The 72,089-nt window shown below is 41.7% G+C and overlaps 1 protein-coding gene across 1 annotated transcript; it reads left to right on the top strand.

Annotated features, from left to right (window-relative positions):
• Positions 1-16,274: 16,274 nt before the first annotated feature.
• Positions 16,275-50,023, top strand: LOC135503795 (BTB/POZ domain-containing protein 3-like). Its single transcript, XM_064921933.1, has 6 exons — positions 16,275-17,647; positions 26,276-26,366; positions 42,647-42,765; positions 46,331-46,532; positions 47,807-48,001; positions 49,001-50,023. Exons 1-6 carry the CDS (start codon positions 17,304-17,306, stop codon positions 49,634-49,636), a joined length of 1,587 nt encoding a protein of 528 aa, XP_064778005.1. The 5' UTR covers positions 16,275-17,303; the 3' UTR covers positions 49,637-50,023.
• The last annotated feature ends 22,066 nt before the right edge of the window (positions 50,024-72,089 follow it).

The raw sequence follows: 72,089 nt of genomic DNA, 5'->3' as shown, positions 1-72,089 counted from the left end.
ATACAGACAGTTTGGAATTTTCAACACAATAATATTTCTCATAAAAACAAGAATGTCAGACAAATTCTTAACTTCATTCATTAATTTATTCTGAAGCGGAGACACAGAAGCTATTCACAAGATTCGATTCATAAAAGATACTGAGCATAAAAACCTTGCTTACGTAGGTTCTAAGAAGCCCATTTGTAACTAACGCTCCTGTGATCTATAAATCTCAAATTAACTTAAAAAAATAGGCAACAAGTATTATTTGGTGGAGTAAATAGACAAACAAAGCCAAACAGGGATCTTGGGAGAGAAACTGTCACCGCTGCAGTGAACGAGGTGGGGCAGCAAGACAGAAACTGTCACCGCCTCAGTGAACGAGGTGGGGCAGCAAGACAGAAACTGTCACCGCCTCAGTGAACGAGGTGGGGCAGCAAGACAGAAACTGTCACCGCCTCAGTGAACGAGGTGGGGCAGCAAGACAGAAACTGTCACCGCCTCAGTGAACGAGGTGGGGCAGCAAGACAGAAACTGTGGCTGATGTGAATAAGAAATGGTCTTGTACCTTAAACTGCAAGGGGAAAACATAACCAGCAAGACAATCACCGACCTCAAGTCTAGACTCTGCGTAGTGATAAAGATAATTCCCTCAGCAAAGTAAGGTTTTATAAATACCTACATGCATGTGGTTTTCTGCGTAAGTCATACTTAATATTAAAATGGATCGTAAGTCCATTTCATAATTGAGTTCCCATTGTCTTTAATGATGAGCCTTTCAGCCTGCCTCTCTGCTTACTGTACCTCCCAACCACGTCAATGTAATAACTCTGCCCTTTCTTTAAAGGAGCGCACCAGAGCAGTGTAGACGTGTTTGCAGTCTGCTAACTCTTTCTCTGTCTCGCTTTTCTGAGACCTACTGAGAGTTTGATCACCTTAACCTTCTGCATTCGCTCCTAGATCATCTGCTGCACCTGTGGCTCTTTCTTCCGCTCACCAGGCTCTACCATCTGAACTGACTAAACCCCGGGCTGAGCCTTCCTCTCACCAGGCTCTACCATCTGAACTGACTTAACCCCGGGCTGAGCCTTCCCCTCACCATGCTCTACAATCTGAACTGACTGAACCCCGGGCTGAGCCTTCCCCTCGCCAGGCTCTACCATCTGAACTGACTAAACCCCGGGCTGAGCCTTCCCCTCGCCAGGCTCTACCATCTGAACTGACTGAACCCCGGGCTGAGCCTTCCCCTCGCCAGGCTCTACCATCTGAACTGACTAAACCCCTGGCTGAGCCTTCCCCTCACCATGCTCTACAATCTGAACTGACTAAACCCCGGGCTGAGCCTTGCCCTCGCCAGGCTCTACCATCTGAACTGACTAAACCCCGGGCTGAGCCTTGCCCTCGCCAGGCTCTACCATCTGAACTGACTGAACCCCGGGCTGAGCCTTCCCCTCGCCAGGCTCTACCATCTGAACTGACTAAACCCCTGGCTGAGCCTTCCCCTCACCATGCTCTACAATCTGAACTGACTGAACCCCGGGCTGAGCCTTCCCCTCGCCAGGCTCTACCATCTGAACTGACTAAACCCCGGGCTGAGCCTTCCCCTCGCCAGGCTCTACCATCTGAACTGACTGAACCCCGGGCTGAGCCTTCCCCTCGCCAGGCTCTACCATCTGAACTGACTGAACCCCGGGCTGAGCCTTCCCCTCGCCACGCTCTACCATCTGAACTGACTAAACCCCGGGCTGAGCCTTCCCCTTGCCACGCTCTACAATCTGAACTGACTGAACCCCGGGCTGAGCCTTCCCCTCGCCACGCTCTACCATCTGAACTGACTAAACCCCGGGCTGAGCCTTCCCCTCGCCACGCTCTACCATCTGAACTGACTAAACCCCGGGCTGAGCCTTCCCCTCACCAGGCTCTACAATCTGAACTGACTGAACCCCGGGCTGAGCCTTCCCCTTGCCAGACTCTACCATCTGAACTGACTGAACCCCGGGCTGAGCCTTCCCCTCGCCAGGCTCTACCATCTGAACTGACTAAACCCTCTTATTATGTTGCGGGTCAATTGGACCCATTTCCACTTTTGAGTTGTCTAAAATATTTGTTAACCTCTCCTTTTCTCCATGAAATTAAATTACTTTTCCTTATTTAGGGTCATGAACCTAACTTTAAAATGTGGACATTGATGTGTTGTGTAAAGTCTGTGTAGATTTTGTGTACAAACATGATGTTGTGGGTCATTTTGACCTGGAGGCTTTCATGTGTGTAGATATTTGTACCGTTCCAAAATAAACAGGTGTGTTTGATGTATTTTGTTTTGACATGGTTCTGGTTGCACTTTTATAATTATGTTTGAGTAAAAAGCAGCTTTCCCAAGCTTCTCTTTCTCAGTGTGAGAGCAGCAGATCTCTGACACAAACAGTCAAATTTGCTCCAAACAGAAAATGCTTGTTTGTGAAAAGAGGAAATAAGTTTAACATATACTTCTTAAATATAGAGTCTTGTCTGTCAAGACAAAATCAAGTTTAGGCTGTTTTTACTTATTTGACTGTCTTGAATGTGTCTAAACTGACCAATGTGTTTAATAAATTGACCAATGTGTTTAATAAACTGACCAATGTGTTTAAACTGACCAATGTGTTTAATAAACTGACCAATGTGTTTAATAAACTGACCAATGTGTTTATTAAACTGACCAATGTGTTTATTAAATTGACCAATGTGTTTATTAAACTGACCAATGTGTTTATTAAACTGACCAATGTGTTTAATAAACTGACCAATGTGTTTAATAAACTGACCAATGTGTTTAATAAACTGACCAATGTGTTTAATAAACTGACCAATGTGTTTAAACTGACCAATGTGTTTAATAAATTGACCAATGTGTTTAATAAACTGACCAATGTGTTTAATAAATTAACCAATGTGTTTAAACTGACTAATCATTTGTCAGTCTGACCCATACCACAATGGATGTCATTTTTAATGGACTGATCAGCCATCTCAGATATGAAAATTTTGACTAACAGTTCTGGGGTCTGTCAAATTTCAAATGCAAGTTAGTTTGCAATTTCATTATGCAAAAAGTGTTGCACTGACATTTTCCTGCCCTACCGCCAGGTTAAACATATTAACCTGTCTAACATCGGTTTGGCTGCTCAATATTTGAGGTGTGTCCCTTAAATTAAGTGCAAAAGTGACAATTTCATGCAGTGCTAATGGGAGATTTTAAGACCCACAAAAACGCAAGTCTTAATTGTACCAGACAACAACCTCCAGAACCTGTTTTGTGTTAAAATTCCACTTCGTGTACTCTGTGTTATTGCCAAACAATAAAGACAACATGTTTGTTCGCATAAACAGACTGGATTTCTACAGGCTAGACCAGACAGTGTGTTCTATAAAATCTCTCCACGGACCAGGTTTAACAATCACACTAGTGGTTAAACAAACATATGTTTTGTTAATTGAACTGGTTTAATGGATTATATTTCAGACATATAAAACATTATATTTCAGCTGAACTATTTCCCAATTTGAAGTCTAGCCAATGTTGATATTTTAAGCTCACTGGACATGTTCTACGATGTTATAGACCGAGAAAACAGACAAAACTCATGGTGACTTGAATTGGCAATTTTTGCAAAAAAAAATAAAAAATGAAAATATATACAAAATCACTGCGTCAATACAAACATGGTCTCTTTTTTTCTTTCTTGAGTTCAGCTTCAAAATTCAGGTGTTTCAGTCGAGCTCACTGCTTTCTGTGGTGGTGGGGCAGCCAGAGGAAAATAAGGAGCGTAGGGGTCGGAAAATGTTCTCTAGTTGCGCCGTGATTGGCTCAGTGTCCTGTCACTCATGGGGACACTACTTCACTTTCAAATCTAGGGGTAGAGCTTCAAGACCCTTGGGTGCTGACATAGAGTTACTTTAGAAGTGCCCATCCAAAAAGGCTCGAGGTCATTGGATAAAATTATGTCAAATCATGTTATATCTACATTTTTTTTAAATACTAAAAATAAAGAAAAAAATAAATAATAATAAAGAAAAACCCTGGAATAAGAAGGTGTGTCTATACTTTTGACTGGTACTGTATATGCATTCCAGATCACTACCTCATGATGGTTGGTTGAGAGAAGGCCAAGAGTGTGCAAAGCTGTTTATCTTAAGGATCAGACCATTCTTTCCCCCATTTTTGCCTAAAATTAAATACCTAGGATAGGATTGTTTGATTTAGATGCACTATTGTAAAGTGGCTGTTCCACTGGATGTCAGAAGGTGAATTCACCAATTTGTAAGTCGCTCTGGATAAGAGCGTCTGCTAAATGACTTAAATGTAAATGTTAAATGTAAATTAAATACCCATATCTAACTGCCGAAGTTTGTGGAAATGTGAAGGGAATGTAGGAGAATATAACACAATAGATCTGGTAAAAGATAATACAAAGAAAAAGTCAACCGTTCTTGTGTATTTATTTTGTACGTCATCTTTGAAATGCAAGAGAAAGGCCATTATTTACTATTCCCAGCCCAGGTGCAATTTAGATTTTGACCACTAGATGGCAGCAGTGTGTGTGCAAAGTTTTAGACTTATCCAATGAACCATTGTATTTCTTTTCAAAATGTTGTATCAAGACCAAATGTGCCTAATTTGTTTATGAATAACTTTTCATGTTCAAAACTGTGCACTCTTCTCAAACAATAGCATGGTATTCTTTCACTGTAATCGCTACTATAAATTGGACAGTGCAGTTAGATTAACAAGAATTTAAGCTTTCTGCGAATATCAGATATGTCTATGTCTGGGAAATGTTCTTGTTACTTTCAACCTCATGCTAATCGCATTAGCCTACGTTAGCTCCACCTCATGCTAATCGCATTAGCCGACGTTAGCTCCACCTCATGCTAATCGCATTAGCCTACGTTAGCTCCACCTCATGCTAATCGCATTAGCCGACGTTAGCTCCACCTCATGCTAATCGCATTAGCCGACGTTAGCTCAACCTCATGCTAATCGCATTAGCTGACGTTAGCTCCACCTCATGCTAATCGCATTAGCCGACGTTAGCTCAACCTCATGCTAATCGTATTAGCCGACGTTAGCTCAACCTCATGCTAATCGCATTAGCCGACGTTAGCTCCACCTCATGCTAATCGCATTAGCCGACGTTAGCTCCACCTCATGCTAATCGCATTAACCGACGTTAGCTCCACTGTGCCATGGACGGGACACAGACCCCGAAGAAGTGTTCAAACGTCATTTTGGACTCGCCAATGTAGATAGGTTGAAATACATACAACTTACATATCACAACGTTTTGATTTTGAAATCTCTTGCACCTGAGAGCAACCTTGAGGGAATCTTATTTGAGTCAGAATAGGATGTTCACATGATAGGTAACCTTGCAGAGAACCAAAATGTTGGAACATTCCCTCCATCGTGTGAGCATGCGGGTCACCTGTGGTACAAGTCAGTATTCAACGTCCATATCTGAGGATGTCGGGAGATGACGTGGAGAACCGGCCACTAGGGGGCAACAGTGCGCTCTGTTACCTTCAAGTAGGTTTTGCTTCCAGAGATCAGAAAAGTTTAAATATGCCGTTTATAATAATAACTGTATTTTTTATAATAGGAGGATTTATTATTGTAGCAAGGTTAATTAAGATAAACAGGACCCAGTTGTACTGTTTTGTACAGCAAAGGTCAAAATGTTATATAAAATCAACCCAGGAACCATCTACTGAAACCACCCCAGCCAACCTCAGTCCAGGCCTGTCCAGCTGAGACCTAGTCAGTATAATGCATGCTAGAGTGGATTATAGATAACAGCCTGTCAGAGATCTGACCTCGCTATCCATCACCCTGACTGATAGGGTAGCATCCTGTATCCTGTATGCAGAGTGATCAGCACAAATACTCTATCAACAATCAAGCTGTACAGGGAGAGAGAGAGTGGGAGAGAGAGAGAGAAAGAGAGACAGAGAGAGAGACAGAGAGAAACAAAAAGGAAGTGGGAGAAGAGCTACAGAGAGAGACTCACTCCCGAGAATCCACGCCAAGAGGACCTACACCCAGACCACAGAATCACCAGTCACAGGCCCACACCAACCAGCCGAGACCCCCCCCCAAAAAACAAACCCTGGCCACAACCTTTATAGACCCCCGTCAATCAGGCCTATGCCCCTTCTGCCCCCCCCCCCCTTCTGCAAGGACCACAACATGACAGCCCCATGTATGCCCAGGTTGTGAGCAGAGCAACAGGCCCAACCCCCACTAATGCACCCCCCCAACTGTCATTCTGCCCCTGAACAGGCAGTTAACCCACTGTTCCTAGGCCGTCATTGTAAATAAGAATTTGTTCTTAAAACTGACTTGCCTAGTAAAATAAAGGTAAAAAAAAAAATTATAATAAAAAAAAAATCATATCTCAGGGTAGACGAGGGGTGTTTCTCAAAATGAATACTTCATTAAAGTTAAATAAAGGTTAAATAAAAATACATTTAAAAAAAGGTATGTATCAGATTCTCTGGAGGCGAAAGAAATGCACACCTGTTTAGGAGAGGTGCTGGTTAGTGGAGGAGAACACCTGTTTAGGAGAGGTGCTGGTTAGTGGAGGAGAACACCTGTTTAGGAGAGGTGCTGGTTTGTGGAGTTGAACACCTGTTTAGGAGAGGTGCTGGTTTGTGGAGTTGAACACCTGTTTAGGAGAGGTGCTGGTTAGTGGAGTAGAACACCTGTTTAGGAGAGGTGCTGGTTAGCAGAGTAGAACACCTGTTTAGGAGAGGTGCTGGTTAGCAGAGTAGAACACCTGTTTAGGAGAGGTGCTGGTTAGTGGAGTAGAACACCTGTTTAGGAGAGGTGCTGGTTAGCAGAGTAGAACACCTGTTTAGGAGAGGTGCTGGTTAGTGGAGTTGAACACCTGTTTAGGAGAGGTGCTGGTTAGCAGAGTAGAACACCTGTTTAGGAGAGGTGCTGGTTAGCAGAGTAGAACACCTGTTTAGGAGAGGTGCTGGTTAGTGGAGTTGAACACCTGTTTAGGAGAGGTGCTGGTTAGTGGAGTTGAACACCTGTTTAGGAGAGGTGCTGGTTAGCAGAGTAGAACACCTGTTTAGGAGAGGTGCTGGTTAGTGGAGTTGAACACCTGTATAGGAGAGGTGCTGGCTAGTGGAGGAGAACACCTGTTTAGGAGAGGTGCTGGTTAGTGGAGGAGAACACCTGTTTAGGAGAGGTGCTGGTTAGTGGAGGAGAACACCTGTTTAGGAGAGGTGCTGGTTAGTGGAGTAGAACACCTGTTTAGGAGAGGTGCTGGTTTGTGGAGTTGAACACCTGTTTAGGAGAGGTGCTGGTTTGTGGAGTTGAACACCTGTTTAGGAGAGGTGCTGGTTAGTGGAGTAGAACACCTGTTTAGGAGAGGTGCTGGTTAGCAGAGTAGAACACCTGTTTAGGAGAGGTGCTGGTTAGCAGAGTAGAACACCTGTTTAGGAGAGGTGCTGGTTAGTGGAGTTGAACACCTGTTTAGGAGAGGTGCTGGTTAGCAGAGTAGAACACCTGTTTAGGAGAGGTGCTGGTTAGTGGAGTTGAACACCTGTTTAGGAGAGGTGCTGGTTAGTGGAGTTGAACACCTGTTTAGGAGAGGTGCTGGTTAGTGGAGAACACCTGTTTAGGAGAGGTGCTGGCTAGCAGAGTAGAACACCTGTTTAGGAGAGGTGCTGGCTAGCAGAGTAGAACACCTGTTTAGGAGAGGTGCTGGTTAGCAGAGTAGAACACCTGTTTAGGAGAGGTGCTGGTTAGCAGAGTAGAACACCTGTTTAGGAGTAGTGCTGGCTAGCAGAGTAGAACACCTGTTTAGGGAGAGGTGCTGGTTAGCAGAGTAGAACACCTGTTTAGGAGAGGTGCTGGTTAGCAGAGTAGAACACCTGTTTAGGAGAGTTGCTGGTTATTGGAGGAGAACACCTGTTTAGGAGAGGTGCTGGTTAGCAGAGTAGAGCACCTGTTTAGGAGAGGTGCTGGTTAGCAGAGTAGAACACCTGTTTAGGGAGAGGTGCTGGTTAGCGGAGTAGAACACCTGTTTAGGAGAGGTGCTGGTTAGCAGAGTAGAACACCTGTTTAGGAGAGGTGCTGGTTAGCAGAGTAGAACACCTGTTTAGGAGAGTTGCTGGTTATTGGAGGAGAACACCTGTTTAGGAGAGGTGCTGGTTAGCAGAGTAGAACACCTGTTTAGGAGAGGTGCTGGTTAGTGGAGTTGAACACCTGTTTAGGAGAGGTGCTGGTTAGCAGAGTAGAACACCTGTTTAGGGAGAGGTGTTGGTTAGCAGAGTAGAACACCTGTTTAGGAGAGGTGCTGGTTAGCAGAGTAGAACACCTGTTTAGGAGAGTTGCTGGTTATTGGAGGAGAACACCTGTTTAGGAGAGGTGCTGGCTAGTGGAGTAGAATACCTGTTTAGGGAGAGGTGTTGGTTAGCAGAGTAGAACACCTGTTTAGGAGAGGTGCTGGTTAGCAGAGTAGAACACCTGTTTAGGGAGAGGTGCTGGTTAGCGGAGTAGAACACCTGTTTAGGAGAGGTGCTGGTTAGCAGAGTAGAACACCTGTTTAGGAGAGGTGCTGGTTAGCAGAGTAGAACACCTGTTTAGGAGAGGTGCTGGTTAGCAGAGTAGAACACCTGTTTAGGAGAGGTGCTGGTTAGCAGAGTAGAACACCTGTTTAGGAGAGGTGCTGGTTAGCAGAGTAGAACACCTGTTTAGGAGTAGTGCTGGCTAGCAGAGTAGAACACCTGTTTAGGGAGAGGTGCTGGTTAGCAGAGTAGAACACCTGTTTAGGAGAGGTGCTGGCTAGCAGAGTAGAACACCTGTTTAGGAGAGGTGCTGGTTAGCAGAGTAGAACACCTGTTTAGGAGAGGTGCTGGTTAGCAGAGTAGAACACCTGTTTAGGAGAGTTGCTGGTTATTGGAGGAGAACACCTGTTTAGGAGAGGTGCTGGCTAGTGGAGTAGAATACCTGTTTAGGGAGAGGTGTTGGTTAGCAGAGTAGAACACCTGTTTAGGGAGAGGTGCTGGTTAGCAGAGTAGAACACCTGTTTAGGGAGAGGTGCTGGTTAGCGGAGTAGAACACCTGTTTAGGAGAGGTGTTGGTTAGCAGAGTAGAACACCTGTTTAGGGAGAGGTGTTGGTTAGCAGAGTAGAACACCTGTTTAGGAGAGGTGCTGGTTAGCAGAGTAGAACACCTGTTTAGGGAGAGGTGCTGGTTAGCAGAGTAGAACACCTGTTTAGGAGAGGTGCTGGTTAGCAGAGTAGAGCACCTGTTTAGGAGAGGTGCTGGCTAGCAGAGTAGAACACCTGTTTAGGAGAGGTGCTGGTTAGCAGAGTAGAACACCTGTTTAGGAGAGGTGCTGGTTAGCAGAGTAGAACACCTGTTTAGGGAGAGGTGCTGGCTAGCAGAGTAGAACACCTGTTTAGGAGAGGTGCTGGTTAGCAGTGTAGAACACCTGTTTAGCAGAGTAGAACACCTGTTTAGGAGAGGTGCTGGTTAGCAGAGTAGAACACCTGGAAGAGAAAAAGAGAGCCGCACACTCTAGGAGCTCAGATGCAATATTGTAATACCCTAATAACCAAGGTCTCGACAGACAAGCTGTCTTCATCAGGGTTTGACATTGGTTGTTAAATGACTGCGTCCGAGCTCCTAGAGTGTGCGGCTCTTCTCTTCTCTTCCATGTATCGAATGTCCAACACACTTTGGTCACACCTACCGTAAATGGTGTGTTTCTAAGCCACACAAAAACAACACGAGACACAACGGAACACAAAGATTTCACTGTCTCATCCTGGAATATACAAGGTCAGAGGTCATCTGCCTTTGGCCTAAAGAACAGGAACCCAGACTTCATCAAATAAAAATTTGAAAAACAGAAATTGTCATCCTACGGGAAACAATAGCATGGAGGAGATGGACCCACTGGTTGCCCTATAGGTTACAGAGACCTGCTATTCCCATCCTTTAAACTACCATGTCACACTTGATACAAGTCCGTCTACAACGTCCATCCTTGTCTGAGAACGTCGCGAGATGAGGAGGAAACCGTTCACTAGGGGCAACAAGGAGTGCTGTTACCTTCAAGTAGGTTTTGGGTTTTGCTAGGGCGTTGTGGATGGTGGATAGTTCTGTTTGTTTGAAGCCTATCCCAAACTTTAACACTGACTTTAAACATCCACATTTAATACCTATCCACAAGATTTCGGAGTTTAAAATTACAATTTAGTCCTTCAGCAGACGCTATTGTCCAGAGCGACTTCCAGTAGTGAGTGTATACATTTTTCATAGTTTAAGACTTCAACTTAACTCTTTACAATTAAGTTCCTCCCCCTTACCATTAAATTCCTACACCATTATGTCCCATTCCTCCCCTTACCATTACATTCCTGCACCATTAGGTCCCATTCCTCCCCATACCATTAAATTCCTACACCATTATGTCCCATTCCTCACCTTACCATTAAATTCCTGCACCATTATGTCCCATTCCTCCCCATACCATTAAATTCCTACACCATTATGTCCCATTCCTCACCTTACCATTAAATTCCTGCACCATTAGGTCCCATTCCTCCCCTTACCATTAAATTCCTACACCATTATGTCCCATTCCTCCCCTTACCATTACATTCCTACACCATTATATCCCATTCCTCCCCTATACCATTAAATTCCTATACCATTAGGTCCCATTCCTACCCATACCATTAAATTCCTGCACCATTAGGTCCCATTCCTCCCCCTTACCATTAAATTCCTACACCATTAGGTCCCATTCCTCACCTTACCATTAAATTCCTACACCATTAGGTCCCATTCCTCCCCCTACCATTAAATTCCTATACCATTAGGTCCCATTCATCCCCCTTACCATTAAAATCCTACACCATTATGTCCCATTCCTCCCCCTTACCATTAAATTCCTACACCATTAGGTCCCATTCCTCACCTTACCATTAAATTCCTGCACCATTATGTCCCATTCCTCCCCCTTACCATTAAATTCCTACACCATTAGGTCCCATTCCTCAACCTTACCATTAAATTCCTACACCATAAGGTCCCATTCCTCCCCTTACCATTAAATTCCTACACCATTAGGTCCCATTCCTCCCCCTTACCATTAAATTCCTACACCATTAGGTCCCATTCCTCCCCTTACCATTAAATTCCTATACCATTATGTCCCATTCCTCCCCCTTACCATTAAATTCCTACACCATTAGGTCCCATTCCTCCCCCTTATCATTAAGTCCACATCCCCCCCATGTCTACCGCCACCTTTTTCTGCCAGTCTTGATGCTGCTGTGGATATGGTTACCAAGGTAACGTCTCCAGTGGCTTTCAGGTTACAGTAGTTTATAATGTTGTTGCATGATGGGGGAACACACACACACACACAGGGTACAGTATTATACAGCATTGCTGCATGGTGGAGTGATATGTTAGCACTAGGCAGCCTGATATCTTCTAGAGGAGTGATATATTGGCACTAGGCAGCATGATATCTTCTAGAGGAGTGATATATTAGCACTAGGCAGCCTGATATCTTCTAGAGGAGTGATATATTAGCACTAGGCAGTCTGATATCTTCTAGAGGAGTGATATATTAGCACTAGGCAGTCTGATATCTTCTAGAGGAGTGATATATTAGCACTAGGCAGCATGATATCTTCTAGAGGAGTGATATATTAGCACTAGGCAGCCTGATATCTTCTAGAGGAGTGATATATTAGCACTAGGCAGTCTGATATCTTCTAGAGGAGTGATATATTAGCACTAGGCAGTCTGATATCTTCTAGAGGAGTGATATATTGGCACTAGGAAGCTTGATATCTTCTAGAGGAGTGATATATTTGCACTAGGCAGCCTGATATCTTCTAGAGGAGTGATATGTTAGCACTAGGCAGCCTGATATCTTCTAGAGGAGTGATATATTGGCACTAGGCAGCATGATATCTTCTAGAGGAGTGATATATTAGCACTAGGCAGCCTGATATCTTCTAGAGGAGTGATATATTAGCACTAGGCAGCCTGATATATTCTAGAGGAGTGATATATTAGCACTAGGCAGCCTGATATCTTCTAGAGGAGTGATATATTAGCACTAGGCAGTCTGATATCTTCTAGAGGAGTGATATATTAGCACTAGGCAGTCTGATATCTTCTAGAGGAGTGATATATTAGCACTAGGCAGTCTGATATCTTCTAGAGGAGTGATATATTAGCACTAGGCAGCCTGATATCTTCTAGAGGAGTGATATATTAGCACTAGGCAGCCTGATATCTTCTAGAGGAGTGATATATTGGCACTAGGCAGTCTGATATCTTCTAGAGGAGTGATATATTAGCACTAGGCAGCATGATATCTTCTAGAGGAGTGATATATTGGCACTAGGCAGCATGATAACTTCTAGAGGAGTGATATATTGGCACTAGGCAGCATGATAACTTCTAGAGGAGTGATATATTGGCACTAGGCAGCATGATAACTTCTAGAGGAGTGATATATTGGCACTAGGCAGCATGATAACTTCTAGAGGAGGAATATATTGGCACTAGGCAGCATGATAACTTCTAGAGGAGTGATATATTGGCACTAGGCCGCATGATAACTTCTAGAGGAGTGATATATTGGCACTAGGCAGCATGATAACTTCTAGAGGAGGAATATATTGGCACTAGGCAGCATGATATCTTCTTGAGGAGTGATATATTGGCACAAGGCAGCCTGATATCTTCTAGAGGAGGAATATATTGGCACTAGGCAGCATGATATCTTCTAGAGGAGTGATATATTGGCACAAGGCAGCCTGATATCTTCTAAAGGAGTGATATATTAGCACTAGGCAGCCTGATATCTTCTAGAGGAGTGATATGTTAGCACTAGGCAGTCTGATATCTTCTAGAAAAGTGATATGTTAGCACTAGGCAGCCTGATATCTACTAGAAAAGTGATATGTTAGCACTAGGCAGCCTGATATCTTCTAGAAAAGTGATATGTTAGCACTAGGCAGCCTGATATATTCTAGAGGAGTTATATATTGGCACTAGTCAACCTGGTATCTTCTAGAGGAGTTATATATTGGCACTAGTCAACCTGATATCTTCTAGAGGAGTGATATATTGGCACTAGGAAGTCTGATATCTTCTAGAGGAGTGATATATTGGCACTAGGCAGCCTGATATCTTCTAGAGGAGTGATATATTGGCACTAGGCAGCATGATAACTTCTAGAGGAGGAATATATTGGCACTAGGCAGCATGATATCTTCTTGAGGAGTGATATATTGGCACAAGGCAGCCTGATATCTTCTAGAGGAGGAATATATTGGCACTAGGCAGCCTGATATCTTCTAGAGGAGTGATATATTGGCACTAGGCAGCCTGATATCTTCAGAGGAGTGAAACATTGGCACTAGGCAGCCTGATATCTTCTAGAGGAGTTATATATTGGCACTAGGCAGCCTGATATCTTCAGAGGAGTGAAACATTGGCACTAGTCAACCTGGTATCTTCTAGAGGAGTTATATATTGGCACTAGGCAGCCTGATATCTTCTAGAGGAGTGATATATTGGCACTAGGCAGCCTGATATCTTCAGAGGAGTGAAACATTGGCACTAGGCAGCCTGATATATTCTAGAGGAGTGATATATTGGCACTAGGCAGCCTGATATCTTCTAGAGGAGTGAAACATTGGCACTAGGCAGCCTGATATCTTCAGAGGAGTGAAACATTGGCACTAGGCAGCCTGATATCTTCTAGAGGAGTGATATATTGGCACTAGGCAGCATGATATCTTCTAGAGGAGTGATATATTGGCACTAGACAGCCTGATATATTCTAGAGGAGTGATATATTGGCACTAGGCAGCCTGATATCTTCTAAAGGAGTGATATGTTAGCACTAGGCAGCATGATATCTTCTACAGGAGTGATATATTGGCAATAGGCAGCATGATATCTTCTAGAGGAGTGATATATTGGCACTAGGCAGCATGATATCTTCTAGAGGAGTGATATATTGGCACTAGGCAGCCTGATATCTTCTAGAGGAGTGATATATTGGCACTTGGCAGCATGATATCTTCTAGAGGAGTGATATATTGGCACTAGGCAGCCTGATATCTTCTAGAGGAGTGATATATTGGCACTAGGCAGCCTGATATCTTCTAGAGGAGTGATATATTGGCACTAGGCAGCATGATATCTTCTAGAGGAGTGATATATTGGCACTAGGCAGCCTGATATATTCTAGAGGAGTGATATATTGGCACTAGGCAGCATGATATCTTCTAGGGGAGTGATATATTGGCACTAGGCAGCCTGATATCTTCAGAGGAGTGAAACATTGGCACTGGGCAGCCTGATATCTTCTCGAGGAGTGATATGTTAGCACTAGGCAGCCTGATATCTTCTAAAGGAGTGATATTTTGGCACTAGGCAGCCTGATATCTTCTGGAGGAGTGATATATTGGCACTAGGCAGCCTGATATCTTCTAAAGGAGTGATATTTTGGCACTAGTCAACCTGGTATCTTCTAGAGGAGTTATATATTGGCACTAGGCAGCCTGATATCTTCTAAAGGAGTGATATTTTGGCACTAGTCAACCTGGTATCTTCTAGAGGAGTTATATATTGGCACTAGGCAGCCTGATATCTTCTAAAGGAGTGATATTTTGGCACTAGGCAGCCTGATATCTTCTGGAGGAGTGATATATTGGCACTAGGCAGCCTGATATCTTCTAAAGGAGTGATATTTTGGCACTAGTCAACCTGGTATCTTCTAGAGGAGTTATATATTGGCACTAGTCAACCTGGTATCTTCTAGAGGAGTTATATATTGGCACTAGTCAACCTGGTATCTTCTAGAGGAGTTATATGATGGCATAGGGTTGGTTATTATTTTTCTTGGAACCATAAATCTCAGACAAAGACCAAAGAGGCTGACATGTAAGAGTAAACAGCAATGATACTGGCATTTCTTTTCTTTTCAGTGAACTTCACAAACATTACCAAATACCTCTTCGCAGTGATAAGGAAGCACATAACTGTAGACTACTTACTGTGTGCACAAGTCAGATTTAAAAAGACACTAAAATATTACAGTTTTGTACACATTGTCCTTTAGTAGCTGGTGTTACAGGTGCTCCAATTCATTTAATGAGAGTAACTTTTTTTGTCATCACGTGTAAAATCTTACTTAACTTCAAAACTTCACATTAGAAAATCGATGCAATACCAAACCGTCATGCCCGTTGAACAGTATTGCTGAATGAGAACAGTCTTACTTAGACATAGTTGCTTCAATGTGTTACACATAGAGTGGCTTGATTTTATAGCCCAAAGAGACCAAGGCAGGTCAAAGACAGCAGCATGTTCTGGCCGGGAACGGCAGGGTAGCCTCGTGGTTAGAGCGTTGGTCAGTTCAAACCCCTGAGCTGACAAGGTACAAATCTGTCGTTCTGCCCCTGAACAGGCAGTTAACCCACTGTTCCCAGGCCGTCATTGAAAATAAGAATTTGTTCTTAACTGACTTGCCTAATAAAATAAAGGTAAAATAAAAGAAAAAAGAAAGAAAGAAAGAAGAATTACCTGCAGTGACATTGGCTCCTTATAAATACAGATATAATAATTATAGTAGTAAATAACCAATTATTATATCACACAAACGAACAATCCTACAATTAAACAACCTTTCTTCAAATGTCCCTAACTATGTAAATATACTGTATTAACATGTGTGTGACTGAATTCTTTTTAAAGCAAATTCCACCCTTACTAAGACGCTTAGAAATTAGCATTGCCCTTTTTTTGTATTTACAATATTTACAATATCAAATACAGATGTGGGAGAAGCAGAATGCTTGAAGTTTAGAGTGAAGCTAAAACAGAGTATGTAAATAAAACAGTATATGAATATGTTGTATGTGTTCTCGTCCAAAACGTCACCCTATTCACTATAAACTACATTAGATAGGATCAGAGCTCTAAATAGGGAATAGGGTGCAGCCAAATAGTGTATCATTATTAGGGGCCATGGCTGTCACTTTAATAGAAGGAGTTCACTTAGCATATCCTAGTAGGTACAGCACTCAGCTGCAGCCAATCAGGAGGCCTGAGCGTGCCTATTGGCCGAGGCTGCGGAGGATGCCTTGTGCCGTTTGATGGGGGGGGGGGATTTCTCTAGTTTTCTCTCTCTTCTCTCCTCTTTTCTGTGCTCATCCATTCATCCGCTGTAGTCAGCAGAATACAGGAGGTGGGGAGAGGAGCCAGAGACCGGAGAGACAGGAGCTGAGAAACGGAGAGAGAGAGAGAGAGAGACAGAGAGACAGAGAGAGAGAGAGAGAGAGAGAGAGAGAGAGACAGAGAGAGAGCGAGAAAGAGAGACAGAGAGAGAGAGAGAGAGAGAGAGAGAGAGAGAGAGAGAGAGAGAGAGAAAGAGACAGAGGCAGAGAGAGAGACAGAGAGAGCGAGAGAGAGAGAGAGAGAGAGAGAGAGAGAGAGAGAGAGAGAGAAAGAGACAGAGGCAGAGAGAGAGACAGAGACAGAGACAGACAGAGAGAGACAGAGAGAGAGAGAGAGGAAGAGGAAGAGAAAAAGAACAGGCTGTCTGCCTCAGGACCACTGCATCTCCACTAAATCTCTAGGCTGTCACACCAGCGCACAGCAGAGGAGAGGAGGAGAGAGCGGCGAAGAGTGATTTCAATAAGGACATCATTGGTACGTTATCTGGGACAAACATCGTCTGTCACAAAGATCAAACTTAAAAAAGGAAAAGTAGGTAAAAGGAAACGTCAGGATCATCCATTGGATTGTCAGATTGTTCCTGTTTCTCTTCGGAAAAAAACGTTGGATTCTGTCTATATTCAGAAAAAAGTCAAGGCGAAAGAAGGATAACCCGTACTGGGACTGTTTGCTCCCTAAAAGCTGAGTCAATCATTCAGTAGGAGTACAGGGGTGTTTCTGAGCTGGTTTCTCTGCACTACTCTCTCATTCTGCTACTGAAGACACATTTGGAGTAGGAGAGGATTTCTCAATGTCTGACACATTCTTACTGACTGATTTCCTACTCAAGTATTTTTTTTGACTGACTGACGAACTGAGCTCGTTGCTCGTTGTTGCTGCTGTTTTTCTGCTACTGCACAACTCTCTGATACCACTGTCCTGTCTGAGCATCCTCCTTCTCCCCCTCCTCGGCACCTCTGTCCTCCTCTTCCACTTCTACTCTGCCAGTTGATGTCTTTTCTCTGCATACTCTCCCACTGCTCTGCAGAACAACACACTCATGGTCGATGCCAAGGACCGGAAAATGAAATGTCTGACCTTCCTCTTGATGCTCCCAGAGTCAGTCAAGAGCAAGTCGGCGAGTTCTAAGAGCTCCAAAAAGACAGTTAACGTCGGCGGCGCCTCCGGGGGTAGTACCGGGTCCAAGCTGCCGCCGGTGTGCTACGAGATCATTACCCTGAAGAAGAAGAAGAAGAAGATGGCAGCAGATATATTCCCCAGCGCTAAGAAGCAGGGTGGAGGGTCGTCGGCCACAGTGCAGGAGTACCAACAACAGAACCTGAATAATAACAATACCATTCAGAACTGTAACTGGCAGGGGCTGTACTCTACTATACGAGAGAGGTAGGTGACACTAACTAACTAACCAAGTAACTAACTAACAAACTAACTAACCCATATAATAGATATATAGTTGAAAAAAACTAACTAATACACATACTAGAGAGGTAGGTGACACTAACTAGATAACTAACTAACTAATTACCCTAATATATGAGAGAGGAAGGTGAACTAACTAACTAGCTAACTAGCTAACTGACGGACTGACTAACTAACTAACCAACTAACTAACTCATATACAAGAGAGGTAGGTCACACTAACTAACTAACTAACTAACTAACTAACTAACTAACTAACTAACTAACTAACTCATATACTTAATAGGTAGGTAAAACTAACTAACTCGTATACCATAGAGGTAGTTGACACTAACTAGATAACTAACTAACTCATATACTAGATAGATAGGTGACACTAACTAACTACCCTAATATATGAGAGAGGAAGGTGACACTAACTAACTAACTAGCTAACTAACTAACTCATATACTAAAGAGGTAGGTGAAACTAACTAACTAACTAACTAACTAAGTAAGTAAGTAACTAACTAACTAACTAACTAACTAACTAACTAACTCATATACTAGAGAGGGAGGTGGCACTAACTTTGGAACTAACTAACTAACCCATATACCTAATAGGTAGATGACACTAACTAACTATACCATATACTAGAGAGGTAGGTGACACTAACTAACTAACTAACTAACTAACTAACTAACTAACTAACTAACTAACTAACTAACTAACTAACTAACTAACTCATATACTAGAGAGGGAGGTGGCACTAACTAACTAACTAACTAACTAACTAACTAACTAACTCATATACTAGAGAGGGAGGTGGCACTAACTTTGGAACTAACTAACTAACCCATATACCTAATAGGTAGGTGACACTAACTAACTATACCATATACTAGAGAGGTAGGTGACACTAACTAACTAACTAACTAACTAACTAACTAACTAACTAACTAACTAACTAACTAACTAACTAACTAACTAACTAACTAACTAACTAACTCATATACTAGAGAGGGAGGTGGCACTAACTAACTAACTAACTAACTAACTAACTAACTAACTAACTAACTAACTAACTAACTCATATACTAGAGAGGGAGGTGGCACTAACTTTGGAACTAACTAACTAACCCATATACCTAATAGGTAGGTGACACTAACTAACTATACCATATACTAGAGAGGTAGGTGACACTAACTAACTAACTAACTAACTAACTAACTAACTCATATACTAGAGAGGTAGGTGGCACTAACTTTGGAACTAACTAACTAACTAACCCATATACCTAATAGGTAGGTGACACTAACTAACTATACCATATACTAGAGAGTTAGGTGACACTAACTAACTAACTAACTAACTAACTAACCCCCATTCTAGAGAGGTAGGTGACACTAACTAACTAACAAACTAATATACTAGACAGGTAGGTGACACTAACTAACTAACTCATATACTAGACAGGTAGTTGACACTAATTAACTACATAAGTAACTCATATACTATAGAGGTAGGTTACACTAACTAACTAAATCATATACTAGAGAGGTAGGTGACAGTAAATAACTAACTAACTCACTAACTAACTAACTAACTAACTAACTAACTCATATACTAGAGAGGTAGGTTACACTAACAAACTAACTCATTTACTGGAGAGTTAGGTGACACTAACTAAGTCGTATACTAGAGAGGTAGGTTACACTAACTAACAAAATCATTAACTAACTAATATACTAGAGGTAGGTGAGACTAACTAACTAACCCATAACTAACCCATATGCTAGCAAGTTAGGTTACACTAAATCATATACTAGAGAGGTAGGTAACACTAACTAACTAACTCATACTAGAGAGGTAGGTTACACTAACTAACTAACTCATATACTAGAGAGCTTGGTGACACTAACTGACTCATATACTCTAGAGGTAGGTGACTAACTATCTAACTCGTATTCTAGAGAGGTAGGTGACACCAACTAAATAAATAACTAACCAACTAACTAACTAAATAACTAACTAAATAACTAACTAACTAACTAACTAACTAACTAACTAACCCCTATTCTAGAGAGGTAGGTGACAGTAACTAACTAACTAACTCATATACTAGAGAGGTAGGTTACACTAACAAACTAACTCATTTACTGGAGAGTTAGGTGACACTAACTAAGTCGTATACTAGAGAGGTAGGTTACACTAACTAACAAAATCATTAACTAACTAATATACTAGAGGTAGGTGAGACTAACTAACTAACCCATAACTAACCCATATGCTAGCAAGTTAGGTTACACTAACTCATATACTAGAGAGATAGGTAACACTAACTAACTAACTCATATACTAGAGATCTTGGTGACACTAACTGACTCATATACTCTAGAGGTAGGTGACTAACTATCTAACTCGTATTCTAGAGAGGTAGGTGACGCCAACTAAATAAATAACTAACCAACTAACTAACTAACTAACTAACTAACTAACTAACTAACTAACTAACCCCTATTCTAGAGAGGTAGGTGACAGTAACTAACTAACTAACTAACTAACTAACTAACTAACTAACTCATATACTAGAGAGGTAGGTTACACTAACAAACTAACTCATTTACTGGAGAGTTAGGTGACACTAACTAAGTCGTATACTAGAGAGGTAGGTTACACTAACTAACAAAATCATTAACTAACTAATATACTAGAGGTAGGTGAGACTAACTAACTAACCCATAACTAACCCATATGCTAGCAAGTTAGGTTACACTAACTAACTAACTAACTAACTAACTAACTAACCAACTAACTAACTAACTAAATAACTAACTAAATAACTAACTAACTAACTAACTAACCCCTATTCTAGAGAGGTAGGTGACACTAACTAACTCATATACTAGAGAGGTAGGTAACACTGACTAACTAACTAAGAAAGTAAGTCATTAAGTAAGTAATTAACTAGAGAGGTAGGTGACACTAAATACCAAACTATCTAACTAACTGAACAATTAACTGACTAACTAGCACACTCATACACTAGACAGTTGGGAACACTAACTAACGAAGTCATCAACTAGAGAGAAAGGTGACACTAACTAACTAACTAACTAACTAACTAACTAACTAACTAACTAACTAACTCATATACTAGAGAGATTGGTGACACTAACTAACTAAATAACTATCTCATGTACTAGAGAGGTAGGTGGCACTAACTTTGGAACTAACTAACTAACCCATATACCTAATAGGTAGATGACACTAACTAACTATACCATATACTAGAGAGGTAGGTGACACTAACTAACTAACTAACTAACTAACTAACTAACTAACTAACTAACTAACTAACTAACTAACTAACTCATATGCTACAGAAGTAGGTGACACTAACTTACTCATGTTCACTAGCTCCTTTAGGATATTTACACTTTCCCTGAGACCAGGGAATCATACAGTAACAGAATCTCAACATTTCCTAGAACAGAGACCAGGGAATCATACTATAACAGAATCTCAAAATATTCTAGAACACAAACAGGGAATCATACTGTAATGTAACCTCAACATCTTCTAGAACAGAGACCAGGGAATCATACTATAACAGAATCTCAGCATGTTCTAGAACACAGACCAGGGAATCATACTGTAATGTAACCTCAACATCTTCTAGAACACAGACCAGGGAATAATACTGTAATGTAACCTCAACATATTCTAGAAAACAGACCAGGGAATCATACTGTAATATAACCTCAACATCTTCTAGAACAGAAAACAGGGAATCATATTGTAATGTAACCTCAACATCTCCTAGAACAGAGACTAGGGAATCATACTATAACAGAATCTGAACATATTCTAGAACACAAACAGGGAATCATACTGTAATGTAACCTCAACATCTTCTAGAACACAGACCAGGGAATCATACTGTAATGTAACCTCAACATCTTCTAGAACACAGACTAGGGAATCATACTATAACAGAATCTCAGCATGTTCTAGAACACAGACCAGGGAATCATACTGTAATGTAACCTCAACATCTTCTAGAACACAGACCAGGGAATCATACTGTAATGTAACCTCAACATATTCTAGAACAGAGACCAGGGAATCATACTATAACAGAATCTCAGCATGTTCTAGAACACAGACCAGGGAATCATACTGTAATGTAACCTCAACATCTTCTAGAACACAGACCAGGGAATCATACTGTAATGTAACCTCAACATCTTCTAGAACACAGACTAGGGAATCATACTATAACAGAATCTCAGCATGTTCTAGAACACAGACCAGGGAATCATACTGTAATGTAACCTCAACATCTTCTAGAACAGAGACCAGGGAATCATACTATAACAGAATCTCAGCATGTTCTAGAACACAGACCAGGGAATCATACTGTAATGTAAACTCAACATCTTCTAGAACACAGACCAGGGAATCATACTGTAATGTAACCTCAACATCTTCTAGAACACAGACCAGGGAATAATACTGTAATGTAACCTCAACATCTTCTAGAACACAGACTAGGGAATCATACTGTAACAGAATCTCAACATGTTCTGGAACACAGACCAGGGAATCATAATGTAATGTAACCTCAGCATCTTCTAGAACACAGACCAGGGAATCATACTGTAATGTTACCTCAACATCTTCTAGAACACAGACCAGGGAATCATACTATAATGTAACCTCAACATCTTCTAGAACACAGACCAGGGAATCATAATGTAATGTAACTTCAGCATCTTCTAGAACACAGACCAGGGAATCATACTGTAATGTTACCTCAACATCTTCTAGAACACAGACCAGGGAATCATACTGTAATGTAACCTCAACATCTTCTAGAACACAGACCAGGGAATAATACTGTAATGTAACCTCAACATCTTCTAGAACACAGACCAGGGAATCATACTGTAATGTAACCTCAACATCTTCTAGAACACAGACCAGGGAATCATACTGTAATGTAACCTCAACATCTTCTAGAACACAGACTAGGGAATCATACTGTAATGTAACCTCAACATCTTCTAGAACACAGACCAGGGAATCATACTGTAATGTAACCTCAACATCTTCTAGAACACAGACCAGGGAATCATACTGTAATGTTACCTCAACATCTTCTAGAACACAGACCAGGGAATCATACTATAATGTAACCTCAACATCTTCTAGAACACAGACCAGTGAATCATACTGTAATGTAACCTCAACATCTTCTAGAACACAGACTAGGGAATCATACTGTAATGTAACCTCAACATCTTCTAGAACACAGACCAGGGAATCATACTGTAATGTAACCTCAACATCTTCTAGAACACAGACCAGGGAATAATACTGTAATGTAACCTCAACATCTTCTAGAACACAGACTAGGGAATCATACTATAACAGAATCGCAGCATGTTCTAGAACACAGACCAGGGAATCATACTGTAATGTAAACTCAACATCTTCTAGAACACAGACCAGGGAATCATACTGTAATATAACCTCAACATCTTCTAGAACACAGACTAGGGAATCATACTGTAACAGAATCTCAACATGTTCTGGAACACAGACCAGGGAATCATAATGTAATGTAACCTCAACATCTTCTAGAACACAGACCAGGGAATCATACTATAACAGAATCTCAGCATCTTCTAGAACACAGACCAGGGAATCATACTATAATGTAACCACAACATCTTCTAGAACACAGACCAGGGAATCATAATGTAATGTAACCTCAGCATCTTCTAGAACACAGACTAGGGAATCATACTGTAATGTAACCTCAACATCTTCTAGAACACAGACCAGGGAATCATACTGTAATGTAACCTCAACATCTTCTAGAACACAGACCAGGGAATCATACTATAATGTAACCTCAACATCTTCTAGAACACAGACCAGGGAATCATACTGTAATGTAACCTCAACATCTTCTAGAACACAGACTAGGGAATCATACTGTAATGTAACCTCAACATCTTCTAGAACACAGACTAGGGAATCATACTGTAATGTAACCTCAACATCTTCTAGAACACAGACCAGGGAATCATACTATAATGTAACCTCAACATCTTCTAGAACACAGACCAGGGAATCATACTGTAATGTAACCTCAACATCTTCTAGAACACAGACTATGGAATCATACTGTAATGTAACCTCAACATCTTCTAGAACACAGTCCAGGGAATCATACTGTAATGTGACCTCAACATCTTCTAGAACACAGACCAGGGAATCATACTGTAATGTAACCTCAACACCTTCTAGAACACAGACCAGGGAATCATACTGTAATGTAACCTCAACATCTTCTAGAACACAGACCAGGGAATCATACTGTAATGTAACCTCAACATCTTCTAGAACACAGACCAGGGAATCATACTGTAATGTAACCTCAACATCTTCTAGAACACAGACCAGGGAATCATACTGTAATGTAACCTCAGCATTTGGTAGAGCAGGTGTATTCACAACTTACCCCACGAAGTCTGTAGTACTGGTGGTCTTAATCAGTCCCTTATATGAGAGGAAGAATGAAAAACATAATGGATCTGACTTCAACGTCCAGAGCTCAGTTTGGGGGCTCTCAACCCAGAACAGCGTTGTACACTACTATATGAGTGAGATAGGTACAGTAACTGTGTACCAGAGGCTGTACAGGAATCATCATCTTGTAGACCCACGCACAGGCAGTCATATTTTAACTCGGACTGAGAGAGCATCTACTATAGATCCAGGACCAGCATGTGTACTCTCCTCTAGAGCCTGGACAAGCCTGGATACTCTCCTCTAGAGCCTGGACAAGCCTGGATACTCTCCTCTAGAGCCAGGACCAGCCTGGTTATTCTCCTCTAGTGCCTGGACCAGCCTGGGTACTCTCTTCTAGAGCCAGGACCAGCCTGGATACTCTCCTCTAGAGCCAGGACCAGCCTGGATACTCTCCTCTAGAGCCAGGACCAGCCTGGATACTCTCCTCCAGAGCCTGGACCAGCCTGGGTATTCTCCTCTAGAGCCAGGACCAGCCTGGATACTCTCCTCTAGAGCCAGGACCAGCCTGGATACTCTCCTCTAGAGCCAGGACCAGCCTGGATACTCTCCTCTAGAGCCAGGACCAGCCTGGATACTCTCCTCCAGAGCCTGGACCAGCCTGGGTATTCTCCTCTAGAGCCAGGACCAGCCTGGATACTCTCCTCTAGAGCCAGGACCAGCCTGGATACTCTCCTCCAGAGCCTGGACCAGCCTGGGTATTCTCCTCTAGAGCCAGGACCAGCCTGGATACTCTCCTCTAGAGCCAGGACCAGCCTTGTTATACTCCTCTAGAGCCAGGACCTGCCTGGGTACTCTCCTCTAGAGCCAGGACCTGCCTGGGTACTCTCCTCTAGAGCCCAGACCATCCTGAGTACTCTCCTCTAGAGCCCAGACCATCCTGGGTACTCTCCTCTAGAGCCCAGACCATCCTGAGTACTCTCCTCTAGAGCCCAGACCATCCTGGGTACTCTCCTCTAGAGCCCAGACCATCCTGAGTACTGTCCTCTAGAGCCCAGACCATCCTGGGTACTCTCCTCTAGAGCCTGATCTAGGATCAGGTCATAAAGAGTCTCAGAGTAGCTGATCTAGAATCAGGTCATAAAGTGTCTCAGAGTAGTTGATCTAGGATCAGGTCATATAGAGTCTCAGAGTAGGAGTGTTGATCTAGGATAGGTCATACATTGTCTCAGAGTAGCTGATCTAGGATCAGGTCATAAAGAGTCTCAGAGTAGGTGATCTAGGATCAGGTCATAAAGACTCTCAGAGTAGGTGATCTAGGATCAGATCCGCTCTCTTATTCATTATGATTTATAAGGCAAAACTGATCTTGGATCAGCGATCATACTCTGATACACTCAAGTTGGCAATCGGGTAATGACATTCGTTATATTCTTTCCAATGTGATGAATTCTGCATTAAGGGGTGTTAATGTGAGGAATGATTCCCATCTCTGTAAGCTAAAGAGTTGTAATTAACCGAGTATTGAATTCTTGCCAAAAGCTAGTAGACCATTTAACAGCTGCATCCAGAGTTCTTCTGTTTTCTCCTGAGCAACAGAACAAAGTAGAGGCCATGTAGTCAATTCAGTTTCTGAAATTAAATTGTGTGAGATTGAATGTGATTGCCTGTGGCTATACATCCGTGTAGGAGTAGGAGTTACCTTTTTCAGATTGATTCTCACTGATTTATTTAATTCCATTTTTAATTGTCCTTGTCAATCCCTCTCTTGAGATCTCTCTCTCTCTATCTCTATCTCTCTCTATCTCTCTCTCTCACTGTCTCTCTCTCCCCCCTTTCTCTTTCCCTCTCTCTCTCTCTCCCCCCTTTCTCTTTCCCTCTCTCTCTCAATCTAGATAGTACTCTATGTGACAGATTCGATCAAAACAGTGACAGTACGATCAAAGATCCCCTGACACAACCTTTCTCTCTGTCGCCCTGCAATATATTAGGGGTTGACTTAAAATATCGAACAGGTTACTACTCTGTCCAATGAAGTCCTTCAATCATTCTCTGATCTGTTTCTCAGGAACTCTGTGATGTTCAACAATGAGTTGATGGCCGACGTTCACTTTGTGGTTGGACAAACAGGAGGGACGCAGAGACTACCAGGACACAGGGTAAGGGCCAGTATCCTTAATATCATTACTGTTAGTATCATTAATATCATTACTGTTAGTATCATTAATATCATTACTGTTAGTATCATTAATATCATTACTGTTAGTATCATTAATATCATTACTGTTAGTATCATTACTTTTAGTATCATTAATATCATTACTGTTAGTATCATTACTGTTAGTATCATTAATATCATTACTGTTAGTATCATTAATATCATTACTGTTAGTATCATTACTGTTAGTATCATTAATATCATTACTGTTAGTATCATTAATATCATTACTGTTAGTATCATTACTGTTAGTATCATTAATATCATTACTGTTAGTATCATTACTGTTAGTATCATTAATATCATTACTGTTAGTATCATTAATATCATTACTGTTAGTATCATTAATATCATTACTGTTAGTATCATTACTGTTAGTATCATTGCTGTTAGTATCATTGCTGTTAGTATCATTAATATCATTGCTGTTAGTATCATTACTGTTAGTATCATTGCTGTTAGTATCATTGCTGTTAGTATCATTAATATCATTGCTGTTAGTATCAGTACTGTTAGTATCATTAATATCATTACTGTTAGTATCATTACTGTTAGTATCATTAATATGATTACTGTTAGTATCATTACTGTTAGTATCATTACTGTTAGTATCATTAATATGATTACTGTTAGTATCATTACTGTTAGTATCATTACTGTTAGTATCATTAATATCATTACTGTTAGTATCATTACTGTTAGTATTATTAATATCATTACTGTTAGTATCATTGCTGTTAGTATCATTACTGTTAATATCATTGCTGTTAGTATCATTAATATCATTACTGTTAGTATCATTAATATCATTACTGTTAGTATCATTAATATCATTACTGTTAGTATCATTACTGTTAGTATCATTACTGTTAGTATCATTAATATCATTACTGTTAGTATCATTAATATCATTACTGTTAGTATCATTACTGTTAGTATCATTAATATCATTACTGTTAGTATCATTACTGTTAGTATCATTAATATCATTACTGTTAGTATCATTAATATCATTAGTGTTAGTATCAGTAATATCATTACTGTTAGTATCATTACTGTTAGTATCATTACTGTTAGTATCATTAATATCATTGCTGTTAGTATCATTACTGTTAGTATCATTAATATCATTACTGTTAGTATCATTACTGTTAGTATCATTAATATCATTACTGTTAGTATCATTACTGTTAGTATCATTAATATCATTACTGTTAATATCATTGCTGTTAGTATCATTAATATCATTACTGTTAGTATCATTACTGTTAGTATCATTAATATCATTACTGTTAGTATCAGTAATATCATTACTGTTAGTATCATTACTGTTAGTATCATTACTGTTAGTATCATTAGTATCATTACTGTTAGTATCATTACTGTTAGTATCATTACTGTTAGTATCATTAGTATCATTACTGTTAGTATCATTAATATCATTACTGTTAGTATCATTAATATCATTACTGTTAGTATCATTAGTATCATTACTGTTAGTATCATTACTGTTAGTATCATTACTGTTAGTATCATTACTGTTAGTATCATTAATATCATTACTGTCAGTATCATTAATATCATTACTGTTAGTATCATTAATATCATTACTGTTAGTATCATTACTATCATTACTGTTAGTATCATTACTGTTAGTATCATTACTGTTAGTATCATTACTGTTAGTATCATTAATATCATTACTGTTAGTATCATTAATATCATTACTGTTAGTATCATTACTGTTAGTATCGTTACTGTTAGTATCATTAATATCATTACTGTTAGTATCATTAGTATCATTACTGTTAGTATCATTAGTATCATTACTGTTAGTATCATTAGTGTTAGTATCATTACTGTTAGTATCATTAATATCATTACTGTTAGTATCCTTAATATCATTACTGTTAATATCATTAATATCATTACTGTTAGTATCATTAATATCATTACTGTTAGTATCATTAATATCATTACTGTTAGTATCATTAGTGTTAGTATCATTACTGTTAGTATCATTACTGTTAGTATCATTACTGTTAGTATCATTAGTGTTAGTATCATTACTGTTAGTATCATTACTGTTAGTATCATTGCTGTTAGTATCATTGCTGTTAGTATCATTAATATCATTGCTGTTAGTATCATTAATATCATTACTGTTAGTATCATTACTGTTAGTATCATTACTGTTAGTATCATTAATATCATTGCTGTTAGTATCATTGCTGTTAGTATCATTAATATCATTACTGTTAGTATCATTAAAATCATTACTGTTAGTATCATTGCTGTTAGTATCATTGCTGTTAGTATCATTACTATCATTATTGTTAGTATCATTACTGTTAGTATCATTGCTGTTAGTATCATTAATATCATTACTGTTAGTATCATTACTGTTAGTATCATTAATATCATTACTGTTAGTATCATTAGTATCATTACTGTTAGTACCATTGCTGTTAGTATCATTAGTGTCATTACTGTTAGTATCATTACTGTTAGTATCATTAATGTCATTACTGTTAGTATCATTACTGTTAGTATCATTAATATCATTACTGTTAATATCATTGCTGTTAGTATCATTAATATCATTACTGTTAGTATCATTAATATCATTACTGTTAGTATCATTACTGTTAGTATCATTACGGTTAGTATCATTAATATCATTACTGTTAGTATCATTAGTATCATTACTGTTAGTATCATTACTATCATTACTGTTAGTACCATTACTGTTAGTATCATTACTGTTAGTATCATTAATATCATTACTGTTAGTATCATTAGTATCATTACTGTTAGTACCATTACTGTTAGTATCATTACTGTTAGTATCATTGCTATTAGTATCATTACTGTTAGTATCATTACTGTTAGTACCATTGCTGTTAGTACCATTGCTATTAGTATCATTACTGTTAGTATCATTAGTGTTAGTATCATTGCTGTTAGTATCATTACTATTAGTATCATTACTGTTAGTATCATTACTGTTAGTATCATTGCTGTTAGTATCATTACTATTAGTATCATTACTGTTAGTATCATTAGTGTTAGTATCATTGCTGTTAGTATCATTACTATTAGTATCATTACTGTTAGTATCATTAATATCATTACTGTTAGTATCATTAGTATCATTACTGTTAGTACCATTACTGTTAGTATCATTACTGTTAGTATCATTGCTGTTAGTATCATTGCTGTTCGTATCATTAATATCATTACTGTTAGTATCATTACTGTTAGTACCATTACTGTTAGTATCATTACTGTTAGTATCATTAATATCATTGCTGTTAGTATCATTACTGTTAGTATCATTACTGTTAGTATCATTACTGTTAGTATCATTACTGTTAGTATCATTAATATCATTGCTGTTAGTATCATTACTGTTAGTATCATTACTGTTAGTATCATTACTGTTAGTATCATTAATATCATTGCTGTTAGTATCATTACTGTTAGTATCATTACTGTTAGTATCATTGCTGTTAGTATCATTACTGTTAGTATCATTAATATCATTGCTGTTAGTATCATTAATATCATTACTGTTAGTATCATTACTGTTAGTATCATTACTATTAGTATCATTACTGTTAGTATCATTGCTGTTAGTATCATTAGTGTTAGTATAATTAGTGTTAGTATCATTACTGTTAGTATCATTAATATCATTACTGTTAGTATCATTACTGTTAGTATCATTACTATTAATATCATTACTGTTAGTACCATTACTGTTAGTATCATTTGTGTTAGTATAATTACTGTTAGTATCATTACTATTAGTATCATTACTGTTAGTACCATTCCTGTTAGTATCATTACATCATCATCTGTCAGTATCGGTACCGTTACTATCATCACATAGACTCTGGTTCGTCGCTTCATAGCAGACAACACTGTAGGTTTAGAAGGAGGAATCCTTTGTGTTCCTCTCTCACTTCCTTCACCATGTGTCTTTCAGGCGCCACTCAATTATTTAACTACATGAGGCTAAAGGATGAAGGGAGGGAGTCAAGGAGGAGGAGGATGATGAGGGGGAGGGGAAGGATGGAGAGACTCAGACAGAGAGTTGAGTGAAGGAGGAGAAGGAGGAAGAGGAGGAAAGATGGAGAGAGGGAGTGGAGTGGAGGAGGAGGAGGAGAAGGATGGAGAGACTGAGACAGACAGTTGAGTGAAGGGGGAGGAGGAGGAGGAAGTGGAGGAGAGATGAAGGGAAGGAGTGTACTTTTTACATTTTTAATAATTGTACCTTTATTTAACTAGGAAAGTCAGTTAAGAACAAATTCTTATTTTCAATGACGGCCTAGTAACAGTGGGTTAACTGCCTGTTCAGGGGCAGAACGACAGATTTGTACCTTGTCAGCTCGGGGATTTGAACATGCAACTTTTCAGTTACTAGTCCAAAGCTCAAACCACTAGGCTATCCTGCCGTCCCAAAGTGAAGGTGGAGGTGGAGGAGGAGGATGGAGAGACGAAGGGAGGGAGTGTAGTGGAGGAGGAGGTGGAGGAGGAGGATGGAGGAGGAGGAGGATGGAGAGATGAAGGGAGTGAGTGTAGTGGTGGAGGAGGTGGAGGAGAAGGATGGAGAGATGAAGCGAGTGTAGTGGATGAGGAGGAGGAGGAGGAGGAGGAGGAGGAGGAGGAGGAGGGAGAGATGAAGAGAGTGTAGTGGAGGAGGAGGAGGATGGAGAGATGAAGAGAGTGTAGTGGAGGAGGAGGATGGAGAGATGAAGAGAGTGTAGTGGAGGAGGAGGTGGAGGATGAAGAGATGAAGAGAGCGTAGTGGAGGAGGAGGATGGAGAGATGAAGAGAGTGTAGTGGAGAAGGAGGTGGAGGAGGAGGATGGAGAGATGAAGAGAGTGTAGTGGATGAGGAGGAGGAGGATGGAGAGATGAAGAGAGCATAGTGGAGGAGGAGGTGGAGGAGGATGCAGAGATGAAGGGAGTGTAGTGGAGGAGGAGGTGGAGGAGAAAGATGGAGAGATGAAGAGAGTGTAGTGGATGAGGAGGAGGAGGAGGATGGAGATATGAAGAGAGCATAGTGGAGGAGGAGGTGGAGGAGGATGCAGAGATGAAGGGAGTGTAGTGAAGGTGAAGGTGGAGGAGGAGGATGGAGAGATGAAGAGAGTGTAGTGGAGGAGGAGGAGGAGGAGCAGGATGGAGAGATGAAGAGAGTGTAGTGAATGTGAAGGTGGAGGAGGAGGATGGAGAGATGAAGGGAGTGAGTGTAGTGGAGGAAGAGGTGGAGGAGGAGGGTGGAGAGATGAAGAAAGTCTAGTGGAGGAGGAGGTGGAGGAGGAGGATGGAGAGATGAAGAGAGTGTAGTGGAGGAGGATGGAGGAGGTTGGAGAGATGAAGAGAGTGTAGTGGAGGAAGAGGTGGAGGATGAGGATGTAGAGATGAAGAGAGTGTAGTTGAGGAGGAGGAGGATGTAGAGATGAAGAGAGTGTAGTGGAGGAGGAGGTGGAGGAGGAGGATGGAGAGATGAAGAGAGTTTAGTGGAGGAGGAGGTGGAGGAGGAGGATGTAGAGATGAAGAGAGTGTAGTGGAGGAGGAGGAGGAGGAGGATGGAGAGATGAAGAGAGCATAGTGGAGAAGGTGGAGGAGGAGGATGTAGAGATGAAGAGAGCGTAGTGGAGGAGGAGGTTGAGGAGGAGGAGGATGGATAGACTGGAATACAACATGTTTGTAGACACACCTCCACCACACCTTCTTATCTTTGATCTCTAGCGCCTACAAAGAGTGGATGAATAACATGCTATTCTCCTGCTTAAGTTCAAGGTCAGAATACGCATAGGGAGAAAAGTGCATAAAAAGGGAATTACCTTCCATTTATGTGCATTATTGTATAGCTGCTCAGACAGATCTGGGACCACACTGTGTATTATTATTTTAGGACATTGTGACATATATTGCTGTCTCCCCCAGGGACCCAAGTGCGGTAGTCCGGCCCTGTGAGCATAGAATTACATAGAAAAGGATCTCTGTGATTTTCTTAGACTGTCTTATTTCTGCGGATCATAGAAATAGATTAAATAGAAAGGTCATGACTATTCCGAAGGGCTATTACCATTCTAATAATTATATTTCTACATGCTGTTTTACCTCTACCTTCTCTGCCTGACATCATTGTGTTTACCAGATGTATGCATTAATTATTACTCACCCCCCCCACCCACCCCCCCATTCATAACATTTTCATGGACCCATGCTTCACCATGAACAGAACATTATCATCACATATGACTAGCTAGCGACAACATACTCTGCTAAAACACACAAGGCCTGTTTTCCCTGACCCAGATTATACCTGGTGCTGGATTTAAAGGACGCTCAATGGAGAATCTCCACACATGGCCAGTTTCCGAGACACATGTTACGCCTATAGTGCTGGAATTAAAAACATTATCAATGGAGATTGATCAAATGTGTTTACCCAGCTAGCGCATAGCGTTCTGAGAACCATGTGTTTCTTAGGTGGAAAAGCAGCATAACATTTTAGGCAGGTTTCCTCATGATTCCATTAAAAGGATTGTTCTCAGAGAACGTTAAGAGAACGTTAAGAAACAACGTTCCTCTATGGAAACGTCAGTACTTCAGCATAACGTTAACACCAGGTTTCCTCATGGCTCTATTTAAAGTCATGTTCTCAGAATGTTCAGAGAACGTTAAGAAACAACGTTCTTCTGTTGGAATTTTAGTACTTGAGCTGACTTACCAAGTTAAATAAAGGTTACATTTTTACAATAAAAAAAAAAATGTTTTAAAGAAACAATGTTCTTCTGTTGGATTTTTAGTACTTGAGCATAACATTTTTTTTCTGCATGTTTCCTCATGGTTCTTTTTAAGAACATTATCATCACTGTTCTCAGAACATTAAGAAAACATTCCATAAAAAAGCCACAAGACAACTTTAGTAAACGTTCAAAGAACGTTTTAAGAATGTTAATTTTAAAACACGTACATTCCGTTCTCAGCGTTACAACAAATTCTCTCTATCCTCTAATCTTGTTAATTAAGTGTGTTCAGGTGTGTTGGCCGTAACCCACTAATTGTCCACAGCTGATCTTAATGAGTCCCTGTTTCCTTTGAAACGGGGTCTGTTTGAATAGACAAAAAATTAACAGCTTCGTATGCGTTAATAAAAACACAGCATTCTATCTCCATCCTGGTGGTTCAGTAGACCAAAACCATGGATAGAGAACAGAATATCTTAGGTTGGGATCTCACTGATGCCACGCCACCTTACAAATACAAGTGTTTACAAGAGTAATGCCTAAGCAAATTTAATTCCCATGGGTCTTAATTGTACTTGGAGTTCAAAACAGTTAACCCTAGGTTGCACTGTTACTAACAGTCGTATTGAAACATGTTATCAGAACGTTAACACAACCTTCAAATAATAACCTATAATTTACGTTCTCGAAACGTTCATAAAATCTCCCGGGAAAACTTCCAGGGAACCGTAGTAAAATAATCTTAGAACATCTCTGCAACCAAAAATGTACGTTCCCAGAACATGCAACATTTCTAGTTCCGTTCTCAGCATGTTTAAAAAAAAGTTCCGTTTTACCAGTCAGGAAACATATGGCTCTGTTCCCAGAACCAATGGGAAACCAATGGGAAACCAATGGGGAACCAATGGGAAACCAATGGGAAACCAATGGGGAACCAATGGGAAACCAATGGGAAACCAATGGGAAACCAATGAGGAACCAATGGGAAACCAATGGGAAACCAATGGGGAACCAATGGGAAACCAATGGGAAACCAATGGGGAACCAATGGGAAACCAATGGGAAACCAATGGGAAATTAATGGGAAACCAATGGGAAACCAATGGGAAACCAATGGGAAATGAATGGGAAACCAATGGGAAACCAATGGGAAATTAATGGGAAACCAATGGGGAACCAATGGGAAACCAATGGGAAACCAATGGGAAATTAATGGGAAACCAATGGGAAACCAATGGGAAATTAATGGGAAACCAATGGGGAACCAATGGGAAACCAATGGGAAACCAATGGGAAATTAATGGGAAACCAATGGGAAACCAATGGGAAACCAATGGGAAATTGAAAACGTACGTTCCCACAAATTCCAAGGAACCAAATGTGCTAATTGGGTGGTTTGTTTGTCCAGAAACTTGGCTTCATGGAGGTCAGGGAAAATGTCAGTCTCTCGATGTGCAAAACTGATAGAGACATACCCCAAGCGACTTACAAATCAAATCGCAGCAAAAGGTGGCGCTACAAAGTATTAACTTAAGGGGGCTGAATAATTTTGAACGCCCAATTTTTCAGTTTTTGATTTGTTAAAAAAGTTTGAAATATCCAATAAATGTCGTTCCACTTCATGATTGTGTCCCACTTGTTGTTGATTCTTCACAAAAAAATACAGTTTTATATCTTTATGTTTGAAGCCTGAAATGTGGCAAAAGGTCGCAAAGTTCAAGGGGGCCGAATACTTTCGCAAGGCGCTGTATATATATATATTTTTTAAATGCATTGGAACTGGCATCGATGTCCAGAGTTGAGTTTGAAGTATATACGGTATACCAATTGACTCCTGAATTAAGGGTTGTGCTTTTAAAATTGACTCTGGCTGCTCATATTCATTCCCAGAATACATACAAGAGCTGAGCCAAGCATGAGTCATCGCTCTGTTCATTTTAGGGTGAAATATATTGGCCTGTGATTGGTTGGCAGGGATGCACTTTGCTCATTTTATGGAATGCAGTTATGGAAAGGCATTGTGGATAATTGGCTGAGTCTACATCTCAAATAGCCTCCTATAACCCTATATAGTGCACTACTTTTGATTGGAGCCCATAAGGCCCTGGTTGAAAGTAGTGCACTACATCGGGAAAAGGATACCATTACAAAACCCTTCAGAGACAGTACAGTCTGCAAATGGGGCATGCGATTATGGCGATCTGTTGAGCAGGACTTTATGACGTGTGTGTGTGTGTGTGTGTGTGTGTGTGTGTGTGTGTGTGTGTGTGTGTGTGTGTGTGTGTGTGTGTGTGTGTGTGTGTGTGATATCCATTTTGCAGGCGTTCAGATATGCATTATGATTGCATTGACCAAGTTATGACGGGGTGAGCAGCAGTAACTGTACTGGCAAACGTTAATGATTTACAATAGTACGATACCGTGCTCTGAAATCTGTGTCCAGCTGAATTTCAATTGGCCTCTCTCTAAAGAACATAACTATAATAACCATCTCTAACTATCCCAGCTTGACCAATCCTGATAGATGTCCACTTTTACCAAATAAGATCTTACTCAGGGTGTTGTATTTTTTTTTTACTATATACACTGGGTCATATTACTGTAAACACTGGGCCATATTACTGTAATCACTGGGCCATATTACTGTAAACACTGGGTCATATTACTGTAGACACTGGGTCATATTACTGTAGACACTGGGCCATATTACTGTAATCACTGGGCCATATTACTGTAGACACTGGGTCATATTACTGTAGACACTGGGTCATATTACTGTAAACACTGGGCCATATTACTGTAGACACTGGGTCATATTACTGTAGACACTGGGCCATATTACTGTAATCACTGGGCCATATTACTGTAAACACTGGGCCATATTACTGTAGACACTGGGTCATATTACTGTAAACACTGGGCCATATTACTGTAGACACTGGGTCATATTACTGTAGACACTGGGCCATATTACTGTAATCACTGGGCCATATTACTGTAAACACTGGGCCATATTACTGTAATCACTGGGTCATATTAATGTAGACACTCTGGTCATATTACTGTAGACACTGGGTCATATTACTGTAGACACTAGGCCATATTACTGTAATCACTGGGCCATATTACTGTAGACACTGGGTCATATTACTGTAAACACTGGGCCATATTACTGTAGACACTGGGTCATATTACTGTAAACACTGGGCCATATTTAACAGGGTCAGTTAGACGTCATATTTCTGATATTTGCTGACCTATTAGTCCTATTTTAGATGGGGTTTTTTTAACACATCAACTGTCCCCTACTTAAAATTGATTCCACTTGAGTCATGCATTTCTATTCCCTTCTCCCTCTCCTCTCTAGTTCTTCTCCCTAACGTATCTCTGTCCTCTTCCTCTCCTCGTCCTCTCCTCTCTCCTCTTCCTCTCTTCTCCCTAACCTCTCCCTCTCCTCTCTAGTTCTTCTCCCTAACGTATCTCTGTCCTCTTCCTCTCCTCTTCCTCTCTTCTCCCTAATGTATCTCGGTCCTCTTCCTCTCCTCTTCCTCTCTTCTCCCTAACCTCTCCCTCTCCTCTCTAGTTCTTCACCCTAACGTATCTGTTTCCTCTTCCTCTCCTCTCTCCTCCTCCTCTCTTCTCCCTCTCCTCTCTAGTTCTTCTCCCTAACATATCTCTGTCCTCTTCCTCTCCCTCGTCCTCTCCTCTCTCCTCTTCCTCTCTTCTCCCTAACCTCTCCCTCTCCTCTCTAGTTCTTCTCCCTAACGTATCTCTGTCCTCTTCCTCTCCTCTTCCTCTCTTCTGCCTAACCTCTCCCTCTCCTCTCTAGTTCTTCTCCCTAACGTATCTCTGTCCTCTTCCTCTCCTCTTCCTCTCTTCTGCCTAACCTCTCCCTCTCCTCTCTAGTTCTTCTCCCTAACGTATCTCTGTCCTCTTCCTCTCCTCTTCCTCTCTTCTCCCTAAAGTATCTCTCTGTCCTATTCCTCTCTTCTCCCTAACGTCTCCCTCTCTCTCTCCCTCGTAACTCACTAAGGTCTCTCTCTGTCCTCTCCCTAACTCTCTCTCCCTCTCTTCTCCCTAAGGTCTCTCTCTGTCCTCTCCCTCTCTCTCTCCCTCTCTTCTCACTAAGGTCTCTCTCTGTCCTCTCCCTCTCTCTCCCCCTCTCTTCTCACTAAGGTCTCTCTCTGTCCTCTCCCCCTCTCTCTCCCTCTCTTCTCCCTAAGGTCTCTCTCTGTCATCTCCCTCTCTCTCTCCCTCTCTTCTCCCTAAGGTCTCTCTCTGTCCTCTCCCTAACTCTCTCTCCCTCTCTTCTCCCTAAGGTCTCTCTCTGTCCTCTCCCTCTCTCTCTCCCTCTCTTCTCCCTAAGGTCTCTCTCTGTCCTCTCCCTCTCTCTCCCCCTCTCTTCTCCCTAAGGTATCTCTCTGTCCTCTCCCTCTCTCTCTCCCTCTCTTCTCCCTAATGTCTATCTCTTCCTCTCCTTCTCTCTCTCCCTCTCTTCTGCCTAAAGTCTCTCTCTGTCCTCTTCCTCTCCTCTTCCTCTCTTCTCCCTGTCTCTCTCTCCTCTCTCTCTCCTCTCCCTCTCGTCTCCCTAATGTCTCTCTCTCCTCTCCCTCTCTTCTCCCTAACCTATCTCTCTCTCCACTTCCTCTCTCTCCCCAACATCTCTCTTTCTCCTCTTCCTCTCCTCTCTCCTCTTCCTCTTTTCTCCCTAACATCTCCCTCTCTCTCTCCCTCTCTTCTCCCTAAGGTCTCTCTCTGTCCACTCCCTCTCTCTCTCCCTCTGTTCTCCCTAAGGTCTCTCTCTGTCCTCTCTCTCTCTCTCGTCTTCCTGTCTTCTCCCTCACGTCTGTCTCTCCCCTCTTCCTCTCCTCTCTCTCTCTCTTCTCCCTAATGTTTCTCTCTCCTCTTCCTCTCTTCTCCCTAACGTCTGTCTCTCTCCTCTTCCTCTCTTCTCCTTAACATCTCTCCCTCACCTCTCCCTCTCTTCTACCCCTCTTCTCCCTAACATCTCTCTCTCTCTATTCTCCCTCTCTTCTCCCCCCCTTCTCCCTAATGTCTCTCCTCTCGGGGCCGTCAGAAGTAGCCTAGTAGTTAGAGCGTTTGGCCAGTAACCAAAAGGTAGCTGGATAAAATCCCCAAGCTGACCATTTAAAATCTGTCCTTCTGCCCCTGAGCAAGGCAGTTAACCTACTGTTCCCCGGGCGCTGTGGATGTCGATTAAGGTAGCCCTCCACACCTCTCTGATTCAGAGGGGTTGGGTTAAGTGTGAAATACACATTTCAGTTGTACAACTGACGAGGTACTTCCCTCCTTGTCTTCTCTCTCTTCTCTGTTCCTCTGTCTGTCCTCTCTTTCTGTGTATCATCTGAGGTGTGGTGGTCATTACCAGAGATAGTTCATTAGCAACACAGAAAGTAGTCTTCAGCACCCTCTTCACACTCTGGATGTGTAAAATGGCACCCTATTGTCTACATAGTACACTACTTAGGGCTCTAATGCACACTCTAAAGGGAATAGGGTGTCATTTGGGAAACTCATGTTCTTCTCCGGAGTGAGAGAAGAGGCAGGTACATTATTAATAGAACAGGGGGTACGTCCAAAATGACACCCTATTCCCTATATAGTGCACTACTGTAGACCAAGGCCCTATTCCCTATATAGTACACTACTATAGACCAGAGCCCTATAGAACTCTATTCCCTATATAGTGCATTACATTAGACCAGGGCACTATTCCCTATATAGTGCACTACTGTTGACCAGAGTCCTATTCACTACATAGTACACTACTTTGCCATTTGGGACTGAACCTTGTGTATCCTTCTGGCCCCCCGGGGGGCAATTATGATTCTTACAACTGTAGTTAACCATTGCTGCTGATTGTGGGGAATCTTTGTGTGTGCTCCAGCATATTGCACGGTCAAATAAACTCTAGGGGAGAGAGGAGAGTGGAGAGTGGAGAGGAGAGAGGAGAGAGGAGAGAGGAGAGAGGAGAGAGGAGAGAGGAGAGAGGAGAGAGGAGAGAGGACATATGAGAGAGGAGAGAGGAGAGAGGGGAGAGGAGAGTGGAGAGAGGAGTAGGGAGAGAGGAGAGAGTAGAGAGGAGAGTGAAGAGGAGAGAGTGGAGAGAGGATAGTGGAGAGTGGAGAGAGGAGAGAGGAGAGAGGAGAGAGTGGAGAGAGGAGAGAGGTGAGTGGAGAGAGTGGAGAGGAGAGAGTGGAGAGGAAAGAGTAGAGGAGAGAGTGGAGAGAGGAGAGAGTAGAGTGGAGAGAGGAGAGAGTAGAGTGGAGAGGAGAGAGTGGAGAGAAGATAGTGGAGAGTGGAGAGAGGAGAGAGGAGAGAGGAGAGAGTGGAGAGAGGATAGTGGAGAGTGGAGAGAGGAGAGAGGAGAGAGGAGAGAGTGGAGAGAGGAGAGGAGTGGAGAGAGTGGAGAGGAGAGAGTGGAGAGGAAAGAGTAGGAGGAGAGAGTCGAGAGAGGAGAGAGTAGAGTGGAGAGAGGAGAGAGTAGAGTGGAGAGGAGAGAGTGGAGAGAGGAGAAGAGAGAGGAGAGAGGAGAAGAGAGAGGAGAAGAGAGAGGAGAAGAGAGAGGAGAAGAGAGAGGAGAAGAGAGAGGAGAAGAGAGAGGAGAAGAGAGAGGAGAAGAGAGAGGAGAGAGGAGAGAGGAGAGAGTAGAGTGGAGAGGAGAGAGTGGAGAGAGGAGAAGAGAGAGTAGAGAGGAGAGAGTAGAGTGGAGAGGAGAGAGTGGAGAGAGGAGAAGAGAGAGGAGAGAGGAGAAGAGAGAGGAGAAGAGAGAGGAGAGAGGGATGAAGCTGTACAAGACAATGATTCATATAGATGTACTGTATAGACTAAATCAACTAGAGTGATTGGAGTGATTGCATGAATCAGCATCTCTATCTCTTCTCTATCTAAACGTACTAGTACAGTTCTCTCTCTCTCTCTCTCTCTCTCTCTCTCAATTCAATTTAATTCAATTCAATGGGAAACATATGTTGACAAGTGAAATGGATGAACAGAAATGAGATGAACAATAACAAAATAGACAGTTACACTCACAAATGATACAAAAGAAAAAAATACATTTCAAATGTCATATTATGTGCAAATAGTTAAAGTGCAAAAGGGAAAATAAATAAGCATAAATATGGGTTGTATTTACAATGGTGTTTGTTTTTCACTGGTTGCCCTTTTCTTGAGGCAACAGGTCACAAATCTTGCTGCTGTGATGCACACTGTGGTATTTCACCCAGTAGATATGGGAGTTTATCAAAATTGGGTTTGTTTTCGAATTCTTTGTGGGTCTGTGTAATCTGAGGGAAATATGTGTCTCTAATATGGTCATACATTTGGCAGGAGGTTAGGAAGTGCAGCTCAGTTTCCACCTCATTTTGTGGGCAGTGAGCACATAGCCTGTCTTCTCTTGAGAGCCATGTCTGCCTACGGCGGCCTTTCTCAATAGCAAGGCTATGCTCACTGAGTCTGTATATAGTCAAAGCTTTCCTTAAGTTTGGGTCAGTCACAGTGGACAGGTATTCTGCCACTGTATACGCTCTGTTTAGGGACAAATTACATTCTAGTTTGATCATTTATTTTGTTAATTCTTTCCAATATGTCAAGTAATTATCTTTTTGTTTTCTCATGATTTGATTGGGTCTAATTGTGTTGCTGTCCTGGGGCTCTGTGAGGTGTGTTTGTGTTTGTGAACAGAGCCCCAGGACCAGCTTGCTTAGGGGACTCTTCTCCAGGTTCATCTCTCTGTAGGTGATGGCTTTGTATTGGAAGGTTTGGGAATCACTGCCTTTTAGGTGGTCGTAGAATTTAACGTTTCTTTATCATATTTTGATAATTAGTGGGTATTGGCCTAATTCTGCTCTGCAGAATTGGTGTTTTACATTGTACATGGAGGATATTTCAGCAGAATTCTGCATGCAGTCTCAATTTTGTGTTTGTCCAATTTTGTGAATTCTTGGTTGGTCAGTGGACCCCAGACCTCACAACTGTAAAGGGCAATGGGTTAAATATCTGATTCAAGTATTTTTAGCCAGATCCTAATTGGGATGTCAAATTTGATGTTCCTTTTGATGGCATAGAAGGCCCTTCTTGCCTTGTCTCTCAGATCGTTCACAGCTTTGTGGAAGTTACCTGTGGCGCTGATGTTTAGGCCGAGGTATGTATAGTTTTTTGAGTGCTCTAGGGCAACAGTGTCTAGATGGAATTTGTATTTGTGGTCATAGCAACTGGATCTTTTTTGGAACACCATTATTTTTGTCTTACTGAGATTTACTGTCAGGGCCCAGGTCTGTCAGGGCCCAGGTCTGGCAGAATCTGTGCAGAAGATCTAGGTGCTGCTGTAGGTCCTCCTTGGTTGGTGACAGAAGCACCAGATCATCAGCAAACAGCAGACATTTGACTTCAGGTTCTAGTGAGGCCGGCTGCTGCAGAATGTTCTAGTGCCCTCACCAATTTGCTGATATTTATGTAGAAGAAGGCTTTAAAAAAAATATTTAACTGCACACTTGTTGTTTGTGAATATATATTTATATATTTTATAATGTTTTATTATTGTTGTTTTTCCCCCAACACCACTTTCCATCAGTTTGTATAACAGACCCTCATGCCAAATTGAGTTGAAAGCTTTTTTGAAATCAACAAAGCATGAGAAGACTTTGCCTTTTTTTGGTTTGTTTGATTGTCAATTAGGGTGTGCAGGGTGAATACGTGCTCTGTCGTATGATAATTTGGTAAAAAGTACATTTGGCATTTTCTCAGTATATTGTTTTCATTGAGGAAGTGTACGAGTCTGCTGTTAATGATAATGCAGAGGATTTTCCCAAGGTTGCTGTTGACAGATATGTCCCACCATAGTTATTGGGGTCAAATTTGATCAGTCCTTGGTTCCAAATATTGGGGAAGATGCCAGAGCTACAAATGATGTTAAAGAGTTTAAGAATAGGCCATTGGAATTTGTGATCTGTATATTTATCATTTAATTTAGGATACCATCAACCCCACAGGCCTTTTTGGGTTGGAGGGTTTGTATTTTGTCCTGTAGTTCATTCAATGTGATTGGAGAATCCAGTGGCTTCTGGTCGTCTCTAATAGGTGATTTCAAGATTTGTATTTGATCATGGTTTTACTGTTTGTTCTGTGTAATTAAGCCAAAGTGAAAGGGGAAGTGGTTTATTCTTACATCTCAGTTTTGGATAGATAACTCTTTGTGTTGTTGTTTGTTTAGTCTTTTCCAAATCTCTCTCTCTCTTTTTATTTTTTACTTTATTTAACTAGGCAAGTCAGTTTTAAGAACAACTTCTTATTTTCAATGACAGCCTAGGAACAGTGGGTTAACTTCCTGTTCAGGGGCAGAACGAGTCTCTCTCTCTCTCTCTCCCTCTCTCTCTCTCTCTCCCTCTCTCTCTCTTTCTCTCTCCTAAACTTATTTTCTCTCTGTCCAACAGTATGTTCTGGCTGTTGGTAGTTCTGTGTTCCATGCCATGTTTTATGGAGAGCTGGCGGAAAACAAGGATGAAATCCGAATTCCGGACGTGGAGCCTGCAGCATTCCTGGCCATGTTGAAGTAAGGAAGGATTCTACTCCGCTTTCACCTCCCTCTTCCTCTCTCCTCTCCTCTTCTCCTCTTTCACCTCCCCTCTCTTCTTTCAACTCCCTCTTCCTCTCTCTTCTCTTCTCTTCTCTCCTCTTTCACCTCCCTCTTCCTCTCTCCTCTCCTCTTTCACCTCCCTCTTCCTCTCTCCTCTCCTCTTTCACCTCCCTCTTCCTCTCTCCTCTCCTCTTCTCCTCTTTCACCTCCCCTCTCTTCTTCTCCTCTTTCAAATCACTCTTCCTCTCTTCTCTCCTCTTTCACCTCCCTCTTTCTCTCTCCTCTCCTCTTTCACCTCCCCTCTCTTCTTCTCCTCTTTCAACTCCCTCTTCCTCTCTTCTCTCATCTTCCACCTCCCTCTTCCTCTCTCCTCTCCTCTTTCACCTCCCTCTTCCTCTCTCCTCGCCTCTTTCACCTCCCTCTTCCTCTCTCCTCTTCTCCTCTTTCACCTCCCCTCTCTTCTTCTCCTCTTTCAACTCCCTCTTCCTCTCTTCTCTCCTCTTTCACTTCCCTCTTCCTTTCTCCTCTTTCACCTCACTCTTCCTCTTGCTTATTTTCTCCCTCTGCTCTTTCCTCCTCTCCTCATCTTTCACCTCCCTCTCCTCTCCTCTCCTCTCCTCTCCTCTACTCTACTCTCCTCTCCTCTCCTCTCCTCTCCTCTACTCTACTCTACTCTACTCTACTCTACTCTACTCTACTCTACTCTACTCTACTCTACTCTACTCTCCCATTGTTCTCTTTTACCTTCCTGTATCTCTGTAGCACAAATAAACCTCCTACTAACACATAGGCACTATATACCCCCCTACTAACACATAGACACTATATACCCCCCTACTAACCCATAGACACTTGTGAAGATGAGAAAATTGGATAAATTGAAGCAATATGGTCACATTTCCACACAGCCACCCAGTCAATGTCTCTCTCTCTCTCTCTCTCTCTCTCTCTCTATGTCTCTCTCTCTCTCTCTCTCAATTAAATTCAAATAGTTTTATTGGCATGGGAAACATATGTTAACATTGTCAAAGCAAGTGAAATAGATAATAAACAATCAAAAATAAACAATAAATATTACACTTGCAAAAGTTACGTAGTTATAGAGACATTTCAAATGTAATATTATGGTTATATACAGTGCTATAAAAATGTATAGATATATAAACATTGTTCCCTTTCTCTCTCTCACCGTCTCTGCTGTTTCTCTCCTGTGAGTCGTGTTGTTCCTGCCCCTGTGTGGGTACTGAGTGGTATATAAGCTCAGTGTCTAACTCCCAAATGGTGCCCTATTCCCTATGTAGTGCACTGCTTTAGACCAGCGTCCAATAGGCCTTCATAGGGGCTCCGGTCGAAAGTAGTGCACTATGTAGGGTGTTTCACTATGTAGGAGACAGTGGGGGCCATTTGGGAGGCATAAGTGTGTAGGAGTGTACCAGCTGCTGTGTTACTGCGAAATGGATTAAACTCTGTGTTCCTGCCTCCAGCCCTATATCTCTTCACTGTAGTTAATATCTATTTTTACCTTTCACATATTCCCAGTCCTCACACCAGTGTCAGAAAATACATTGTTGTTGTGCTTACAGGATACATCTGAGATATGAAAACAAATGGCGTCCTCTAGGCTGCCTGAATAATACATCCAGTGCTGTTTGCTCGCCAAATTGCACCCTATTCCCTATGTAGTGCACTACTTTTGACCAGGGTCCTATGCAGCGCATAGAATGCCATTTGAGTTGCTGATGTTGTTACGTGTTTGACCCTCAGCGCAGTCTGTGTTGTCCTCTCATGAATATAAATTTGGTATATTAATCTGTACTGTAGCAACCTCTACCTAATACATACTGTCAACAGTTGGTCACATTCTCCATACACTGCATCGGCAAAATATTCCCTTTACTTATTCAAAATGTTGCTACATTACAAACATATTCTAAAATGGATTAAAAAATATATATATTCTCATCAATTTACACACAATACCCCATAATGACATCACAATACCCCATAATGACATCACAATACCCTATAATGACATCGCAATACCCCATAATGACACCACAATAGCCCATAATGACAAAGCCAAACAGGTTTTTACATTTTTTTACTATTATATATTAATGTCAAAGCAAAAAACAGGTTAATTGTTAAAACAGAAAGTTTTCAGACCCTTTACTCAGTACTTTGTTGAAGCACCTTTGGCAGATTATAGCCTCGAGTCTTCGTGGGTATGACGCTATATGATTGGCACACCTGTATTTGGGGAGTTTCACCCATTCTTCTCTGCAGATCCTCTCAAGCTCTGTCGTGTTGTATGGGGAACGTCGCTGCACAGCTATTTTCAGGTCTCTAAAGAGATGTTAGATCGAGTTCAAGTCCGGTTATTCAGAGGCTTGTACCAAAGCCCCTCCTGCCTTGTCTTGGCTGAGTGCTTAGAGTCATTGTCCTGTTGGAAGGTGAACCTTCACCCAGTCTGAAGTCTGGAGCAGTTTTTCATCAAGGATCTCTCTGTCCTTTAATCAGTTGATATTTCCCTTGATCCTGACTAGTCTCCCAGTCTCTGCCGCTGAAAAACATCCCCACAGCATGATGCTGCCAACACCATGCTTCACCGTAGAGATGGTGCCAGGTTTCCTCCAGACGAGGCACTTGGCATTCAGGCCAAATAGTTCAATCTTGGTTTCATCAGACCGAAGAATCTTGTTTCTCATGGTCTGAGAGTCTTTAGGTGCCTTTTGTCAAACTCCAAGTGGGCTGTCATGTGCTTTTTACTGAGGAGTGGCTTCCATCTGGCCACTCTACCATAAAGGCCTGATTGGTGGAGTGCTGCAGCAATGGTTGTCCTTCTGGAAGGTTCTCCCATCTCCGCTGATGAACTCTGGAGGTCTGCCAGAGTGACCATCGGGTTCTTGGTCACCTCCCTGACCAAGTCCCTTCTTCCCCGATTGTTCAGTTTGGCCGGGCGGCCAGCTCTAGGAAGAGTCTTGGTGGTTCCAAACTTCATCCATTTAAGAATGATGGAGGCCACTGTATTCCCGGGGACCTTCAATGCTGCAGAAATGTTTTGGTACCTTTCCCCGATCTCTGCCTCGACACAATCATTTCCCGGAGCTCTATGGACAATTCCTTCAACCCCATAGCTTGGTTTTGCTCTTACATGCACTGTCAACTTTGACATTCCAAATCATGTCCAATCCATTGAATTTACCACAGGTCGACTCCAATCAAGTTGTGAAAACATCTCAAGGATGATCAATGGAAACAGGATGCACCTGAACTCAATTTTGAGTCTCATAGCAAAAGGTCTGAATGCTGATGTAAAGAACGTATTTCTGTTTTAGTTTTTAATACATTTGTCAAAATCTCTTAAAACCTGTTTTCACTTTGTCCTTATGGGGTATTCGAACAAGGTTGTAAGTTAACAAAATGGGGAAAAAGTCTGAATGCCACTTTATAAGTATCCACTGCCCTTATTGATCATGTGTTTTGTTGACAACCTGTTGACCACCTGTCGACTAAACCAACTCCTCTACCTGTTCCCCAGGTACATCTATTGTGATGAGATAGACCTGAGTGCTGACACAGTGCTGGCGACGCTCTACGCTGCTAAGAAGTACATTGTGCCTCACCTTGCCAGAGCCTGTGTTAACTTCCTAGAGACTAGCCTGTCCGCTAAGAATGCCTGCGTCCTGCTGTCACAGAGCTGTCTGTTCGAAGAGCCCGAACTCACACAACGCTGCTGGGAGGTGAGTGATGTATACGTGGTCACACTTTATTTGGTTACTCCAGATCTGTTACTAAGGTTAGGGTTAGAATAAGGGTTAGGGTTAGGATAAGGGTTAGGATTATGATAAGGGTTAGGGTTAGAAAAAGGGTTATAGGGTTAGGGTTAGGATTAGGATAAGGGTTAGGGTTAGGGTTAGAAAAAGGGTTAGGGTTAGGTTTGGGATAAGGGTTAGGGTTAGAATAAGGGTTAGGGTTATGATAAGGTTTAGGGTTAGGGTTAGAAAAAGGGTTAAGTTTATGGTTAGGATAAGGGTTAGGGTTTAGGGTTAGGATAGGGGTTATGGTTAGAATAAGGGTTAGTGCTAGGTTTAGAATAAGGGTTTATGGTTAGAATAAGGGTTTAGGTTAGGGTTAGAATAAGGGTTAAGTTTATGGTTAGGGTTAGAATAAGGGTTAAGTTTAGGGTTAGGATAAGGATTGTGTTTAGGGTTAGGATAAGGATTGTGTTTAGGGTTAGGATAATGTGTTAGGGTTAGGGTTAGGGATAGGATAAGGGTTAGGATAAGGGTTAGGATAAGGGTTAGGGTTAGGATAATGGTTAGGGTTAGGTTTAGAATAAGGGTTAGGGTTAGAATAAGGGTTTAGGGTTAGAATAAGGGTTAGGGCTAGGTTTAGAATAAGGGTTAAGTTTAGGGGTTAGGGTTAGGGATAGGATAAGGGTTTAGGGCTAGGGTTAGGGTTAGGATAATGGTTAGGGTTAGGTTTAGAATAAGGGTTAGGGTTAGAATAAGGGTTTAGGGTTAGAATAAGGGTTAGGGCTAGGTTTAGAATAAGGGTTAAGTTTAGGGGTTAGGGTTAGGGTTAGGGATAGGATAAGGGTTTAGGGCTAGGGTTAGGGTTAGGATAAGGGTTTAGGGTTAGGGTAAGGGTTAGAATAAGTGTTAGGGTAAGGGTAAGAATAAGGGATAGGGTTAGGATAAGTGGTTAGGGTTAGGGTTAGGGTAAAGGTTAGGGTTAGAATAAGGGTTAGGGTTATGTTTTGAATAAGGGTTAAGTTTAGCATTAGAATAAGGCTTACGGTTAGGATTAGAATAAGGGTTAGGGTTAACTCCATCACATTCAATTCCAAGCCCAAGTCTAAGTCCTTTATACTTGAGTCCTAGTTCAGTGACGAGTCATTTGGCTAAAAGAGGAAACTTGGCCCTTTAGTTATGGCCAAAACGATCTCTGTGTGGAAAATTCAATGAATCATTCCAGACTAGCTGCATTCTGCTGTCCACCTCCATCCCACCAGGTTATTGATGCTCAGGCAGAGCTGGCCCTGCGGTCGGAGGGTTTCACTGACATCGACTCCCAGACACTAGAGAGTATCCTCCAGAGAGAGACCCTCAACGCCAAGGAGGAGGTGGTGTTTGAGGCAGCTCTGAGCTGGGCCGAGGCAGAGTGTCAGAGACAGGACCTCACCACCTCCATAGACAACAAGAGAAAGGTATTTCTGATGGTAGATTTTGATGAAATGTATCTCTGGAGTAAAGTACATATGCTTGTATAATATAATATAATATTGTAATGTCCTTAAGTACATAATAAAGTACATATACTTGTATAATATAATATAATATAATATTGTAATGTCCTTAAGTACATAGTAAAGTACATATACTTGTAATGTCCTTAAGTACTTTTGAGTGTATCTGTACTTTACTCAAGTATTTATATTTTTTGTAAATGTTTACCTATAGTTCACTACATTCCTTGAAGAAATACTTTATTTTTATTTTTTATTTATTTATTTCACCTTTAATTAACCAGGTAGGCTAGTTGAGAACAAGTTCTCATTTTGCAACTGCGACCTGGCCAAGATGAAGCATAACAGTTTGACGCATACAACAACACAGTGTTATGTACTTGAGTGAAGACCCAAAAGCGGTTTTAACAGAAAACAGAGTTCTTTAATGAAAAACAGGAATGGCATAAATCCTCTTCCAACGTTGTCAATGGAACAAAAAGAACGTTAGTATAATGCAGGATGCACCTGCCAGGCAGACTCCGACAGGATAGGACAAGGTGGAAGCAAACGAGACGACAGCTTGCTTCTGGCATCAAAAACACAAACAAGAATCAGACACTGAAAGTAGCAGGAACAGAGAGAGAAATAGAGACCTAATCAGAGGGGGAAGAGAGAACAGGTGGGAAAGAGTGAATGAGCTAGTTAGGGTAGATGTAGAACAGCTGAAGAATGAGAGACAGAGAAGGTAACCTAAAAAGACCAGCAGAGAGAGACAGAGTGAAGAGAAAGGACAGGAACAGACATAACAAGACATGACACACAGAGTTACACATGGAGTAAACAAAACATACAGTCGAGAAAAAGAGTCTAATATTCCCTTGCATTTCCCCTGACACGCTAACATACTTGTTAGGAAATGCTCTTGTAGCAACGTTTATATGGTTATATGGCTCCAATGTATACTGTATCCCATCCAAGGTTCTCGGCAAGGCCGTGTTCCTGATCCGCATCCCCACCATGGCTTTGGACGACTTCGCCAATGGTGCCGCCCAGTCGGGCGTCCTGACCCTGAATGAGACAAACGACATCTTCCTGTGGTACACCGCTGCCAGGAAACCGGACCTCCAGTTCGCCAGCCAGCCACGGAAGGGGTTATCTCCGCAACGCTGCCACCGGTTCCAGTCCTGCGCCTACCGCAGCAACCAATGGCGTTACCGAGGGAGGTGCGACAGCATCCAGTTCGCTGTGGACAAACGCGTCTTCATCGCCGGGTTCGGACTCTACGGCTCCAGCTGCGGTTCGGCAGAGTACTCGGCTAAGATCGAGCTCAAGCGCCAAGGCATTCTCCTTGGACATAACCTGAGTAAATACTTCTCTGACGGTTCTAGTAACACGTTCCCTGTGTGGTTTGAGTACCCCGTGCAGATAGAACCCGATACGTTCTACACGGCCAGCGTGGTGCTGGATGGGAGCGAGTTGAGTTACTTTGGTCAGGAAGGAATGACAGAGGTGCAGTGTGGGAAGGTGACATACCAGTTCCAATGTTCGTCAGACAGCACCAATGGGACAGGAGTACAGGGCGGTCAGATACCTGAACTCATTTTCTACGCCTAAAGGAACACAATGAAATGGATATTACCATTACTGACTTTAGTAAAGTAAGGTAAAAGTTGCCACAAGTCGCTGTTGTTGGGTCAGATTTACATTTGCCCCACTAGTAGTTAAGGTTAGGATTAGGGTAGGGGAAACTGATCCAAGATCTGTACCGAGAGGAAACGTCATCCCTGGAGTGACTTTGATGCCCATGGAGATGTGCTTGTTTTTATAGCACTTATTACTGACTTTGGTTTGATGGGCGAAACATGTCCATGGCGAGGACTGATTGGGAATGGATTGATCTAGATGACACTTCCTTTGCGAGTGCTGGCTGTCACCATTGTGATGACACACTATTCCATTGCTGACTTTGTACGTTCTATAAATATTTTTCTTTTTCTCTCTTTCTTTATATGCGGAATTTTGGAATTTGTCAATTCATGATTGAGGATTCCCAGCAAACAGGGGACATCCTGAGGACATTTCCATTAGGTCCCTTAAAAGGGTTTCTGCACAACGTTATCTCACAGACGCTCTGAGAACATTCGAAGAACATCGCATGATGGTCCCAATGGAACGTTCACTGGGGGCCCTTTTTCTAGTTCCCAGTTGGTCCCGGGGGACGTTTTTAGGACGTTGTGTCATGGTCCTGGTCACGGGGACGTCCCCGAGGATATTTTAAGGACATTCCTGGGACGATGTGTCATAGTCCCCTAGAGGTTTTTTTTTTGTCACGTGATGGATTGACATGATCGTACAGACTTTTCAACATGACCCCACCTAGAATTTGAACTGGATTTGCAGAATGCTGTGCCAAAAAGTCTGTAGATTGTCACAAGTCCCTTACACATTCGTTACCTATAATACATCTTCTCTGCGCTTAGAAAAAAAGATTGCCAACTGCACTGCTGTTTTAGCTAGCGGTTAATCCGATTATTCTCTTATCCTTGATTTCCTTGACTTATTACAGCAATTTGAAGGTTTTCAGTATAGGTGTCTAATGTTCGTGAGGCTGAATTATTCTGTTACTCCTCAAACACTATGATAAATATAATACTTTTTTCTTGAGTGTATTTTGTTTTTTTACAGAGATGAAATTTGCTTTGAAGAGCAAAGTGTTAGGAATACAGGTATCATCAATCATTGGCACAGACATGGTGACGTAGAAGGAAGATTGGAATGTTAAAATCCCAGGTGAGGACGTGTGGAATAATAATTTCTATGTGAATAAACGTAATAAATCTACGTCAAAGTGTGTCACATATGGAAGTTGAAACAACATACGTTGAAACGTACCTTTTTGTGTAAGTTTCCCTAAACAGTTCCCAAAAAAGTATTAGTTGTAAATGGATCAGTTGATCACCAATCAGACAAAAGAAACAAGGGTTGATGTGTAATGGGAGGGACTGTCTCTTTCTGACCATCAGGAACAAGTCGGGAACGAGACAAAACCTCCAGGGGAACCATGACACAAAGTCCTGACTACTTTATGGGGACCATTTCAAGACGTCGTGAGGACGTCCTAAGAACCTCATTTTGTTTGCCGGGTTCACTTTTGGTACTGTGGATGGTCAGCACTTTGTTCAACGAGTTCTTCGCCTGAAACGGACTCCTTAACCTCAAACAACTCAACAACAGACATCTCACTGGATAATCATTGGATTATATAACAGGAATTCAGATTAAAAAAGGATTTGACTCCTCCAATTTCTCACCACTGTTAGGAATCGTGAATCTATTACTTTTTTGAATCAACTCCCAGCCCCAATGTGTGTATGCACTGTATATAGTGTAATATATAGCTCAGAGGGTATCTTATCACTAATATGCTATATGTTTCTTATTTTGATGCTTGCACATGATGCACATGATACATACAGAACAGCATTACTTCACTGCCTAATATATTCCATGAATTGACTGATTGATGTTACGCACGCCTCTATGAAGACGGAACGCAACACCCTGCTACGACTCAATTGATTGATCGCTCTCTGTTTTAGCCAATGAATTGCACTTCACAAGCACCCCCCCCACATCAATATATATATTTTAGAACTGGTGACAAAATAAGAGACAATGTTGATATTTAAACACCAAACACTTACTTGTGTAGCCCTACGGTTACAGGTATGTGAGAAATAATGTATTGTAAAGAAGATATGTCACAAATAGAGACATACAGCATCACTGCAATGGTTCAATGTCACTATTTTGACAAATGATCAACGTATTAAAAATATCAGTTAAAAAAAACAAAAGAGTTACCACTGTAAGAGCCGTTGTTGATTACTGTTGTCATTTTGTTTACTTCGATATGAGACAGCCTTTTATTTTGCTACTTTGACTGGTTACTGTCTACGAACTGGTATAGATTCACCTTACTGGGACTGGTTACTGTCTACTAACTGGTATAGATTCACCTTACTGGGACTGGTTACTGTATACTAACTGGTATAGATTCACCTTACTGGGACTGGTTACTGTCTACTAACTGGTATAGATTCACCTTACTGGGACTGGTTACTGTCTACTAACTGGTATAGATTCACCTTACTGGGACTGGTTACTGTCTACTAACTGGTATAGATTCACCTTACTGGGACTGGTTACTGTCTACTAACTGGTATAGATTCACCTTACTGGGACTGGTTACTGTCTACTAACTGGTATAGATTCACCTTACTGGGACTGGTTACTGGTATGTGGGACTGGTTACTGTCTACTGTATAGATTCACCTTACTGGGACTGTTACCACTAACTGGTATAGATTCACCTTACTGGGACTGGTGACTGTCTACTAACCACTAACTGGTATAGATTCACCTTACTGGGACTGGTTACTGTCTACTAACTGGTATAGATTCACCTTACTGGGACTGGTTACTGTCTACTAACTGGTATAGATTCACCTTACTGGGACTGGGTACTACTGGTTACTACTAACTGGTATAGATTCACCTTACTGGGACTGGTTACTGTTAACTGGTATAGATTCACCTTACTGGGACTGGTTACTGTCTACTAACTGGTATAGATTCACCTTACTGGGACTGGTTACTGTCTACTAACTGTATAGTATGGGACTGGTTATTCACTAACTGGTATAGATTCACCTTACTGGGACTGGTTACTGTCACCTTACTAACTGGTATAGATTCACCTTACTGGGACTTACTGGGACTGGTTACTGTCTACTACTAACTGGTATAGATTCACCTTACTGGGAACTGGTATAGATTCACCTTACTGGGACTGGTTACTGTCTACTAACTGGTATAGATTCACCTTACTGGGACTGGTTACTGTCTAACCACTAACTGGTATAGATTCACCTTTACTGGTTACTGTCTACTAACTGGTTGGGACTGTTACTACTAACTGGTATAGATTCACCTTACTGGGACTGGTTACTGTCTACTAACTGGTATAGATTCACCTTACTGGGACTGGTTACTGTCTACTAACTGGTATAGATTCACCTTACTGGGACTGGTTACTGTCTACTAACTGGTATAGATTCACCTTACTGGGACTGGTTACTGTATACTAACTGGAATAGATTCACCTTACTGGGACTGGTTACTGTATAGATTCACCTTACTAGGACTGGTTACTGTATAAGATTCACCTGGTATAGATTCACCTTACTGGGACTGGTTACTGTCTACTAACTGGTATAGATTCACCTTACTGGGACTGGTTACTGTCTACTAACTGGTATAGATTCACCTTACTGGGACTGGTTACTGGTATAGATTCACCTTACTGGGACTGGTTACTGTCTACTAACTGGTATAGATTCACCTTACTGGGACTGGTTATTACTAACTGGTATACTGGGACTGGTTACTGTCTACTAACTGGTATAGATTCACCTTACTGGGACTGGTTACTGTCTACTAACTGGTATAGATTCACCTTACTGGGACTGGTTACTGGTTCTACTAACTGGTATAGATTCACCTGGTATAGATTCACCTTACTGGGACTGGTTACTGTCTACTAACTGGTATAGATTCACCTTACTGGGACTGGTTACTGTCTACTAACTGGTATAGATTCACCTTACTGGGACTGGTTACTGTCTACTAACTGGTATAGATTCACCTTACTGGGACTGGTTACTGTCTACTAACTGGTATAGATTCACCTTACTGGGACTGGACTATAGATTCACCTTACTGGGACTGTTACTGTCTACTAACTGGTATAGATTCACCTTACTGGGACTGGTTACTGTCTACTAACTGGTATAGATTCACCTTACTGGGACTGGTTACTGTCTACTAACTGGTATAGATTCACCTTACTGGGACTGGTTACTGTCTACTAACTGGTATAGATTCACCTTACTGGGACTGGTTACTGTGGGACTACTAACTGGTATAGACTGGTTACTGTCTACTAACTGGTATAGATTCACCTTACTGGGACTGGTTACTGTCTACTAACTGGTATAGATTCACCTTACTGGGACTGGTTACTGGTTACTACTAACTGGTATAGATTCTGGGACCTTACTGATTCACCTTACTGGGACTGGTTACTGTCTTCTAACTGGTATTGATTCACCTTACTGGGTCTGGTTACTGTCTACTAACTGGTATAGATTCACCTTACTGGGACTGTTTACTGTCTACTAACTGGTATAGATTCACCTTACTGGGACTGGTTACTGTCTACTAACTGGTATAGATTCACCTTACTGGGACTGGTTACTGTCTACTAACTGTATAGATTCACCTTTGGGACTGTCTACTAACTGGTATAGATTCACCTTACTGGGACTGGTTACTGTCTACTAACTGGTATAGATTCACCTTACTGGGACTGGTTACTGTCTACTAACTGGTATAGATTCACCTTACTGGGACTGGTTACTGTCTACTAACCACTAACTGATTATACTGGGATTTACCTTACTAGGACTGGTTACTGTTACTGTCTACTAACTGGTATAGATTCACCTTACTGGGACTGGTTACTGTCTACTAACTGGTATAGATTCACCTTACTGGGACTGGTTACTGGACTATAGATTCACCTTACTACTGGTTACTGTATACTAACTGGTATAGATTCACCTTACTGGGACTGGTTACTGTCTACTAACTGGTATAGATTCACCTTACTGGGACTGGTTACTGTATACTAACTGGTATAGATTCACCTTACTGGGACTGGTTACTGTCTACTAACTGGTATAGATTCACCTTACTGGGACTGGTTACTGTCTACTAACTGGTATAGATTCACCTTACTGGGACTGGTTACTGTCTACTAACTGGTATAGATTCACCTTACTGGGACTGGTTACTGTCTACTAACTGGTATAGATTCACCTTACTGGGACTGGTTACTGTCTACTAACTGGTATAGATTCACCTTACTGGGACTGGTTACTGTCTACTAACTGGTATAGATTCACCTTACTGGGACTGGTTACTGTCTACTAACTGGTATAGATTCACCTTACTGGGACTGGTTACTGTCTACTAACTGGTATAGATTCACCTTACTGGGACTGGTTACTGTCTGGTTACTGTCTACTGGTAACTGTCCACTAACCTCTAAAGATTCAACTTACTGGGACTGGTTACTGTCTACTAACTGGTATAGATTCACCTTACTGGGACTGGTTACTGTATACTAACTGGTATAGATTCACCTTACTGGGACTGGTTACTGTCTACTAACTGGTATAGATTCACCTTACTGGGACTGGTTACTGTTAACTGGTATAGATTCACCTTCTGGGACTGGTTACTGATTCACCTTACTAACTGTCTACTAACTGGTATAGATTCACCTTACTGGGACTGGTTACTGTCTACTAACTGGTATAGATTCACTACTGGGACTGTTACTGTAACTGGTATAGATTCACCTTACTGGGACTGGTTACTGTCTACTAACTGGTATAGATTCACCTTACTGGGACTGGTTACTGTCTACTAACTGGTATAGATTCACCTTACTGGGACTGGTTACTGTATACTAACTGGTATAGATTCACCTTACTGGGACTGGACTGGTTACTGTACTACTAACTGGTATAGATTCACCTTACTGGGACTGGTTACTGTCTACTAACCACTAACTGGTATAGATTCACCTTACTGGGACTGGTTACTGTCTACTATTCTGGTTACTAACTGGTAAAGATTCACTTACTGGGACTGGTTACTGTCTACTAACTGGTATAGATTCACCTTACTGGGACTGGTTACTGTCTACTAACTGGTATAGATTCACCTTACTGGGACTGGTTACTGTCTACTAACTGGTATAGATTCACCTTACTGGGACTGGTTACTGTCTACTAACTGGTATAGATTCACCTTACTGGGACTGGTTACTGTCTACTAACTGGTATAGATTCACCTTACTGGGACTGGTTACTGTCTACTAACTGGTATAGATTCACCTTACTGGGACTGGTTACTGTCTACTAACTGGTATAGATTCACTAACTGGTATAGATTCACCTTACTGGGACTGGTTACTGTCTACTAACTGGTATAGATTCACTGGTATAGATTACTGGGACTGGTTACTGTCTACTAACTGGTATAGATTCACCTTACTGGGACTGGTTACTGTCTACTAACTGGTATAGATTCACCTTACTGGGACTGGTTACTGTCTACTAACTGGTATAGATTCACCTTGGGACTGGTTGGGACTGTATAGATTCACCTTACTGGGACTGGTTACTGTCTACTAACTGTTATAGATTCACCTTACTGGGACTGGTTACTGTCTACTAACTGGTATAGATTCACCTTACTGGGACTGGTTACTGTCTGGTTACTGTCTACTAACTGGTATAGATTCACCTTTACTGGGACTGGTTACTGATTCACCTTACTACTAACTGGTATAGATTCACCTTACTGGGACTGGTTACTGTCTACTAACTGGTATAGATTCACCTTACTGGGACTGGTTACTGTCTACTAACTGGTATAGATTCACCTTACTGGGACTGGTTACTGTCTACTAACTGGTATAGATTCACCTTACTGGGACTGGTTACTGTCTACTAACTGGTATAGATTCACCTTACTGGGACTGGTTATATACTAACTGGTATAGATTCACCTTTGGGACTGGGACTGGTATAGATTCACCTTACTGGGACTGGTTACTGTCTACTAACTGGTATAGATTCACCTTACTGGGACTGGTTACTGTCTACTAACTGGTATAGATTCACCTTACTGGGACTGGTTACTGTCTACTAACTGGTATAGATTCACCTTACTGGGACTGGTTACTGTTACTGGTATAGATTCACCTTACTGGGACTGGTTACTGTCTACTAACTGGTATAGATTCATACTGGGACTGGTTACTGTCTACTAACTGGTATAGATTCACCTTACTGGGACTGGTTACTGTCTACTAACTGGTATAGATTCACCTTTGGGACTGGTTACTGTCTACTAACTGGTATAGATTCACCTTACTGGGACTGGTTACTGTCTACTAACTGGTATAGATTCACCTTACTGGGACTGGTTACTGTCTACTAACTATAGATTCACCTTACTGGGACTGGTTACTGTCTACTAACTGGTATAGATTCACCTTACTGGGACTGGTTACTGTCTGGTTACTGTCTACTGTTAACTGTCCACTAACCTCTAAAGATTCAATTACTGGGACTGGTTACTGTCTACTAACTGGTATAGATTCACCTTACTGGGACTGGTTACTGTCTACTAACTGGTATAGATTCACCTTACTGGGACTGGTTACTGTCTACTAACTGGTATAGATTCACCTTACTGGGACTGGTTACTGTCTACTAACTGGTATAGATTCACCTTACTGGGACTGGTTACTGTCTACTAACTGGTATAGATTCACCTTACTGGGACTGGTTACTGTCTACTAACTGGTATAGATTCACCTTACTGGGACTGGTTACTGTCTACTAACTGGTATAGATTCACCTTACTGGGACTGGTTACTGTCTACTAACTGGTATAGATTCACCTTACTGGGACTGGTTACTGTCTACTAACCACTAACTGGTATAGATTCACCTTACTGGGACTGGTTACTGTCTACTAACTGGTATAGATTCACCTTACTGGGACTGGTTACTGTCTACTAACTGGTATAGATTCACCTTACTGGGACTGGTTACTGTCTACTAACTGGTATAGATTCACCTTACTGGGACTGGTTACTGTCTACTAACTGGTATAGATTCACCTTACTGGGACTGGTTACTGTCTACTAACTGGTATAGATTCACCTTACTGGGACTGGTTACTGTCTACTAACTGGTATAGATTCACCTTACTGGGACTGGTTACTGTCTACTAACTGGTATAGATTCACCTTACTGGGACTGGTTACTGTCTACTAACTGGTATAGATTCACCTTACTGGGACTGGTTACTGTCTACTAACTGGTATAGATTCACCTTACTGGGACTGGTTACTGTCTACTAACTGTATAGATTCACCTTACTGGGACTGGTTATTCTGGTATAGATTCCTTACTGGGACTGGTTACTGGTATAGATTCACCTTACTGGGACTGGTTACTGTCTACTAACTGGTATAGATTCACCTTACTGGGACTGGTTACTGTCTACTAACTGGTATAGATTCACCTTACTGGGACTGGTTACTGTCTACTAACTGGTATAGTATACTGGTTATTACTGGGACTGGTTACTGTCTACTAACTGGTATAGATTCCTTACTGGGACTGGTTACTGTCTACTAACTGGTATAGATTCACCTTACTGGGACTGGTTACTGTCTACTAACTGGTATAGATTCACCTTACTGGGACTGGTTACTGTCTACTAACTGGTATAGATTCACCTTACTAGGACTGGTTAACTGGTATGATTCACCTTACTGGGACTACTAACTGGTATAGATTCACCTTACTGGGACTGGTTACTGTCTACTAACTGGTATAGATTCACCTTACTGGGACTGGTTACTGTCTACTAACTGGTATAGATTCACCTTACTGGGACTGGTTACTGTCTACTAACTGGTATAGATTCACCTTACTGGGACTGGTTACTGTCTACTAACTGTATAGATTATAGATTCACCTTAACTGGTATAGGACTGGTTACTGTCTACTAACTGGTATAGATTCACCTTTGGGACTGGGACTGTATAGTTACTGTTACTCTACTAACTGGTATAGATTCACCTTACTGGGACTGGTTACTGTCTACTAACTGGTATAGATTCACCTTACTGGGACTGGTTACTGTCTACTAACTGGTATAGATTCACTAACTGGTATAGATTTACTGGGACTGGTTACTGTCTACTAACTGGTATAGATTCACCTTACTGGGACTGGTTACTGTCTACTAACTGGGACTGGTAATAGATTCACCTTACTGGGACTGGTTACTGTCTACTAACCACTAACTGGTATAGATTACCTACTAACTGGTATAGATTCACCTTACTGGGACTGGTTACTGTCTACTAACTGGTATAGATTCACCTTACTGGGACTGGTTAACTGGTATAGATTCACCTTACTGGGACTGGTTACTGTCTACTAACTGGTATAGATTCACCTTGGGACTGGGACTGGTTACTGTCTACTAACTGGTATAGATTCACCTTACTGGGACTGGTTACTGTCTACTAACTGGTATAGATTCACCTTACTGGGACTGGTTACTGTCTACTAACTGGTATAGATTCACCTTACTGGGACTGGTTACTGTCTACTAACTGGTATAGATTCACTAACTGGTATAGATTTACTGGGACTGGTTACTGTCTACTAACTGGTATAGATTCACCTTACTGGGACTGGTTACTGTCTACTAACTGGTATAGATTCACCTTACTGGGACTGGTTACTGTCTACTAACTGGTATAGATTCACCTTACTGGGACTGGTTACTGTCTACTAACTGGTATAGATTCACCTTACTGGGACTGGTTACTGTCTACTAACTGGTATAGATTCACCTTACTGGGACTGGTTACTGTCTACTAACTGGTATAGATTCACCTTACTGGGACTGGTTACTGATTCTCTGGGACTGGTAACTGTCCACTAACTGGTATAGATTCACCTTACTGGGACTGGTTACTGTCTACTAACTGGTATAGATTCACCTTACTGGGACTGGTTACTGTCTACTAACTGGTATAGATTCACCTTACTGGGACTGGTTACTGTCTACTAACTGGTATAGATTCACCTTACTGGGACTGGTTACTGTCTACTAACTGGTATAGATTCACCTTACTGGGACTGGACTGGTTACTGTCTACTAACTGGTATAGATTCACCTTACTGGGACTGGTTACTGTCTACTAACTGGTATGATTCACCTTATGGGACTGGTTATTCACTGGTATAGATTCACCTTACTGGGACTGGTTACTGTCTACTAACTGGTATAGATTCACCTTACTGGGACTGGTTACTGTCTACTAACTGGTATAGATTCACCTTACTGGGACTGGTTACTGTTACTAACTGGTATAGATTCACCTTACTGGGACTGGTTACTGTCTACTAACTGGTATAGACTTACTGGGACTGGTTAGATTCACTAACTGGTATAGATGGGACTCACCTTACTGGGACTGACTGTTACTGTCTACTAACTGGTATAGATTCACCTTACTGGGACTGGTTACTGTCTACTAACTGGTATAGATTCACCTTACTGGGACTGGTTACTGTCTACTAACTGGTATAGATTCACCTTACTGGGACTGGTTACTGTCTACTAACTGGTATAGATTCACCTTACTGGGACTGGTTACTGTCTACTAACTGGTATAGATTCACCTTACTGGGACTGGTTACTGTCTACTAACTGGTATAGATTCACCTTACTGGGACTGGTTACTGTCTACTAACTGGTATAGATTCACCTTACTGGGACTGGTTACTGTCTACTAACTGGTATAGATTCACCTTACTGACTGGACTGTATAGTTGGGACTGGTTACTACTAACTGGTATAGATTCACTGGTTACTGTCTACTAACTGGTATAGATTCACCTTACTGGGACTGGTTACTGTCTACTAACTGGTATAGATTCACCTTACTGGGACTGGTTACTGTCTACTAACTGGTATAGATTCACCTTACTGGGACTGGTTACTGTCTACTAACTGGTATAGATTCACCTTACTGGGACTGGTTACTGTCTACTAACTGGTATAGATTCACCTTACTGGGACTGGTTACTGTCTACTAACTGGTATAGATTCACCTTACTGGGACTGGTTACTGTCTACTAACTGGTATAGATTTACTGGGACTGGTATAGATTCACCTTACTGGGACTGGTTACTGTCTACTAACTGGTATAGATTCACCTTACTGGGACTGGTTACTGTCTACTAACTGGTATAGATTCACCTTACTGGGACTGGTTACTGTCTACTAACTGGTATAGATTCACCTTACTGGGACTGGTTACTGTCTACTAACTGGTATAGATTCACCTTACTGGGACTGGTTACTGTCTACTAACTGGTATAGATTCACCTTACTGGGACTGGTTACTGTCTACTAACTGGTATAGATTCACCTTACTGGGACTGGTTACTGTCTACTAACTGGTATAGATTCACCTTACTGGGACTGGTTACTGTCTACTGGTATAGATTCACTGGGACTGGTTACTGTCTACTAACTGGTATAGATTCACCTTACTGGGACTGTCTACTAACTGGTATAGATTCACCTTACTGGGACTGGTTACTGTCTACTAACTGGTATAGATTCACCTTACTGGGACTGGTTACTGTCTACTAACTGGTATAGATTCACCTTACTGGGACTGGTTACTGTCTACTAACTGGTATAGATTCACCTTACTGGGACTGGTTACTGGTATGATTCACCTTACTGGGACTGGTTACTGTCTACTAACTGGTATAGATTCACCTTACTGGGACTGGTTACTGTCTACTAACTGGTATAGATTCACCTTACTGGGACTGGTTACTGTCTACTAACTGGTATAGATTCACCTTACTGGGACTGGTTACTGTCTACTAACTGGTATAGATTCACCTTACTGGGACTGGTTACTGTCTACTAACTGGTATAGATTCACCTTACTGGGACTGGTTACTGTCTACTAACTGGTATAGATTCACCTTACTGGGACTGGTTACTGTCTACCAACCACTAACTGGTATAGATTCACCTTACTGGGACTGGTTACTGTCTATTAACTGGTATAGATTCCCCTTACTGGGACTGGTAACTGTCCTTAAACTGCTACCGATTCATGTTTCTCTGTGCATCAGTTGTAGATCTGCAGTTGCCGGATCAAACAGTGAGCACGTGAAGGGGTTAACCTGGGGTGTTGTGAAGTTCCGGAATGCATCATTTCTCCCCCTTGTTATTGAAAAGCATTGCATTCATATCATGTTTTTAGCGTATCGGTATTGGAGCAGTAGAGTAGAGGCACTTACAGAAGTTGCACACATGGGGTACATTTTTAGCAGAATAATGTCCGGGAAAATGTTGGCCTTTTTTAAATAAACGCTTATAACGCAATTCTTCGTCATTTTTACATGACTGGAGACTTTGACAGAATCGTTGTTAATACCACACAAATAATGGAAATGACTTCTTTGACTCTGACAAACTGAGAACCTGAGATCAATGAAACAACCTTGTCTTGAATCTATCAAACAGCTCGGCTACAATGCGAGGAGGATATTATAGCTCTAAACACACTTTCCAGTTTCACTGATTCTCCCAATGATGGGGAGTTCGCTCACTGACGATGAACGATGTACTCCTGCCAAAAGCCTATTTCTCTCTTTTTTTTTGTAAAACACAATTTGGAAGTTGATCAAATATTTTGGGTGCCTACAGCATAGAGTCTAAGTAAATGATTAAGTGTAACGCTTGAGAGATGAGAGTTCAGGCTTATGTCTTTCGGAGCAGAGAGGGAGAGAGATCATAGAAAGTGGATCTCATTCTATTTATGTGAGAGATACTGGCACGCTTCTCACACAGCCACCGTTACGTGACGGCCACGCGTCGGTCTCAAACATATACTCTGCCCAAATAATCTAGTATAGCTGTGGGGCTTACAAAAATGAGTTTCTTAAAAACCTAATTTTAAAGACATCAATGTACAGCAACACCCACCATATACCAAACTCAGCAGTGGGGCTTACAAGACCCGAATTTCATATACTTTTTAAAGACATCAATGTAGCAGTAGAACAAATTATATCACAATCATTTGATTTTATATCACAATATCATATAGTGCTATATCATATACTTCCAATAAAATGTGTCATTTTAGGCTACTGCAGAACACAATTGATAATGTACAGGCCTCCTGCCTATGAAAGTATGAAGGCCATATTCAGAGTAAGTTCACAGAACAAGTTTGTAAAGGAAAGAGATATCCCTACTTTAGTTTTCCAAATCCTCCCGCAAAACAGCCATTTTCTCGTGAGTCTTCTCCCTATTTCTCGTTTTTGCTCCTGGTGTCTGTGACACGCCTGTGTTCTTTAACAATCCATGACTTCACGTAGACTTGGATGAATTTGGTCAACAAGGTTCAGAAAGAGTAGCCCTGATATGGTGTAGGTGATTGAGGTGCAGGTTCAGGAGCCAATCAGATTCATTTTAGAAAAATCCTGCTGGCATTCTGCACTGGAGATGGGGAAGGTGCTGACCGCCAGATCTTTAAGTCCGTCTGGAATCTCTCCTTTATCTTTACCATCAGTGTTCCTGTACTGTCTGTAGGTCTGTATGACCGTATTTAGACAGTCAATCCAAACTATCTCTGACTATCTCTGTTTCTCCGTAGAGTGCTCCTGCATCCTCCTACTGCGCCTAAAGCACCTTCAGCTGGTGCACCTTCAGCTGCAGCTATGAACTGGTGGTATCCTGTATTGTCCTCTGCCTGACCTCCTTGAGAGAACATTCTCGCCTCCATGTTTCTCGCCAAGCTATCGAAAAAACCCTTCTGAATGAGTACTCTGTCTCTGGGTCTTCCATCATTCAGTTTGACGCCCTGGAAAAAGTTCTCCTGAATCGCTCTCTGGCTGAGTTGTATGTGTGTCGGCCTGGCTGCTCTGACACGACACTGAACACCCTTCCTTGGTGACTGCCCTGTGTGCAGAAAAAATTGTGCAGTTTCACTTTTGAAGCTTGAGTGACAATTCAGATAGTTGCTGAAGTGCATCACACAAAAGGCTTGAGACAATATTCACCTCAATTGGATTGAAGTCTGGCCTTTGTCTAGGCCATTCCAATACATTTAAATCTTTCCTCATAAACCACTCATGTGTTGCTTTAACAGTATGCCTGCTGGAAGGTGAACCTCCTTCCAAGTCTTAAATCTCTGGAAGACTGAAACAGGTTTCCCTCAAGAAGTTCCCTATATTTAGCGCCATCCATCATTCCTTCAATTCTGACTAGTTTCCCTGTCCCTGCCGATGCTGCCACCACCATGCTTCACTGTGGGGATGGTGTTCTCGGGGTTATGCGAGGTCTTGTGTTTGTGCCAGAGATTTTCTTTGATGGCCAGCATTTTCCTTGATGGCCAAAAAGCTCAATTGTAGTCTCATCTGGCCAGAATACCTTATTCCATATGTTTGGCGAGTCTCCCACATGCCTTTTGGCAAACACCAAACCTTTTTTCTTAATTTTTTATTTAAGTAGCTTTTTTTCTGGCCACTCTTCCGTATGTACGGCTTAAAGTGGTCCTATGAACAGATACTCCAGTCTCCGCTGTGGAGTTTTACAGATCTTTCAGGGTTATCTCTGGTCTCTTTGTTGCCTCTCTGATTAATGCCCCCCTTGTGTGGTCCATGAGTTTTGGTGGGCGTCCCTCAATTGGCAGGTTTGTTGTGGTGTCATATTCTTTCTTATTTTTAAATAACGGATTTAATGGTGCTCCATGGGATGTTCATAGTTTGATATTTTATTACAACCCAACCCTGATCTGAACCTCTCCACAACTTTGTTCCTGACCTGTTTGGAGAGCTCCTTGGTCTTCATGGTGCCGCTTGCTTCGTGGTGTTGCGGACTCTGGGGCCTTACAGAACAGGTCTATATATATACTGAGATCATGTGACAGATCATGTGACACTTAGATTGCACACAGGTGGACTTTATTGAACTAATTTATTTAATTTAACTAATTATGTGATCTTTGAAGATAATTGATTGCACCATATGTTATTTACGGGCTTCAGAGCAAAGGGGGTGAATGCCTATGCAAGCACCACTTTTACGTTTTGAATTTTTTAGATTTTTTTTTTAAACAAGTCATTTTTTTGATTTCACTTCACCAATTTGGACTATTCTGTGTATGTCCGTTACATGAAATCCAAATAAGAATATATTTAAATGACAGGTTGCGATGCAACAAAATACGAAAACGTCAAGGGGGATGAATACTTCTGCAAGGCACTGCAGGGTCGAGATTGTTAACAAATGCATGCGAGGATATGCTCATGGCCCAGGCCACTATAACTCTGATGGGTCTCTCTGTCTCTTAAGGCATCCCCAGCTGCTGTGGTGAAATGCTAGTGAAGAGTCGGGTCATTTTTCCACACAGAGTCTACAGTTTTAAAACTGGATGCCACCCATTTAGTGTCCAAGATCCTGCAGATTTTGCACAGCTGAATGTCTGGCTGATTTTGGGAGAACACTGTACTATTCTTTCAAATAGTTTTCACTCCATTTCGGTTTACATTTGTATCTGTATGTTGGAGCAAGCAGCATTGAAATGGAGAATGCTCCCCAAGTCAAATCCATTTAACTCCTGACAAAACCGTGAGCGGGTCTGTGACGTTTAGCTTCCTTGCAAGCTCCGGAAGAGTCTGGCTGTAGTGTCTAATGCGTTTTTATTTTGAGCATTAACTAAAACCTGTGTTAAGGTGTCCTCTTTAGCCCTGTCTACAATGCTTGCTGCTGCTAAACGGGTCTTGGTTTGGGCAAGTTCAAAAACCTTTTATCTGAGGGCTCTTTGTCTCTTTTTTTATTGTTGGAGGCAGAGGATTTTACTATATATTCTACCCACTCTTTGGCTAGTTTCATCCTTCCAGTATTTTCCAGGCCCAAATTCCCTACATTTCTGCATGTTGGATAGCTCATCTTTGGATTTTGCTTGACAAGCCAGGGGATATACATTTGCCTGGTCTTGCACCTGCTCTGGGCACCACACCTGCTCTGTTGTGCAGCCTTGGCACCACTCCTCCAGGCTGGATGACCACTTTAGCCTGGACCCTCCAGAGTGCAGGCACAGGTTGAACCGGGCTGTGGGGGAGCACTGGATCTCTGGTGCATACCACTCACACCTCTCCCTTAGGCTCAATGCCCACATTAGCCCGGCACGGGCGGAGCGCAGGCATAGGGCGCACTGCACCCTCCCAGCGCCCCGGAGACACAGCACACGGCGCCGGCGCAGGATACCCTGGTCCAAAACGACATACTGGAGAACAAACTCGCTGGGCCGGCACAATACGCCCTGGCTGGATGCCGACTCTCTCTCGCATGGCACTTACGGGGGGGCTGGGATGTAGCGCACCGGGCTAAGAACGCGCACTGGAGACACCGTGCGCTTGACCGCATAACACGGTGCCTGACCAGTATGACGCCCGCCACTGTAAGCACGGGGAGTTGGCTCAGGTCTCCAACCTGACTCTGCTACACCCCCTGTGTGTCTCCCCCAATTTTTTGTGGAGGCTGCCTCTCGTGCCTGTTGCGCTACCGTGCTAACTCCTCATAGTGCCTGTTGCGCTACCATGCTAACTCCTCATAGTGCCTGTTGCGCTACCATGCTAACTCCTCATAATGCCTGTTGCGCTACCATGCTAACTCCTCATAGTGCCTGTTGCGCTACCATGCTAACTCCTCATAGTGCCTGTTGCGCTACCATGCTAACTCCTCATAGTGCCTGTTGCGCTACCATGCTAACTCCTCATAGTGCCTGTTGCGCTACCGTGCTAACTCCTCATAGTGCCTGTTGCGCTACCATGCTAACTCCTCATAGTGCCTGTTGCGCTACCGTGCTAACTCCTCATAGTGCCTGTTGCGCTACCGTGCTAACTCCTCATAGTGCCTGTTGCGCTACCGTGCTAACCCCTCATAATGCCGCCACTCTGCTTTGGCTGCCTCCAGCTCTTCCCTGGGGCGGTGATATTCACCACTCTGTCCCCAGGGTCCCTTTCCGTCCAAAATCTCCTCCCATGTCCAGGAGTCCAGAACCCTCTGCTCCTGGTTACCACGCTGCTTGGTCCGGTTTGGGTGGGTGATTCTGTAACGGTTTTCGTCCTTCTCTTCAGTGGAGGAGTAGGAAGGATCGGACCAAAACACAGCGTGGTAAGTGTTAACCATCTTTTTAATTCAAACTGAACCCTACACAAAATGAAAACGAAACAGTTCTGTATGGAAAACACAGACACAGAAAACAATCACCCACAACCAAACTTGGGAAAACAGGCTACCTAAGTTTGATTCTCAATCAGAGACAACGATCAACAGCTGCCTCTGATTGAGAACCATACCAGGCCAAACACAGAATTACAACATAGAAAAAAGAACATAGACTACCCACCCCAACTCACACCTTGACCAAACTAACACAAAGACATAATAAAGGAACTAAGGTCAGAACGTGACACTAATGTATGAATAAGAGAACAGATCTGAAATCAGTGTGGAAGGATTAGGATGATTGCACAGAAGGATCACCACACTTTTACATGACTCTTTTTCTGGGATGCGGGAGAAAAAACAGGAGGCAACTTGATTTAACTATGATTGCTTTTTGTTGTTGTATGTTTACAGTGCAAACAGTGATAATGCTGTGTGAGGTGCCGGAGTTAGGCAAATAGGTGCCGGAACGAACGAGATTCAAATCTGAGAGGTGCTGGATACTGTTCTGGCAGGATCTGGCACAAAGTAACTTAATTAGCATACTGGTTTTTGTCTGGCATTTTGGATGACTGAAGTGCCCAAAGTAAACTGTCTGTTACTCAGGCCCAGAAGCTAGGATATGCATAGCATAGCATTGGATAGGAAACACTCTGAAGTTTCTACAACTGTTAAAATAATGTCTGTGCGTATAACACAACTGATATGGCAGGTGAAAACCAAAGGAAAATCCATCTGGAATTATTTGTTTTTGAGGTCACAGGCCATTTCAATGCTTGCCTATCAGATACACAAATAGATAGGATCCAGATTGCAGTTCCTATGGCTTCCACTAGATATCAACAGTCTTTAGAAAGGGTTTCAGGCTTGTACTTAGCAAGTAGTATGGAAAAACTACAACATGTCTCTCATTGGAAATGTAGTCTTGTTGGCACGTGAATGATGTGCGCGCTCTTTGTTATTTATCTTCCCTACTGAATGTACTATTCTCCATCTTAAATATTAGAATTTATTTACAAATTAGAGGATTAATTAGAAACAACGTTTGACTTGTTTGGACGAACTTTACTGGAAACTTTTTGGATTTGTTTGTATGGATTTTGAACGAGTAGATTACTGAATCAAGCGGGCCAATTAAACGTACATTTTTGGGTTATAAAAGAAGGACTTTATCGAACAAAACAACCATTCAATGTGTAACTGAGACTTATGGGATTACAAACAGAGGAAGATCTTCAAAGGTAAGTGATTTATTTAATCGCTATTTGTGATTTTGTGAGGCCTGTGCTCGTTGAAAAAGTATTTTGGTTTGGGGCGCTGTCCTCAGATAATGATATGCTTTCGCCGGAAAGCTTTCTTGAAATCTGACAATGCGGTTAGATTAACAAGAAGTTAAGGTTTTAAATTTTGTATGAAACTTTAATTTTCATGAATGTTTAATATTACAATTTTGGTATTTTGAAGTTTGCTCTCTGCAATTTCACCGGATGTTGTTGTAGGTGTCGCACAAGCGGTTCAAGCGGTCAAATTTAAGCACTAACCTTTCGGTGACTGGTTACGGTCCACTAACATCTAAAGATTCACCTTACTGGGACTGGTTACTGTCCACTAACATCTAAAGATTCACCTTACTGGGACAGGTTACTGTATACTAACTGGTATAGATTCACCATACTGGGAGTGGTTACTGTCTACTAACCACTAACTGGTATAGATTCACCTTACTGGGACTGGCTACTGTCTACTAACTGGTATAGATTCACCTTACTGGGACTGGTTACTATCTACTAACTGGTATAGATTCACCTTACTGGGACTGGTTACTGTCTACTAACTGGTATAGATTCAACTTACTGGGACTGGTTACTGTCTACTAACTGGTATAGATTCACCTTACTGGGACTGGTTACTATCTACTAATTGGTATAGATTCACCTTACTGGGACTGGTTACTGTCTACTAACTGGTATAGATTCACCTTACTGGGACTGTTTACTATCTACTAACTGGTAAAGATTCACCTTACTGGGACTGGTTACTATCTACTAACTGGTATAGATTCACCTTACTGGGACTGGTTACTGTCTACTAACTGGTATAGATTCACCTTACTGGGACTGGTTACTGTCTACTAACTGGTATAGATTCACCTTACTGGGACTGGTTACTGTCTACTAACTGGTATAGATTCACCTTACTGGGACTGGTTACTGTCTACTAACTGGTATAGATTCACCTTACTGGGACTGGTTACTGTCTACTAACTGGTATAGATTCACCTTACTGGGACTGGTTACTGTCTACTAACTGGTATAGATTCACCTTACTGGGACTGGTTACTGTCTACTAACTGGTATAGATTCACCTTACTGGGACTGGTTACTGTCTACTAACTGGTATAGATTCACCTTATTGGGACTGGTTACTGTCTACTAACTGGTATAGATTCACCTTACTGGGACTGGTTACTGTCTACTAACTGGTATAGATTCACCTTACTGGGACTGGTTACTGTCTACTAACTGGTATAGATTCACCTTACTGGGACTGGTTACTGTCCACTAACCTCTAACTGGTATAGATTCACCTTACTGGGACTGGTTACTGTCCACTAACCTCTAACTGGTATAGATTCACCTTACTGGGACTGGTTACTGTCCACTAACCTCTAACTGGTTTAGATTCACCTTACTGGGACTGGTTACTGTCTACTAACTGGTATAGATTCACCTTACTGGGACTGGTTACTGTCCACTAACCTCTAACTGGTATAGATTCACCTTACTGGGACTGTTAACTGTCTACTAACTGGTATAGATTCACCTTACTGGGACTGGTTACTGTCCACTAACCTCTAACTGGTATAGATTCACCTTACTGGGACTGGTAACTGTATATTAACTGGTATAGATTCACCTTACTGGGACTGGTTACTGTATACTAACTGGTATAGATTGACCTTACTGGGACTGGTTACTGTCTACTAACTGGTATAGATTCACCTTACTGGGACTGGTTACTGTCTACTAACTGGTATAGATTCACCTTACTGGGACTGGTTACTGTCTACTAACTGGTATAGATTCCCCTTACTGGGACTGGTTACTGTCTACTAACTGGTATAGATTCACCTTACTGGGACTGGTTACTGTCTACTAACTGGTATAGATTCACCTTACTGGGACTGGTTACTGTCTACTAACTGGTATAGATTCACCTTACTGGGACTGGTTACTGTCTACAAACTGGTATAGATTCACCTTACTGGGACTGGTTACTGTCTACTAACTGGTATAGATTCACCTTACTGGGACTGGTTACTGTCTACTACCTGGTATAGATTCACCTTACTGGGACTGGTTACTGTCAACTAACTGGTATAGATTCACCTTACTGGGACTGGTTACTGTCTACTAACTGGTATAGATTCACCTTACTGGGACTGGTAACTGTCTACTAACTGGTATAGATTCACCTTACTGGGACTGGTTACTGTCTACTAACTGGTATAGATTCACCTTACTGGGACTGGTTACTGTCTACTAACCTCTAACTGGTATAGATTCACCTTACTGGGACTGGTTACTGTCTACTAACTGGTATAGATTCACCTTACTGGGACTGGTTACTGTCTACTAACCACTAACTGGTATAGATTCACCTTACTAGGACTGGTTACTGTCTACTAACTGGTATAGATTCACCTTACTGGGACTGGTTACTGTCTACTAACTGGTATAGATTCACCTTACTGGGACTGGTTACTGTCTACTAACTGGTATAGATTCACCTTACTGGGACTGGTTACTGTCTACTAACTGGTATAGATTCACCTTACTGGGACTGGTTACTGTCTACTAACCACTAACTGGTATAGATTCACCTTACTGGGACTGGTTACTGTCTACTATCTGGTATAGATTCACCTTACTGGTAATGGTTACTGTCTACTAACCACTAACTGGTATAGATTCACCTTACTGGGACTGGTTACTGTATACTAACTGGTATAGATTCACCTTACTGGGACTGGTTACTGTCTACTAACCACTAACTGGTATAGATTCACCTTACTGGGAATGGTTACTGTCTACTATCCACTAACTGGTATAGATTCACCTTACTGGGACTGGTTACTGTCTACTAACTGGTATAGATTCACCTTACTGGGACTGGTTACATTCTACTAATTGGTATAGATTCACCTTACTGGGACTGGTTACTGTCTACTAACTGGTATAGATTCACCTTACTGGGACTGGTTACTGTCTACTAACCACTAACTGGTATAGATTCACCTTACTGGGACTGGTTACTGTCTACTAACTGGTATAGATTCCCCTTATTGGGACTGGTTACTGTCTACTAACTGGTATAGATTCAACATACTGGGACTGGTTACTGTCTACTAACCACTAACTGGTATAGATTCACCTTACTGGGACTGGTTACTGTCTACTAACTGGTATAGATTCACCTTACTGGGACTGGTTAATGTCTACTAACTGGTATAGATTCATCTTACTGGGAATGGTTACTGTCTACTAACCACTAACTGGTATAGATTCACCTTACTGGGACTGGTTACTGTCTACTAACTGGTATAGATTCACCTTAGTGGGACTGGTTACTGTCTACTAACTGGTATAGATCCATCTTACTGGGACTGGTAACTGTCTACTAACTGGTATAGATTCATCATAATGGGACTGGTTACATTCTACTAATTGGTATAGATTCACCTTACTGGGACTGGTTACTGTCTACTAACTGGTATAGATTCACCTTACTGGGACTGGTTACTGTCTACTAACTGGTATAGATTCATCTTACTGGGACTGGTTACATTCTACTAATTGGTATAGATTCACCTTACTGGGACTGGTTACTGTTTACTAACTGGTATAGATTCACCTTACTGGGACTGGTTACTGTCCACTAACCTCTAACTGGTATAGATTCACCTTACTGGGACTGGTTACTGTCCACTAACCTCTAACTGGTATAGATTCACCTTACTGGGACTGGTTACTGTCTACTAACTGGTATAGATTCACCTTA

The sequence above is a fragment of the Oncorhynchus masou genome, chromosome 18 (assembly GCF_036934945.1).
Source record: "Oncorhynchus masou masou isolate Uvic2021 chromosome 18, UVic_Omas_1.1, whole genome shotgun sequence".
Classification (NCBI taxonomy): Eukaryota; Metazoa; Chordata; class Actinopteri; order Salmoniformes; family Salmonidae; genus Oncorhynchus; species Oncorhynchus masou.
This window is presented reverse-complemented; position numbering and strand designations above follow the sequence as displayed.

What these genes read in the sequence shown, in the direction of transcription:
- LOC135503795 (XM_064921933.1), top strand. Translation starts at nt 17,304, where the DNA reads ATGGTCGATGCCAAGGACCGGAAAATGAAATGTCTGACCTTCCTCTTG. An exon ending in AGAGACTACCAGGACACAGG is followed by an intron (nt 26,367 to 42,646) that starts GTAAGGGCCAGT and finishes TCTGTCCAACAG; the next exon opens with TATGTTCTGGCTGTTGGTAG. An exon ending in GCATTCCTGGCCATGTTGAA is followed by an intron (nt 42,766 to 46,330) that starts GTAAGGAAGGAT and finishes CCTGTTCCCCAG; the next exon opens with GTACATCTATTGTGATGAGA.